General features: G+C 43.8%; 1 long non-coding RNA gene, 1 other non-coding gene and 1 pseudogene across 3 annotated transcripts; all 3 read right to left on the bottom strand.

Moving 5' to 3' along the window:
• Positions 1–48,999: 48,999 nt before the first annotated feature.
• LOC113911754 lies at positions 49,000–52,434 on the bottom strand. 2 transcript variants are annotated; one of them, XR_003516589.1, is made up of 5 exons: positions 50,832–50,958; positions 50,551–50,722; positions 50,383–50,416; positions 49,566–49,611; positions 49,000–49,171 (listed from the first exon to the last, which is right to left on the bottom strand). It is a non-coding gene; the product is annotated as an uncharacterized LOC113911754 (long non-coding RNA). The 2 variants fall into 2 exon arrangements; XR_003516588.2 differs by lacking the exons at positions 50,551–50,722; positions 50,832–50,958 and adding an exon at positions 52,356–52,434.
• On the bottom strand, positions 50,255–50,325 carry LOC113912099. Its single transcript, XR_003516719.1, has one exon. It is a non-coding gene; the product is annotated as a small nucleolar RNA SNORD93 (small nucleolar RNA).
• A 16,446-nt stretch (positions 52,435–68,880) lies between the features above and the next one.
• LOC113911086 lies at positions 68,881–69,997 on the bottom strand (annotated as a pseudogene).
• Positions 69,998–72,089: the final 2,092 nt, after the last annotated feature.

Raw genomic sequence — 72,089 nt, 5'->3', positions numbered from 1 at the left:
TTCATTTCAAATATAATATTAACCACAGATCTCATCTGGCTGGATATCGCAGAGTACAACATAAGGAAATCAAAATAATAAAAACAGCCTTGCTACCTTGCTGGCGTTTGGTGCTATCTTTGCCCCACACTGTCTCCTGCATGTTACTGTTTAGAGAAATAGCAGTGCGCATGAGAGATCTAAAGGGTAGAATATTAAATCACAATGACTAGCTCAGAAGCAATGAATGGATTTCAGCAGACACGATATGAGGACTTGCAATATGGAAATGATGCTTTCTAGGGTTGTTTGCCTCACTGTTGGGGGCAAAACAAAGCTTATGTGAGGGGAAAAAAAATGATAAGAATGCCTGAAAGTCACATAGTGTTTAAGACAAAGATGCAGAGCAGTTCATAGGGAGGGTTAAAGGCCTAAGGAAAACCTTTGACCTGGGGTGACCCACACACCGGTGGGATTCAGGGGTCTGGGCTTCCAGAGGTATGACCTAGTGGGCTTCAGCACCTGTGGGACTGTATGCAGAGCTTTTACATTTCTATCATTTCCCCAAGACCTCTGGAGATGTCTTGGCAAGATAGCATTTACATATAAATGCCTAAATAGAACTAAATTTTAACAGAGACTGATACTGTGGAAAGGGTTGCAAGTGAATAAAAATGAGGAAGAAGTAACGTTAGACCTGTTATTTAATTTCACATATTCATCTTCCCATCATACCTAGAATGCTCTACTTAGTCACAATGGAAATGAATTGTAATTCTAAAGAAATTATTAAATACACACACACACAATATAAACACGCATTTTTAACTATCTAAAATGAAACTTCAGTAATTCAAATAGTTTCACTTAGAAGGCTAACATCAAGATTAAGTCAGTCAGGGGGGCGGAGCAAGATGGCGGAGGAGTAGGAGACCTGGATTTCGTGTGGTCCCAGAATTCAGCTGGATAGGGTTCAAACCTATGATAGGGATCTGAACACCTACGAACTCAACAGGAGATCGAAGAGAAGAATAGCAACAACTCTATGAACAGAAAAGCGACCACTTTCTGGAAGGTAGGACGTGCGGAGAAGTGAATCTGAGGGGATACTCGGGAGGATAGACAGCAGGGGAGGGGGCCTCCGTCAGCCGCTTCCGGCAAGTGACAGAGCCGTGGAGCACAAAATCAGAACTTTTAGAAGTCGGCTCCGCTGAGGGACTTCGCTCCAGTGGCTAAGCGGGGGTGGAATCCTCGCGGGACAGTGTGGTCTCAGGACCCTCGGGGTCACAGGAAGACCGGGTGTGCCTGAGTGCGGCAGAGCTCCCAGGTATCGGAGCGGGGAAGCCGGCTGCAGAGACGGAGCCGAGACCCGGGCTCTCAGCTCAGGCTTGCCATAAACAGTGATCAGCGACACAGTCAGGACACTGCTCCTCCAGCAGGGACCCAACAAGCGGCAAAGCCAGGAAGACTCCTCTTCCTCCCCCGGAAGGAGCGGCGCGGGAGCGCACCGCAGGGATCTGCTGGGTTTGGAGACTCCACACGGGGTCGGGTGCCAGAGATACAAACGCTCGGTCACAGGCCGGGTGAGCACGGAGTGCGGCTGGAGACCGGGGAGATGGGAGTGACTGCTTTTCTTTGGGGGCTCACTGAGGAGTGGGGCCCCTGAGCTCTCGGCTCCTCGGGGGCAGAGATTGGGAGGCTGCCATTTTCACTCTCATCCTCCAAAGCTGTATGCAAAGCTTGCAGGGAACAAAAGCTCATGAGAGCAAACCCCAGCAGATTACTTAGCCTGGACCTGCAAGGGCGGGCAATTCCGCCTCTGGCACAGACGTGTGGGAACCATGGCAACAGGCCACACCCCCAGAAGATCAGCAAGAACAGCCAGCCAAGACCAAGTATACCGATCAATGAGAACGGCAGAACTCCAGTGCTAGGGGAATACTGCATATAGAATCCATGGCTTTTTTCCCCCCTGATTCTTTAGTCTTTCAAAGTTAATTTTTTTTAACTGTCTTGTCTTTTGTTTTGTTTTGTTTTTGAATTTTTCTTTTTCCATTTTTCAACTGAACAACATTTTATCAATCCCTTTTTTTAAAAAATCTTTTTTTTCATTTTTAGAGTCATATTCTATCCCTTTATAGTAGTTACCCTTATTTTTGATATATATATATATATATAAGTTGTTCTCTTTAAAATTTTGAGATACAGTTTCTACTTACAGATCAAAATATACCCTAAATCTCTAGTGTATGGCTTTGTTCTAGTCTCCTGCCTGATTACATTCTCTCCCCCCCTTTTTTTTAAATCCTCTTCTTTCTTTTTTCAACCAACTTCTTATCAATTCCTTTTATAAACTCTTTTATAATTTTAATCTTTACAGTCATATTCCAACCCTTCATTGTATTAACCCTTATTTTTGTACATATATAAGCTTTTCTTTCTTTAAAATTTTGGGAGGCACTTTCTTCTAACAGACCAAAATACGCCCAAAATCTAATATGTGGGACTGAACTATGCACCAGCCTGATCATATTTGATCATATTCTGTTTTGTTTTTGTTTGTTTTTATCTTTTTCTTCTTTTTTTTCTTTTTCTTTTTTCTTTCTTTCCCCTTCTATTCCCCCAGTTTCAGGTCTTTTCTGATTTGTTTCGTGTATATTTTCTGGGGATGTTGTTACCCTGTTAGGATTTTGTTCTCTCATTCATCTATTCTCCTCTGGACAAAATGACAAGATGGAAAAAATCACCTCAACAAAAAGAACAAGAGGCAGTACCGACTGCCAGGGACCTAATCAATACGGACATTAGTATGATGTCAGAACTAGAGTTCAGAACGATGATTTTAAAGATACCAGGTGGGCTTGAAAAAAGCATGGAAGTTATTAGAGAAACCCTTTCTGGAGAAATAAAAGAACTAAAATCTAACCAAGTCGAAATCAAAAAGGCTATTAATGAGGGGCAATGAAAAATGGAGGCTCTAACTGCTACGATAAATGAGGCAGAAGAGAGAATTAGCGATATAGAAGACCAAATGATGGAAAATAAAGAAGCTGAGAAAAAGAGAGAGAAACAACTACTGGATCACGAGGGCAGAATTCGAGAAATAAGTGATACCATAAGATGAAACAACATTAGAATAATTGGGATCCCAGAAGAAGAAAGAGAGAGAGGGGCAGAACATATATTGGAGCAAATTATAGTGGAGAACTTCCCTAATTTGGGGAAGGAAACAGGCATCAAAATCCAGGAGGCACAGAGAACCCCTCTCAAAATCAATAAAAATAGGTGAACACCCTGACATCTAATAGTAAAACTTACGAGTCTCAGAGACAAAGAGAAAATCCTGAAAGCAGCTCGGGAGAAGAGATATGTAACCTACAATGGTAGAAACATTAGATTGGCAACAGTCCTATCCACAGAGACCTGGCAGGCCAGAAAGGACTGACATGATATATTCAGAGCACTAAATGAAAAAAATATGCAGTCAAGAATACTATATCCAGCTAGGCTGTCACTGAAAATAGAAGGAAAGATAAAAAGCTTCCAGGACAAACAAAAACTAAAGGAATTTGCAAACATGAAACCAGCCCTCCAAGAAATATTGAAAGGGGTCCTCTAAGCAAAGAGAGAGCATCAAAGCAACATAGACCAGAAAGGAACAGAGACAATATACATTAACAGTCACCTTACAGGCAATACAATGGCACTAAATTCATATCTTTCAATAGTTACCCTGAATGTAAATGGGCTAAATGCCCCAATCAAGAGAGACAGGCTAAGGGCACCCAGGTGGCTCAGATGGTTGAGCATCTGCCTTCAACTCAGGTCAGGATCTCAGGGTCCTGGGATCGAGCCCCATGTCAGGCTCCCAGTTCAGCAGGGAGTCCGCTTCTCCCTCTCCCTCTACTTCCCCCCCCCCGCTTGTGCTCTCTCTGTCTCTGTATCTCTCTCAAATGAATAAATTAAAAAAAAAAGACACAGGCTATCAGATTGGATAAAAAAACAAGACCCATTAATATGTTGTCTGCAAGAAACTCATTTTAGACCCAAAGACACCCCCACATTGAAAGTGAAGGGGTGGAAAACCATTTACCATGCTAATGGACACCAAAAGAAAGCTGGGGTGGCAATCCTTATATCAGACAAATTAGATTTTCAAACAAAGACTGTAGGGCGCCTGGGTGGCTCAGTTGGTTAAGCGACTGCCTTCGGCTCAGGTCATGATCCTGGAGTCCCGGGATCGAGTCCCACGTCGGGCTCCCTGCTCAGCGGGGAGTCTGCTTCTCCCTCTGACCCTCTTCCCTCTCGTGCTTTCTATCTCTCATTCTCTCTCTCTCTCAGATAAATAAATAAAATCTTTAAAAATAAATAAATAAAACAAAGACTGTAATAAGAGATGAGGAAGGACACTATATCCTACTTAAAGGGTCTATCCAACAAGAAGATCTAACAATTGTAAATATCTATGCCCCTAACATGGGAGCAGCCAATTATATAAGGCAATTAATAACAAAAGCAAAGAAACACATTGACAACAATACAATAATAGTGGGGGACTTTAACAAACCCTCACTGAAATGGACAGATCATCTAAGCAAAAGATCAACAAGGAAATAAAGACTTTAAATGACACACTGGACCAAATGGACTTCACAGACATATTCAGAACATTCCATCCCAAAGCAACGGAATACACATTCTTCTCTAGTGCCCATGGAACATTCTCCAGAATTGATCGCATCCTAGGTCACAAATCAGGTCTCAACCGGTACCAAAAGATTGGGATTATTCCCTGCATATTTTCAGACCACAGTTCTTTGAAACTAGAACTCAATCACAAGAGGAAAGTCGGAAAGAACTCAAATACATGGAGGCTAAAGAGCATCCTACTAAAGAATGAATGGGTCAACCAGAAAATTAAAGAAGAATTAAAAAACCAATGAAAATGAAAACACAACTCTTCAAAATCTTTGGGATACAGCAAAGGCAGTCCTGAGAGGAAAGTATATAGCAATACAAGCCTTTCTCAAGAAACAAGAAAGGTCTCAAATACACAACCTAACCCTACACCTAAAGGAGCTGGAGAAAGAACAGCAAATAAAGCCTAAACCCAGCAGGAGAAGAGAAATAATAAAGATCAGAGCAGACATCAATGAACTAGAAACCAAAAGAACAGTAGAACAGATCAACGAAAGTAGGCGCTCGTTCTTTGAATGAATTAACAAGATTGATAAACCCCTGGCCAGACTTATCAAAAAGAAAGGAGAAATGACCCAAATCAACAAAATCGTGAATGAAAAAGGAGCGATCACAACCAACACCAAAGAAATACAAACAATTATAAGAACATATTAAGAGCGAGGCTATGCCAGCAAATCAGATAACCTGGAAGAAATGGATGCATTCCTAGAGATGTATCAACTACCAAAATTGAACCAGGAAGAAATAGAAAATCTGAACAGACCTATAACCACTAAGGAAATTGAAGCAGTCATCAAAAATCTCCCAACAAACAAAAGCCCAGGGCCAGATGGCTTCCCAGGGAAATTCTACCAAACATTTAAAAAAGAATTAATACCTATTCTCCTGAAACTGTTCCAAAAAATAGAAATGGAAGGAAAACTTCCAAACTCATTTTGAGGCCACCATTACCTTGATCCCAAAACCAGACAAAGACCCATCAAAAAGGAGAATTACAGACCAATATCCTTGATGAACATGGATGCAAAAATTCTCACCAAAATACTAGCCAATAGGATCCAACAGTACATTAAAAGGATTATTCACCATGACCAAGTGGGATTTATCCCTGGGCTGTAAGTTTGGTTTAACATCTGCAAATCAATCAATGTGATACAATACATTAATCAAAGAAAGGCCAAGAACCATATGATCCTGTCAATAGATGTAGAAAAAGCATTTGGCAAAGTACAGCATCCTTTCTTGATCAAAACTCTTCAGAGTATAGGGATAGAGGGTGCATACCTCAATATCATAAAAGCGACCTATGAAAAACCCACAGCGAATATCATTCTCAATGGGGAAAAACTGAGAACTTTCCCCCTAAGGTCAGGAACGCGGCAGGGATGTCCACTATCACCACTGCTATTCAACATAGTAATAGAAGTCCTAGCCACAGCAATCAGACAACAAAAAGAGATCAAAGGCATCCAAATCGGCAAGGAGGAAGTCAAACTCTCACTCTTTGCAGATGATATGATACTTTATCTGGAAAACCCAAAAGACTCCACCCCAAAATTGCTAGAACTCATACAGGAATTCAGTAAAGTGGCAGGATATAAAATCAATGCCCAGAAATCAGTGGCATTCCTATACACGAGCAACAAGACAGAAGAGAAATTAAGGAGTCGATCCCATTTACAACTGCACCCAAAACCATAAGATACCTAGGAATAAATCTAACCAAAGAGGCAAAGAATCTGTACTCAGAAAACTATAAAATACTCATGAAAGAAATTGAGGAAGACGCAAAGAAATGGAAAAACGTTCCATGCTCATGGATTGGAAGAACAAATATTGTGAAGATGTCGATGCTACCTAGAACAATCTGCACATTCAATGCAATCCCTATCAAAATAGCATCCACTTTTTTCAAAGAAATGGAACAAATAATCCTAAAATTTGTATGGAACCAGAAAAGACCCCGAATAGCCAGAGGAATGTTGAAAAAGAAAAGCAAAGCTGGCAGCATCACAACTCTGGACTTCAAGCTCTATTACAAAGCTGTCATCATCAAGACAGTATGGAACTGGCACAAAAACAGACACAGAGATCAATGGAACAGAATAGAGAGCCCAGAAACGGACCCTCAACTCTATGGTCAGCTCATCTTCAACAAAGCAGGAAAGAATGTCCAATGGAAAAAAGACTGTCTCTTCAACAAATGGTGTTGGGAAAATTGGACAGCCACATGCAGAAGAATGAAACTGGACCATTTCCTTACACCACACACAAAAATAGACTCCAAATGGTTGAAAGACCTAGATGTGAGACAGGAGTCCATCAAAATCCTAAAGGAGAACACAGGCAGCAACCTCTTCCACCTCAGCCACAGCAACTTCTTCCTAGAAACATCGCCAAAGGCAAGGGAAGCAAGGGCAAAAATGAACTATTGGGACTCCAACAAGATAAAAATCTTTTGCACAGCAAAAGAAACAGTCAACAAAACCAAAAGACAACCGACAGAATGGGAGAAGATATTTGCAAATGACATATCAGATAAAGGGCTAGTATCCAAAATCTATAAAGAACTTCTTAAACTCAACACCCAAAGAACAAATAATCCAATCAAGAAATGGGCAGAAGACATGAACAGACATTTTTCCAAAGAAGACATGCAAATGGCCAACAGACACATGAAAAAGTGCTCAACATCGTTCGGTATCAGGGAAATCCAAATCAAAACCTCAATGAGATATCACCTCACACCAGTCAGAATGGCTAAAATTAACAAGTCAGGAAACGACAGATGTTGGCTGGGATGTGGAGAAAGGGGAACCTTCCTACACTGTTGGTGGGAAGGCAAGCTGGTGCAGCCACTCTGGAAAACAGTATGGAGGTTCCTCAAACAGTTGAAAATAGAGCTACCGTACGATCCAGCAATTGCACTACTGGGTATTTACCACAAAGATACAAATGTAGGGATCCAAAGGGGTACGTGCACCCTGATGTTTATAGCAGCAATGTCCACAATAGTCATACTGTGGAAAGAGCCAAGATGTCCATCAACAGATGAATGGATAAAGAAGATGTGGTATACACACACACACACACACACACACACACACACACACACACACACACACACACACACAATGGAATATTATGCAGCCATCAAAAGGAATGAGATCTTGCCATTTGCAACGACGTGGTTAGAACTAGAGGGTGTTATGCTGAGCGAAATAAGTCAATCAGAGAAAGACATGTATCATATGACTTCACTGATATGGGGAGTTCTTAATCTCAGGAAACAAACAGGTTTGCTGGAGTGGTGGGGGGTGGGAGCCTTCGGGTGGCTGGGTGATAGACATTGGGGAGGCTATGTGCTATGGTGAGCACTGTGAATTGTGCAAGACTGTTGAATCACAGATCTGTACCTCTGAAACAAATAATACATTATATGTTAAAAAAAAAAGAAGAAGAAGAAGATAGCAGGAGGGGAAGAATGAAGGGGGGAAATCGGAGGGGGAGATGAACCATGAGAGACGATGGACTCTGAAAAACAAACAGGGTTCTGAGGAGCGGGGGTGGGGGGATGGGTTGGCCTGGTGATGGGTATTAAAGAGGGCACATTCTGTGTGGAGCACTGGGTGTTATATGCAAATAATGAATCATGGAACACTACATCAAAAACTAATGATGTATGGTGATTAACATAACATAATAATAAAAAAAAGAAAAAAGATTAAGGCAGTCAGAGCTTTTTCTGACACGAAGTTGATATGAATGGAATGGTTTCTCAGAAAAGGAGGGCATGTTATACATATGGAATATTTTTGAGAATTTCAGTCTAACACAGACATAGTAGTTTTAATGACTTTTTAAAAGTCCCAAGTATTTTTGCCAAAGTGTCCATATAATCTGTTTTTTAAAAAAGATTTTATTGAGAGAGAGAGAGAGAGAGCGAGCAGGAGCGCAAATGGGGGGAGGGGCAGCAGGAGCGGGAGAGAGAGAATCCCAAGCAGACTCCCCGCTGAGCTCGGAGCCTGACAGGGGCTCGATTTCATGACCCCGAGATCACGACCTGCGCTGAAATCAAGAGTCTGACGCTTAACTGACTGAGCCACCCAGGCGCCCCCATATAATCCTGTTTTAATTTGCTGATAATTAAACTTGTTTTCAGTTTACATAAAAGATCATTTACAGCTTGCAGTCCATTCTATCTTGCGGAACTATAGGCAGATAGCAATTTCATTCTCTGATGTTAGCCCTCAAGTTTTGAGGATGAAAAGAGATATCAGGGAAACTTAAAGAATAATGAATTTCCATTTATTGACAGGGCAACATGGGGAGATTTGCGGTGCTTCACCACCTAAAAATCTTCAACTCCCTTTTACCTGATAGTGTTTGAAATATACGATTAAAGACAAAATTTTAAAAACGTTGTTTCCCCCAGGGACCCTCTTCTACAAGGGCACTCCTGTGGGAGGTGTAGGGTAAGCCTCCATTCCCAGGGCTGGGAGATGAGGGTGCATGAGTGTGTGTCATCCTTTTCTTTGTGGTCCAGACATGGCCAAGGACCCTGGGAAGGAGCACTGTGATGACTGGTCTTCTGGATCCGGGGCAGTGGGAGGGAACAGAGGGAGGTCACTGCAAGGGAAAAGGGGCTACAAAAAAAGTGTCCAGATATGAGGCTACCTTACAGCTTTGCCTAAGACTGGCCTTGATCTCTGCAGGCTCTAAATTTGTGAATAGTGCGGGGAGGCTGGGGGATGGTGGGGGGAGTTGGGGGAAGGGAAGTTTTGCTTAGCTTTTCATGGATTCATGTTTATTTAACTTGCTGTGAAAAAAAAATGAGGACTTATTCCAGGGCTCATTTAACTATAACTCTATTTGACACAGGGAGTCTAACGACTGGAGGCGAAGAAATGAATTCTTTAGTCAACTAGAGAACCAGATGGAGTTGACAGGTTTTGTGCTCTGTCTCTCTAACTCCATTGACAAGGCTGATCTTGGGAATAAAATAAGAAATAAGTTCCAGAGACCCCAGTCTTGGAGTTCTGGGGCTACATGTAGGGAGTGGGGGTGTGGTTTGGGGGGATGTGAGCTGGTCCAAAAGAATATTGGAGTGGTGGGGAGCAAAGGAGTGGAACTTACCTTCCCTGAGGGCTCAGCACCAGGGGGCGTTGGGCAGGCCATACTAAGGACACCCCAAGTCTTTACAACCTACTCTAGTTCAGAGGATAAAGGGAAAAAGACAGGTGATAGTTTGCTGAGTCTTTCTCTCCCGCTTATCCAACACTGCAGCGCTCATATTCAACCTCCTCACACACTCCAAATGTTATCACTGCTCATCCAGGCCATAATAGGTCCCAGTTTTCTGTTTTCTAGTGAAATATAATGCTTTTTGGTTTTAATAATGATACTTGCTTTATCCAGTCCAGAAACCCTGAGAGTAATAAAATGGTTATTGTCAACCATCCCTCTCTTCTCTACTGACTTAAAACATTGATGGTTGGGTTGAAGGGCACCTCATTAAAAAGACATCCTGACAAGCAGCTCTTAAGGTCTCATCTGAACTACTGGGCAGGAAAGTATCTTGGTGATGGTCCGGAGAGCAAGAGAATTACTCCATAATGCAGACACCCTTCAGGTGAGGCACGGGCACTGGCTAAGATTTTGGAAGCACAGAGGCTAACGATCTTGGTTCTTTGTTTTAATCTCCACACCATCACACATGGGGTTCGTTACCTGTTGACTAAATGAACAAACCTTTTTGGGGCACTCAAATCATCCCTTTTAGTACTCACTTCCCCAAACCTGCCTCTCACATCCTAATTCCATCCCCAATAAACAGCCCAGATGCAAATACTTTCAACAAAATTCTACCAGACTAATTTGTGTATGCATGACTACTCAAAAATATCTTGACTCCTGTGATGTCAAACAAAGCCCACATACCACTGAATACCATGTGTGCATTAAAAGAATGAGGGAAACCAGACTTCAGTTTAGGAATGGACCTAACTTTGTGGAAAGCATATACCTGTTTGCAGGAAGAACGTCTTCAGAAATCGTCAGCTTTTGCCCACTCCCGCAACTTTCCTCATTCTGATATTGGAAGAAATAGTTTTTCTGTCCCAGTGCCCAAAACCCTGATGATTGTAGCTGTACTGGAAATTAGAAGCCATGTAATTCAATTCTCTCATTTGATAGATAAGGGACCTGAAATTCAGGGTGCCTTAATGATTATATTAAGGTATCACTTCTAGTTAGAAGTACTAGAACCAAAGAACAAATCTCCAGACTCTCAAGCTACGGTCATATCTCCCACAAAGAACAGACAGAAGAGGGCAAGAGATGGGCTGTCATCAGACCTATTAAAGCAATCCATTCAGTTATTAGGAAAAGACACACACTGCGAAGAGTGAAAAAGTTAGAGCTATTTATATGTGCTAGCATGGAAACATCTCTAGACATTATTGGATGAAAAAAGCAGTTGCCAAATGGTACATAGAGTATGAGTCCATTTATGTGAACCAAAATGAATAGTGTAGTTTCTATAGACAAAAATCTGAAGGATGCATTCCACCCTGATAACAGTTACTTACCTCTGGGGATGGCCCTAGAAGCAGAGGATAGTGGTCAAAGAAAGTTTCTTTCTGTATCTGTATTGTTTGAATTTTTCTGAGGAGAAACTAGGGAGTAATTACTTAAAAATCAATTCCAAAGAGTAAAACTACATTTTTTGTTGTACTCTATGTCACCCTGATGGCTTTGTTTCTGCCACTATGGATCATACTCAGAGGGACTCATTTTGTTACCTTAATCCCAGTGGAATGCCTAGGTTAATCCCAAAGTTTTGGGGGGGTCTGACATGAGGGGGACAGGAAGGCAAGAATGTGGGTTTAATTTTATTTTCTTCAAAACTACTCATTACCTTCTCCCTCCTGATGTTTGCCGTTACAACCTTTACCTCAGGTCATGCCAAACTCCTTAAATATAATGATGATGATGATGATGATGATGATGATGATGATGATGATTGAATAATGCAAATCCTGCTAATAATAAATGACAATAGCTATGCTCTTTTGAACACGAATGCTACCCCAGATACTCTTCTATGCACCTTCACGCATTACCATTCTTTTTTTAATCTTTATCACCACTCTGAGGTAAGTACTATTATTATCCCCATTTTAGAGGTGAGAAACTGAGGCTTGAAGAAATCAGTGAGCCGGACTGCCGCCACCTGGCTGGTGAGTGGAGAAGGCTGGACCGGAACCCGGATTGTTTGACTTGAGTCTGTGCTTGGGCACAGGTGTCAGCATTTGTTGTGCTTGGAAAAAAGCCGACCGCCAGTGTCTGCGGGAGGAGTGCGTCCAGGTTGGAAAATTTAACTGGTCTGAACTAGAATGTGCTTGCCTTTGGAGAGACCTTCTGTGTAATCTGGTTCCCCGTTGCTTCTTCCTTGCGCTCCTCTGAGCCTTTCGATTTGAGGTTTCAGTTGCCGCTGGGTTACTACATCAAGCGCATGATTCTATCCGGCAGTGTGTACTGAGGGGAAAAATCTCCTCTGGAGAGTAAAGTCTCATCTGCTATCATGTACAAGTCTCACAACAATTTCTCAGTTGCCAACTCCTCTTACTTAAAACAACAGCAATAAAAAACACCTTTGCAAAGAGAGAAGGGCTGGCTTCCTGGGGGGTCAGTGAATAACGCTCTTGCCTCTTCTTTAAACTATTGAGTGTGTTTATGTCAGTTTTGTTCCTTAAAGGTATGAAAAGCCAGAAAGTGGTAAATTTTGAAATGATTTTTATAGTTTATGTGGAGAAAGGTACTTCTCAGGAAGCGGGTCGTCTTCTGCTAAATAAGGAACCATTTTTCTCCCCCATCCCACCACTTCTGTCCAAACTTTGGGAATTATTTCCTTCTTTCTCTACTGGTGACCAAGGCGTTTCTAATTCATCACGGACAATTTGAGGTAAGTCACAGGCATCTTTGTTTAAATATATACGGATACACTGATGCATATACTATGTATGTGTATTGCTACCGTATTACATTTGCAAATACAGCAAATGGGCTCGTTTCTCCAGTGGCCATACTGTGCCTGGCTCTGAGCCGGGACCTGGGATGGGGCAGCGAATACAGTGGGCTCAAGCCCTGCCCTCATGGGGTCTAGGTCACACCCCGCCAGCCTGCAGGATTCTGGCTCTGCTGAGCTCTCCAGTTACCAGGACGACAGCACTTTCAGAGGAGTGGAGAGTTTTGACGAATGTGTGGTACCATACACGTTTCTACAAGCAAAGCCATTTATTTTAGGCTGAAGCATTTGCTGCAAAATTCAAATAATTTTTCTGGAACGTGTCAGATTAAATTTTTTTTTTAATTTTTAAAAGATTTTATTTATTTATTTGATAGAATGAGAGAGAAAGAGAGAGAGAACATGAGAGGGGGGAGGGTCAAAAGGAGAAGCAGACTCTTCGCTGAGCAGGGAGCCCGATGCCCCGATGCGGGACTCGATCCCGGGACTCCAGGATCATGACCTGAGCCGAAGGCAGTTGCCCAACCAACTGAGCCACCCAGGCGCCCTGGATTGAATGTTTTATGATATGTTTTTGGCTTTCTTTGGTAGAACATTTATAAAGTAAAAGCTTTGTTACCTTAGATTTCTCAACTGACTGTTCACCATTAACTGTAACAAGATGTATGGACTAAGCATGGAGGCAGGCTCCAGAATCAGAGCCTATCTGAGAGAAATATTTTAGATCATCACTGAAGTGAGACAGAGCCTCAAGGCTACCCGAAGCTCTGAGGTGTTAGAACTGGAAAAACACAAGAAAAGTTTTTGTTGGGCCACAGCGGCTACTAAATGTTACCCAAAGAACCAGAAACCTGCCCAATCCTACCCTTCTCTACCCAAAAGGAAGGACTGATTCCTGTACTCTCATTAAAAAATGGAATCCTTTTGGTTAGGTTGGCATTACTGTTGGAAAGAGGGTCAGTCAACCTAGGAGTACTAGCCTCAAACTTGGGCTTGGCTTTAACCATCAGTAGGATTCATCTGTGCAGGGCCTGGCCAGCAGTTTGCTGAGAGAATGAGGCACCACAGATGGGCATCAATGCCTCAAAGCCTGGGGGGAGAAAGGTCTGGAGAACCACAGCCCTGAGGGGCACTCTCTAGCAAGGAGGTGATCTGCAGACCTTTTACCCCTTAACTCTGCAGGGGCCCAGCTCTTGTTTGCTTCTAAGCAATTTATGACATATTTCAAAGTGAAACTAAAACTTTCTTCTTTAAGAATGTTAATGAATGTTAATGCATCTTGTCCCAGGTTCCTGCATGTGTCCGCAGGGATGTTTTGGACATCTCTTGTACTTGTCCAAACTGAGGTAGGAGAGGTGGTGGTGTCTGCTTCTCCCAGTGCGGTGACCTGCAGGCCCGGAAGGGCCCCCACCGGAACACATTGTGCTGGGAGATCACGGGTGGCAGAAACTGCTGGCCTCTCTTTCGACAGCCCGCAGGGAACATTTGCACCTCTAGCACTTTCTGCACAAAGCGGTCCATGGTAGCAATGCCCGTGTGGGCTTCAGAAGCTCTTCCCAGCCCTGCTTTGTAATTCACCTTTCTACAAGGCCTCTGCAAGTCTAGGGAAAGATCCAAACCTTCCTGCTGTCTCTGTTCGGTAAGCAAAATGTTTTAAGTTTTAGAAATTCCTTTTTTTTTTAAACTCTATTTTTTAAAATTTTTTATTGTTATGTTAATCACCATACATTACATCATTAGTTTTTGATGTAGTGTTCCATGATTCATTGTGCATAACACCCAGTGCTCCACGCAGAATGTGCCCTCTTTAATACGCATCACAGCCTAACCCATCCCCCCACCCCCCTCCCCTCTAGAACCCTCAGTTTGTTTTTCAGAGTCCATCATCTCTCATGGTTCGTCTCCCCCTCCGGTTTCCCCCCCTTCATTCTTCCCCTCCTGCTATCTTCTTCTTTTTTTTTTTTTTCTTAACATATATTGCATTGTTTCAGAGGTACAGATCTGTGATTCAACAGTCCTGCACAATTCACAGCCCTCACCATAGCACATACCCTCTCCAATGTCTATCACCCAGCCACCCCCTCCCGCCCACCCCCCACCACTCCAGCAACCCTCAGTTTGTTTCCTGAGATTAAGAATTCCTCACAACAGTGAGGTCATATGATACATGTCTTTCTCTGATTGACTTATTTCACTCAGCATAACACCCTCCAGTTCCATCCACATCGTTGCAAATGGCAAGATCTCATTCCTTTTGATGGCTGCATAATATTCCATTATGTATATATACCACTTCTTCTTTATCCACTCATCTGTCAATGGACATCTTGGCTCTTTCCACAGTTTGGCTATTGTGGACATTGCTGCTATAAATTGGGGTGCACGTACCCCTTCGGATCCCTACAATTGTATCTTTGTGGTAAATACCCAGTAGTGCAATTGCTGGATGGTATGGTAGCTCTATTTTCAACTTTTTGAGGAACCTCCATAGTGTTTTCCAGAGTGGTTGCACCAGTTTGCATTCCCACCAACAGTGTAGGAGGGTTCCCCTTTCTCCACATCCCGGCCAACATCTGTCGTTTCCTGACTTGTTAATTTTAGCCATTCTGACTGGTGTGAGGTGGTATCTCATTGAGGTTTTGATTTGGATTTCCCTGATGCCGAGCGATGTTGAGCACTTTTTCATGTGTCTGTTGGCCATTTGCATGTCTTCTTTGGAAAAATGTCTGTTCATGTCTTCTGCCCATTTCTTGATTGGATTATTTGTTCTTTGGGTGTTGAGTTTGATAAGTTCTTTATAGATTTTGGATACTAGCCCTTTATCTGATAAGACATTTGCAAATATTTTCTCCCATTCTGTCGGTTGTCTTTTTGGTTTTGTTGACTGTTTCTTTTGCTATGCAAAAGATTTTTATCTTGATGAAATCCCAATTGTTCATTTTGCCCTTGCTTCCCTTGCCTTTGGCGATGTTTCTAGGAAGAAGTTGCTGTGGCTGAGATCGAAGAGGTTGCTGCCTGTGTTCTCCTTTAGGATTTTGATGGACTCCTGTCTCACATCTAGGTCTTTCAACCATTTGGAGTCTATTTTTGTGTGTGGTGTAAGGAAATGGTCCAGTTTCATTCTTCTGCATGTGGCTGTCCAATTTTCCCAACACCATTTGTTGAAGAGATGGTCTTTTTTCCATTGGACATTCTTTCCTGCTTTGTCAAAGATTAGTTGACCAGAGAGTTGAGGGTCCGTTTCTGGGCTCTCTATTCTGTTCCATTGATCTATGTGTCTGTTTTTGTGCCAGTACCATACTGTCTTGATGATGACAGCTTCATAATAGAGCTGGAAGTCCGGAATTGTGATGCTGCCAGCTTTTCTTTTCTTTTTCAACATTCCTCTGGCTATTCGGGGTCTTTTCTGGTTCCATACAAATTTTAGGATTATTTGTTCCATTTCTTTGAAAAAAGTGGATGGTATTTTGATGGGGATTACATTGAATGTGTAGATTGCTCTAGGTAGCATTGACATCTACACAATATTTGTTCTTCCAGTCCATGAGCATGGAACATTTTTCCATTTCTTTGTGTCTTCCTCAATTTCTTTCATGAGTATTTTACAGTTTTCTGAGTACAGATCCTTTGCCTCTTTGGTTAGATTTATTTCTAGGTATCTTATGGTTTTGGGTGCAATTGTAAATGGGATCAACTCCTTAATGTCTCTCTCTTCTGTCTTGTTGGTGTATAGGAACGCCACTGATTTCTGGGCATTGATTTTATATCCTGCCACTTTACTGAATTCCTGTATGAGTTCTAGCAGTTTTGGGGTGGAGTCTTTTGGGTTTTCCACATAAAGTATCCTATCATCTGCAAAGAGTGAGAGTTTGACTTCCTCCTTGCCGATTTGGATGCCTTTGATTTCTTTTTATTGTCTGATTGCTGTGGCTAGGACTTCTAATACTATGTTGAATAGCAGTGGTGATAGTGGACATCCCTGCCGCGTTCCTGACCTTAAGGGGAAAGCTCTCAGTTCTTCCCCATTGAGAATGATATTCGCTGTAGGTTTTCCATAGATGGCTTTTATGATATTGAGGTAGGTACCCTCTATCCCTATACTCTGAAGAGTTTTGATCAAGAAAGGATGCTGTACTTTATCAAATGCTTTTTCTGCATCTATTGAGAGGATCATATGATTCTTGTTCTTTCTTTTGTTAATATATTGTATCACGTTGATTGATTTGTGGATGTTGAACTAACCTTGCAGCCCAGGGATAAATCCCACTTGGTCGTGGTGAATAATCCTTTTAATGTACTGTTGGATCCTATTGGCTAGTATTGTGGTGAGAATTTTTGCATCCTTGTTCATCAAGGATATTGGTCTGTAATTCTCCTTTCTGGTGGGGTCTTTGGTTTAGGGATCAAGGTAATGGTGGCCTCATAAAATGAGTTTGGAAGTTTTCCTTCCATTTCTATTTTTTGGAACAGTTTCAGAAGAATAGGTATTAATTCTTCTTTAAATGTTTGGTAGAATTTCCCTGGGAAGCCATCTGGCCCTGGGCTTTTGTTTGTTGGGAGATTTTTGATGACTGCTTCAATTTCCTTAGTGGTTATAGGTCTGTTCAGGTTTTCTATTTCTTCCTGGTTCAATTTTGATAGTTGATAAATCTCTAGGAATGCATCCATTTCTTCCAGGTTATCTGATTTGCTGGCATAGACTTGCTCTTAATGTGTTCTTATAATTGTTTGTATTTCTTTGGTGTTGGTTGTGATCTCTCATTTTTCATTCATGATTTTGTTGATTTGGGTCATTTCTCTTTTCTTTTTGATAAGTCTGGCCAGGGGTTTATCAATCTTGTTAATTCTTTCAAAGAACGAGCGCCTACTTTCGTTGATCTGTTCTACTATTCTTTTGGTTTCTAGTTCATTGATGTCTGCTCTGATCTTTGTTATTTCTCTTCTCCTGCTGGGTTTAGGCTTTATTTGCTGTTCTTTCTCCAGCTCCTTTAGGTGTAGGGTTAGGTTGTGTATTTGAGACCTTTCTTGTTTCTTGAGAAAGGCTTGTATTGCTATATATTTCCTCTCAGGCTGCCTTTGCTGCATCCCAAAGATTTTGAACAGTTGTGTTTTCATTTTCATTGGTTTCCATGAATTTTTTAAATCCTTCTTTAATTTCCTGGTTGACCCATTCATTCTTTAGTAGGATGCTCTTTAGCCTCCATGTATTTGAGTTCTTTCCAACTTTCTTCTTGTGATTCAGTTCTAGTTTCAAAGCATTGTGGTCTGAAAATATGCAGGGAATAATCCCAATCTTTTGGTACCGGTTGAGACCTGATTTGTGACCTAGGATGTGATCTATTCTGGAGAATGATCCATGGGCACTAGAGAAGAATGTGTATTCCGTTGCTTTGGGATGGAATGTTCTGAATATGTCTGTGAAGTCCATTTGGTCCAGTGTGTCATTTAAAGTCTTTATTTCCTTGTTGATCTTTTGCTTAGATGATCTGTCCATTTCAGTCAGGGGGGTGTTAAAGTCCCCCACTATTATTGTATTGTTGTCAATGTGTTTCTTTGCTTTTGTTATTAATTGCCTTATATAATTAGCTGCTCCCATGTTAGGGGCATAGATATTTACAATTGTTTGATCTTCTTGTTGGGTAGACCCTTTAAGTAGGATATAGTGTCCTTCCTCATCTCTTATTACAGTCTTTGTTTGAAAATCTAATTTGTCTGATATAAGGATTGACACCCCAACTTTCTTTTGGTGTCCATTAGCATGGTAAATGGTTTTCCACCCCTTCACTTTCAATGTGGAGGTGTCTTTGGGTCTAAAATGAGTTTCTTGCAGACAGCATATTGTTGGGTCTTGTTTTTTAATCCAATCTGATAGCCTGTGTCTTTTGATTGGGGCATTTAGCCCATTTACATTCAGGGTAACTATTGAAAGGTATGAATTTAGTGCCATTGTATTGCCTATAAAGTGACTGTTAATGTATATTGTCTGTATTCCTTTCTGGTCCATGCTGCTTTTAGGCTCTCTCTTTGCTTAGAGGACCCCTTTCAATATTTAGGGCTGGTTTCATGTTTGCAAATTCCTTTAGTTTTTGTTTGTCCTGGAAGCTTTTTATCTCTCCTTCAATTTTCAGTGACAGTCTAGCTGGATATAGTATTCTTGGCTGCATATTTTTTTCATTTAGTGCTCTGAAGATATCATGCCAGTCCTTTCTGGCCTGCCAGGTCTCTGTGGATAGGTCTGTTGCCAATCTAATGTTTCTACCATTATAAGTTACGTATCTCTTCTCCCGAGCTGCTTTCAGGATTTTCTCTTTGTCTCTGAGACTCGTAAGTTTTACTATTAGATGTCAGGGTGTTGACCTATTTTTATTGATTTTGAGAGGGGTTCTCTGTGCCTCCTGGATTTTGATGCCTGTTTCCTTCCCCACATTAGGGAAGTTCTCTGCTATAATTTGCTCCAATATACCTTCTGCCCCTCTCTCTCTTTCTTCTTCTTTTGGGATCCCAATTATTCTAATATTGTTTCGTCTTATCGTATCGCTAATCTCTCGAATTCTGCCCCCGTGATCCTGTAGTTGTTTGTCTCTCTTTTTCTCAGCTTCTTTATTTTCCATCATTTGGTCTTCTATATCACTGATTCTCTCTTCTGCCCCATTTATCCTAGCAGTTAGTGCCCCCATTTTTGATTGCACCTCATTAATAGCCTTTTTGATTTTGACTTGGTTAGATTTTAGTTCTTTTATTTCTCCAGAAAGGGTTTCTCTAATAACTTCCATGCTTTTTTCAAGCCCAGCTAGTATCTTTAAAGTCATGATTCTGAACTCTATGTCCGACATTGCACTAACGTCCGTATTGAGTAGGTCCCTGGCAGACGGTACTACCTCTTGTTCTTTTTGTTGAGGTGACTTTTTTCGTCTTGTCATTTTGTCCAGAGGTGAATAGATGAATGAGAGAACAAAATGCTAACAGGTTAACAACGTCCCCAGAAAATATATTCTAATCAAATCAGAAAAGACCTGAAACCAGGAGAAAAGAAAGGGAAAGAAAGAAGAAATAGAGAGTAAAGAAAAGAAAAAGATAAAAACAAACAAAAACAGAACAAAACAAAAAAAAAAACCCAGAATATGATCAAATATGATCAGGCTGGTGCATAGATCAGTGCCACACACTAGATTTGGAGTGTATTTTAGTCTGTTAGAAAAGTGCCTCCTAAAATTTTAAAGAAAAAAAGACTTATATACGTACAAAATAAGGGTTGATATGATGAAGGGATGGAATATGACTGTAAAGATGAAAATTATAAAAAACTTTAAAAAAGGAATTTATAAGAAGATGTTTGAAAAAAGAAAGGATTAAAAACAAGGAAAGAAAGAAAGAAAAGAAAAAAAGGGGGTAGAGAATGTGATCAGGCAGGAGACTAGAACAAAGCCATACACTAGAGATTTAGGGTATATTTTGATATGTTAGAAGAAACTGTATCTCAAAATTTTAAAGAGAGAACAACTTATATATATATCTGCCAAAAATAAGGGTAACTATTATGAAGGGATAGAATATGACTCTAAAAATGAAAAATAAAATTTTTTTTTAAAAAAAGGGATTGATAAGATGTTGGTTGAAAAAGGGAAAAAGAAAAATTCAAAAAAAAAGTTAAAAAAAATTAACTTTGAAAGACTAATGAATCATGGTAAAAAAAGCCACAAAATCTATGTGCAGTATTCCCCTAGCACTGGAGTTCTCCCATTCTCCTTGATCCGTAAACTTGGTCTTGGCTGGCGGTTCTCGCTGATCTTCTGGGGGAGGGGCCTGTTGCCGTGGTTCCCAAATGTCTTTGCGGGAGGCGGAATTGCCCCGCCCTTGTCGGTCCGGGCTAAGCAATCCGCTGGGGTTTGCTCCTGGGAGCTTTTTTCCCTGCAAGCTTTCCATACATCTTTGGAGGACAAGAGTGAAAACGGCGGCCCCCCAATCTCCACCCGGAGGAGCCGAGAACTCGGGGCCCCGCTCCTCAGTGCACCCCCAGAGAAAAGCAGTCACTCCCGTGTCCCCGGTCTCGGGCCACACTCCATGCTCACTGAGCCTGTGACCAAGCGTTTCTATCTCTGGCACCCGACCCCGTGTGGAGTCTCCAAACCCAGCAGATCCCTGCGGTGTGCTCCCGGGCCGCTCCTCCCAGGGGAGGAAGGGGAGTCTCCCCGGATCTGCTGCTTGTTGGGTCCCTGTTGGAGGAGCAGTGGCCCGGCTGGGCCGCGGATCACAGTCTATGGCCACCCCGAGCTGAGAGCCCGTGCCTCGGCTCTGTCTCTGCAGCTGGCTTCCCCACTCCGACGCCTGGGAGCTCTGTCACACTCAGGCACCCCCGGTCTTTCTGTGACCCCGAGGGTCCTGAGACCACACTATCCCGCAAGGTTTCCACCCCCTGCTTAGCCACTGGAGGGACGTCCCTCAGCGGAGCCGACTTCTAAAAGTTCTGATTTTGTGCTCTGTGGCTCTATCACTTGCCAGAAGCGGCTGAGGTCCCCTTCCCTGCCGTCTATCCTCCCAAATATCGCCTCGGATTCACTTCTCCGCACGTCCTACCTTCCAGTAAGTGGTTGCTTCTCTGTTCAGAGAGTTGTTGTTATTCTTTTCTTCGATCTCCTGTTGAGTTCGTAGGTGTTCAGAATGGTTTGATCCCTATTCAGCTGAATTCCTGAGACCAGATGAAATCCAGGTCTCCTACTCCTCCACCATCTTGCTCTGCCCTTTAAACTCTATTTAGAAGTAAAATAGTCATTAGCGGAAGCAAACATTTGCTCTTGTGGATACGTGTTCGTGTAAAAGTAACAAAGCATTTCTTTATGATTTGCATCAGTTATGCAAGGTTCGTAGATTTGCCCTTTTGAAAAATTAAAGTTGGAAAAATCACGTGTTAAAGGAGGACAAATTATTTACACCATAGTTCCTGAGTTGAACGGCAGCACAATGTAGTCAAACATAGCTTTAACCATTTTTTGTGTGTGACAAATTCGTGAGTCTCTGATTACAGCTGGCTGAATGTTTCCCCCCAAATCACTGGTTTTGAACATTACTAATAAGCCTCTGCCAACAGCAATTGCTATGACTTTATTCATATGCAATAAAGCCCTGATAATAGATTATGCAATTAACTTTCTGCCATTGAAATAAATGAAATATTAATGGTTTAAAAGAATCCAGTTGGAATTAAGTTAAAGCACATTAACTTCTTCCAGTTTATGACCATACTATACTAGTTTAAATGTATTTTTCATTTTTTGAAATCTTTTTCTTGCAGCACGTAGTAATGGTGGAAGAATTAAATGACACTGAAAATTCTAGAGAAGAGGGGAAACAGATTAAAACTGCAAGCACCAGACAAATGAAGAAAGAGAAGAGTTGTTTAGGTAAGTCTCTGGTTAAATGTTCCCTTAGTAAACTCTGGGGCAGAAAGGGGGCGCGTTGCCTTGGGGGCAGGGAGCAGGGATACTGCAACAGTCACATCATCAATCTGAAATTGCATAGTTCCTCTGAGCCATAGTGGTTTCAGTCAAAATGGGAGGTTAAGAAAATAAGCAAAGATAATCAAGTAACCTTTGTCCTTTTACATAAGTGTTCTACAAAAATCTCAATTGATTTCATTAATTTAAATGTCACAAAACAATTAGCTTTGCTTTCCCATCTCTCTATTCCAGAGTGTGGGTGCATCTTAATTTTTCCTAATCATGTTATAAAGAGTGTTGATATTTCAAATACACAATTAGTGTTATAATTAGCACCATTGTGGGTAAAAAAAAAAAAAAAAGAGTCATCTCCTGTCCATTTTTTACAGTTACATGTAAACTGTAGAGTGGATGTGTAAGGTCATTTGCGGGGCAAGGGGCTAAAGTTAGGTCCCCAAACTGGAGAAGCTTGCCTCACAGAGAGGACACTTTACTCCACATTAAATATTCTAGTCCTTTGCCTCGCTAATTCAGAAGAGCATTAGTTCACCAGGAGCTCAATCCCAAATAAGTTTTCGAATGGGAATTCTTAGAACACTTTTGGCTAAGGTTTTTAGGTGATTGGTTATAATCTCCAGAGCTTTATTCACATCTTCTTAGGCTTTATTCACATCTCCGGGGTTTGGAAGCCATAACGGGCTGGACAGTGAAACTTTGTTTTTACAAGAGGAGGAAGTGGTAAATCTTTTTTATTTAAAGACGAAAAAGTAAGACAAAATCCCAATTTCCACTTGTACCATTTATTTTTTTAAAGATTTATTTATTTATTTGAGAGAGAGAGCACGTGAGCGAGTGGGGGGAGAGGCAGAGGGAGAGGGAGAGAATCTCAAGCAGACTCTGTGCTGAGTGTGGATCCTGACATGGGGCTCTGCCTCAAGAACCTGAGATCATGACCTGAGCTGAAACCAAGAGTCTGATGCTTAACCGCTTAACTGACTGAGCCATTCAGGTGCCCCCACTTGTACCAACTAAATGGAAGTTTTCTCTAACTAGAAGAAGAAAATAGCAGAAACTAAATACGGATTAGCTCTCAGATGATATCACAGAATTGGTAATATTTTTAGGAGGGATAATGGTATTGTCCTCATGTAGGAAAATGTGCTTATTTTTAGGAGATATGTGCTGAAGGGGTAAAGTGCTATGATGTTATAAAAACTTATTTTCTATATATTGAAGATACACAAGCGATAAAGCAAATGTGGTAAATATTAGCAGTAGGTTAAATTTAGATACTTGTATATGGGCAGTCACTGAACCTGTAATTAAAGGTCTGTGTATCAGTTGGAAATGTTTCCGGCTGCTCATAAAAGAAAACTCAACTGACAAAGGCTTAAACTTTCAGAACTTTCAGAACATTTATTCCTTACTGAATCAGAACTCCAGAAGTCATCCCTTCGGGGTTGGTCCGGCAACTCAGCGATGGCAGCAAGATCCCACCTGCCTGTCTGCCTTGTGACCCTCCACCAGCTGGTTTCTGACACTGTCACTTCATGATGTTGAGCAAGCTGCCAAGGCTCTAGGCATCACAACCACATTCAAAGGCAAGGGGGTGGGTAGGAAACAGCAAACGCAAGCTCTCTTCTTGCACTTGCCTCTTTGATCAGAATACAGAATCTTTCCCAGAAGCGCCCCCCCTCCGAAACTTCAGCATACAGCTCAGTGCCTGGAACAGTCAGAGAGCATCCTAGCTACAGGGAGTCTGGGAAGTGGCATCACAGTGAGTGACTTCATCCATTGTGATTCACCCCCTTGGCTATGGATGCACTGTCTCCCTGAGCAAAACTGATTTACTGTAAACAAGAAAAAAGGGAAAATGGCAGCAACTTTCTATTTGTTAAACAGATGCCCTTTTTCTCTGGAGGGAAAAGTGCTCTGTTTGAGTAGGTAACAGAAATGATTTTAGATGAAAGTAAAACTACAACTCCCTCTTCACTCTAGCTTGTTGCTGTTTAAGAGACTTCAGGTTTCTTATCTTTCTGCACGTGTAGGGAAAATGGCAGCAACTTTCTATTTGTTAAACCGATGCCCTTTTTCTCTGGAGGGAAAAGTGCTCTGTTTGAGTAGGTAACAGAAATGATTTTAGATGAAAGTAAAACTACAACTCCCTCTTCACTCTAGCTTGTTGCTGTTTAAGAGACTTCAGGTTTCTTATCTTTCTGCACGTGGTCTCTTCAGCCCACTGCGATAGAAACGTTTTAACCATACATGAAAACTATCTTTCGTTTCACTTTCAAGTTTGATAATAAATTTCAATGCACAGTTTATTTTAAAGGTTGTTCTCATCGGATAGACACTCTGCAGCAGAATAGAATATCTACTGCTCATTGTATTATTAGCCAGAATTGACCCAGTGTCCTCTACAAGGCAGGCCCTATAATAGGTGAGCCCCATGTTTTCTCGTTCACGAGGGAAGGATGTGCCTGGCTGTTATGAGAAGTCCCAAATGAGTCTGAGTTATCAGACTTAAGAAAGAAAGAAAGAAAGAAAGAAAGAAAGAAAGAAAGAAAGAAAGAAAGAAAGAAAGAAACTAAAATCTTTCGGCAGCTGTTCTAATTTCTACTTTCTCCCCAGTCTGTGTGAGGCCAATATAATAGGTTATTCTTGACATCTGGGTTCTTCAAATGGAAGCCCATTTATTGACCATAGCAAATAATAGTCATAACTAGAGTTCCTTCCTGTCCCCTTCCCTATCCCTTCGTACAAGAGTAAGCTTTCTTTTTAGGAAGGATGGGCACACTCATGTAAATGCATTGGAATGAATTCCCAGACCAGTGATAGCCACCTAACCATCACTGGGATCAATCGTAATGCATCCTTGGAAGGTGCAGAATTGCAGGGCCTGGGCTCAGAAGGTCTTTTAGTGTTTAGAAGTCTCTCACCACTACAATGGCTCATTTGTCTGATGACTTAGCATTTGATATTGATGGCTGGCACTGTACTTAAGTATACCATGGCGGGCTGTCCCCTGTTTCTGGGTATTCTCTGCCACGTGACTGTGACATTGACTGCTACATGAGGGTTCTGCTGCAGGGCTGGCTTAGAGCAAGCCCAAGAGCACTCATCTCAACCATGTCAACCAGGCCTACCAGGTGCCCTGACTCAAGGATCTTATTGGGGCTGCACCTGTAGCCTGTGGCTTGCCCGTCCCCCTGCAGTGACCCCTTGGAGCTGTCCTATCTCTGATAGAAGCCATGAGACTGTTCTACCTCCAAAGTTAGATTTAACCTGTGGGATAGACATTTTAAGTGGTTTGCCCCTATCTTTTATATGTAATATTTCCTTTTAATTTAACCTTAATATAATACGAATATATAACTTTTTAAATAAGGGTTGATATCCCAGAGAGGAGAGTAGAGAGGTATGGTGAGGAGCTGACTTTGCTGGGAGCAGACAGGCACTCATAGGAACAGGAAGGAAGGCAGAGCACAGGTGTAAGCAGGTGTGGTGATGGGAACTGCTTTTGTATCTTTAGTAACATAGGAAGCAAGATCACCAGCTCAGAGTGAGGGTGGGAAGGATTTCAGGAAAAAGGAGAAGTCAGGAGAGTGGGAAAGTACCCACTTATGGTTAGTGATTTGAATTTGAAGTGAGATCAACCAGGCATGGTTAATATGCCCCTGCACGGACTCCGTCTCCTGGCTGAGCCAGATGGAAGATCAGCAAATATTCCAGAGAATTCCTGATGTGAGGTCAGCTCCTATGAAGTTCTTGCTACCAGTTGGGGGCTGCGGGGCCAGCCTGGAAAAGGCTGTAGGACCAGCCAGAGACCTTGCTCTTCAAATGCAGTTCCTGTCACTGGAAGATTTAGCCAGTGCTGGGGTAGGATATGGACAGCAAAATCCTGGCGCCCCAGGCATTGCTGAGGTGCTGAAGGACTGGGATGAATCTGGGGAGAGACCACAGGACTAGGGGTCTCCAAGATGTGGAGGACCAAGGTACTAGTCTTCCTGCTGTGGGGCGGGTGGCCAGGTAGTTCTCCTGTGTTAGGAGATGGTGCGTTCAGCTTTGATGCCCTTTCTCAGCGCCTTATGCTGCCTTTGGGTTCCAGAGGGCCTCTGAGGTGGCCTATCACAGTTCCTCCACGATTGGCTTATGGGGTGACTCTATGGCACCCAGCCCCATCTAACATGAAACTCCTCATAGTGGGTTATAATTCATTGTCTATGTCTCTTATCCCCAAATAACAGAAGAGTAAGAACTCTTTTTTACCACTTTGTCCCCAGTGCAAAATTCCTGACAGATAGTAGATGCTCATTAAGTTTTGAATGCATGAATACATAGAAGAGGGCAGGTATGCAGGCGGGCAGGAATAGAGGTAGAATCCCTGCTGCTATACCAGGGATATTCTGGGTGACGGTTGCAAAGAGAGATCGGAATTGGTGGTAGCAGCTATAGAAAATACAGCAGTGCAAGCAGGTAGGGGTTGGCGGGAGTTCACCAGAGCTCTCTAAAACAAAGAAGATACACTGGAGGTTGCAGGAGGAGACCACGGAGACTGGGCTGTCAGTGGCTGGCCTCAGATGGGGATCAGGCGCCATTTTGATGAGAATGTCAGAAAGGCCAGATTGAGGAGTGATGGTCAAGATGGGCAGAAGGGAAGTGGAGAGGGTTCCTGGGTGAACGGCTGAGACAGGCTCCAGCCCCCAGCTCTGTGGGTATAGTGGGTGTGTTTAAAAGGCCAGAGATGAAGCCCCCTGCAGCTGAGAATCCACAGAGGGGCACAGTTGACGATTCACCTCTACTCCCTGTTCCCTCTGGGCAGGAGGGAGCCTCCCTTTGGACTGCTCCATCCTCCCTACTTCCTACTCTTTCATGCTTTGTACCCCAACCTCTGCATTTTCTTGTTTGCCATTATGCTTTCTCTTTTCTCCAGACTCTCATGCCCATGGTTCTCCCAATTTAGAAAGCTATCTCCACCCTCAAACCTCCTCATGAGCTCAACTCCCACTTGGCACTCAGATTTTGCTCAGAAGTGACATCCACTCAAAGCCACTGTGCTGCCTTCCCAGATGGAGTGGCTGCCATTTCCCTACTCCTCCATTACACCCAGGGCTACTGGCTTTAAAGCCTGGATTGCAGTGTAAAGCCTTGCTTCCTTCTCTGCCTCCATCTCTAGACTTGAGAAAAGGGATGTGGCCGAATATTCCCCTAGTGGTCACTCAGGGAATGAAGACTGCTCTGAAAAACAGAACAGAAGCCCTGAGAATCCCCTAAGATGTTTAGTAAAACCATGTGCTTTTCCGTTGCCTGTATTTTCAGTTAGCCCTGGACTATGCTCTCAAAGCAAGTTCACACCAAACAGGATTTTACTTTCTCTGAGTTAACGGCCAGATGTTATTTAAAGAAATATATACATACATATTACTACTTAGTAACATTTATCATTTGGATATATGTGTTTTAGGAGAAACTTTGATCTACCTCATGAGTCCAAGATTTTTGATTTATGTAAGCTGTGCCTTGTCAATATGGGTAAGATCATTCAAATTGAAAATTAATATATTTTGAATGGTTAAGAGAACTGGAATAGGCCATTAGAATGTCTCAAAATATCTGATACAAGATGCCTGTTTATTTTTGTTAAAAAATGTTTTGAATTACCAACTAGAGCACATAGAGAGGAAAGTGCATAAAACATACATGTATAAGGAATGCGTATAATAAATAATTATAAAGTGAATACATGAAACCACAACCCAAGTCAAAAACTTGGGTGGATCCTAAGATTAGTCCTTCGGGGAGTCCTTCCCAATCACGTTCCTTCCTCACCAATGAGAAACAGGTCTGAGCCTCAGTTTTCCTTGCTCTTCAGTGTGGTTTTACCATGGCTGCAAGCATCCCTAAATGAGCTATTTGGGTTTCGTTCAAATTTGGTTTGAGTGTTCTGTAAATGCAATCCTACCATATATACTCTATTGTGTCTTTTGTTCAACATTATTTTTGTAATATCCATGTTGTTACAATTAGCCCTGGGTTGGTGACTTTCATTGCCATATAGTATTTCACTATATAATAAACCACAAGTTATTTTATTAAGTTTTCCAAGGAGCCAAATTTTGGCTTTATTAAGCCTTTTTATTGTACCTGTATTTTTCTAGTTCATTAATTTCTGCTCTTACATTTATTATTATTTTTCTTCTATTTTCTTTTTTTTGACAACTATTTAATGACCATTTTAATTCATTTATGCTGATAAAAAACATCAAGTTAAATACACTTTTAAAACCTAGTCCTTTACAAAAATCAGTTTATAAATTTGTATCATAAAAATGAGTGTCAAAGACCATCAAAATGGCCTTCATTTGTTTGATATTAGTTGGTTCTCCCAGAGTCGGGCTGGCAGATGTCCCACTTCTCTATGTAGTGTTAATCAGGAAATAAATCCAAGCACTAAGCTGGAATCCCAAGACAGGTTAGTAAGGTTGTATGATGGATTTTAGTGGGATATTACCCTGGGTCTGTCTTCCACTACAGGTGTTAAAATACTGACAGCAAATCCTGGTGATTTAACTCACCTCAGACAATGAATATAGTCTGGAGATGCAAAAGGAAAAATGTTCATATAATACATTATCAGTGGGGTTGTGAATATCATTTTTTATTCTGTTTTCTTTGGGCTTAATTTGCTGTTCCTTTCCTAACATCTAAATATAAATACTTAGCTCATCAAATTCAGCTTTTCTTTTCTAATATCTGTATTTAAGACTAAATTTCTCTTTAAGCAGCATTTCAGCTGCATCTGACAAATTTTGATGTGCTTTGTTGAAAATATTTTATAATGTCCTTTGTGATTGCTGGCTTGACCAATGGATTAATTTTAAATATATTTTAAAATTTACAAACAGATGAGGAATTTCTGATTTTTTTCTTATTGACTTTTCGCTTAATTGCCTTGAGGTCAGAGAATGTCTTCTGTGTGGTTCAATACCTTGAAATTAAGATTTGTTATACGATCCATTAGGTGGCCAATTCCTACAAATGTTTCATGTGCTTTAAAAGTATGTGTATTCTGATATTGCTGGGGTATGGTGTTTTTTCTATAACCTTTAAGTAGAATACACACACACACTATATTTTTCTTGTTCAATCAGTTACCAAGAGGCAGGTTGTGAGTTAAAATTTCCCACAATGGTTGTCTTTTTCTTCTTTTAATTCTACACATTTTTGAGTCCTATATTTTGAGTCCTTGTTCTTAAGTACATACAAAACTGGAATTTTTATATCTTCCTAATGGATTGAGCCTTTGTCATTATGAAGTGATCCTTTTTATTTTAAGCAATGCTCTTCTTTTTCCCCTTTAAACTCTACTTTGTCTGATACGAATTTAGTGACAAGAATTTTTTTTTTTTGGTTAGTATTGGCATAGTATATCATTAATCATCTTTTCAATCTGATTTTTTTTAATGTGTCTCTTGTAAATAGCATCTAGTTGTATTTTGTTTTATTTTATTTTTAAAGGTTTATTTTTATTTATTTTAGAGAGGGGCAGAGAGGGATAGAAGGAGAGAGAGAGAGAGTCCTAAGCAGACTCTGCACTGAGCTCAGAGACCGACGCAGGGCTCATCCCACGACCCTGAGATCACGACCTGAGCTGAAACCAAGAGTCAGATGCTCAACTGACTGAGCCACCCAGGTGCCCCGGTAGTTGTATTTTAAAATCCAGTTTGTTAATCTTTATCCTTTAACTGGAACATTTAAATTCATTTATATTTAACGATAACTAGCTATATATTTAGGCTAAACATACCATGTTATTTTGTGTTTTCTATTTGTCTGGCTCATTATGGCTTTTTCTTCTTTTTCATCTCCTGTTCTTACCATTTCCCGCCCTCAATTTGTCTTTCTGTGTTCTATTGTGGATTTCTCTTCCCACATATCTACAGTTAACTGATTTTTCTTTAGTTATAATCTGCTATAGAACCCATCAACTGCGGGACAGCTGGGTGGCTCAGTTGGTTAAACATCTGCCTTCGGCTCGGGTCGTGATCCCAGGGTCCTGGGATCGAATCCCACATCGGGCTCCTTGCTCAGTGGGGAGTTTGCTTCTCCCTCCGCCTGCCGCTCCTCCTGCTTGTGCGCTCTGTCTCTCACTTGTACTCTCTCTCTGATAAAGAAATAAAATCTTAAAAAAAAAGAACCTATCAATTGCATTTTTTATTTTAATTTCTATTGTTATATTTTTCTGCTCTAGAATTTCTCTGTAGTTCTTTTTCAGACTGGTTCTGCCACTTTTTATGGTTTCCAATCCCCTGCTCAGATTATCAGACCTGGCATTAATTTCTTTAGATATAATAATCACTATTATTTTATAGCCTATGTCTGATAATTTAAATGTTTGAAGTCTCACTAGGTCTGTTTCTATTGTCTGTTATTTATGTAGATCTTGCTCGTGGTGTTTCATTTCCTTGTAAGACAGGTTATATTTAATCATGCACTAGGCATTGTATTTAAAAATTATTGTAGGAATATTTTAAAGCCTAAGATGATAGGGTTTTTCTTTAGAGAGGAATTTAACTGGCTTTTTACCAGATACGTGGTGGGCACTAGCCATTTGCGACCAGTTTAATCCAAGTTCAAGGCTTGTGATTCCTTGGGCCATCCAGATGAGATAAGGCTGGACTGCAAGTCCAGGCAAGGGTTGGCTTACTTGTGGTTTACCCTGTCTTACCCTTAGGGTAGAGTTATATGGGATCTCAGTTTAAAGCGGGAACTATTTTTTTTTAAACATTTTATTTTTTTATTTTTTTGAAAGATTTTTTATTTATTTATTTGACAGAGAGAGACACAGTGAGAGAGGGAACACAAGCGGGGGGAGTGGGAGAGGGAGGAGCAGGCTTCCCGCTGAGCAGGGAGCCCGATGCGGGGCTCGATCCCTGGATCCTGGGATCATGACCTGAGCCGAAGGCAGACGCTTAACGACTGAGCCACCCAGGCGCCCCTAAAGCGAGAACTCTTTTGTCTATGTCTCATCTTTGGTGGGCATGGGCTTCTATCATCTGACTTTCTGATATGACCCAAACTGCAGATCTTACAGATTTTACAGCTGATTCTTCTGAGTCGGCAGATGTCTCAGGGTGACCTGGGCTTACTTCTTGGGGCTTTCCTGTTCTCAAAAGTATTTAGCTGGTATTTTCTCATGGGATTCTTGGCTCTTTGAAGCTTTTAAGATTTTGAAATATATTCTGTCCAGCTTTTTAAAGTATAACTACATTGCATTTTACAAATGTTACAGCTGTACTGCATAAAAGTGTAACTTTGACATTCTGATTCTACATCCTGCATACTACATGCCCTTTGGGAGAAAAGCATCTTTCTGAATTTTAAGTTTGTTCCATCTTTTAGGTCAATAATTAAAACATGCTTTGCTTCATCGCCTTGCAGGGAGATGGAATGTGGTACTTTGCCATTTCTGTGTTCCTGATAGAATTATATGGACACAGTCTTCTTCTAACAGCAATGTTTGGCATAGTGGTGGCTGGCTCTGTGTTAATATTTGGGGTCTTAATTGGTGATTGGATCGACAGGAAACCAAGAAACAAAGGTAATACTCTTAACTATGATGTGTAATTACGAGGTAAGTTATGATCTCATTAGCTTTTTTTGGTTTATTTAGTGAAATAAAATACAGATATGAACTTAATAGAAAGAGAGCATAACTTTTAAAAACTAGAAAAAGTGCATACAGCTTTGTACCATTCTTCGGTATTATGTTTAAAACATTTTATTGTAGTTTTTAGATTCTTGCCCATCACAGATTTTTAATATTAAACTTCTAAAAACACGCTTTCTTTTTAATACTCTGCTATTACCTGTGTATAACATACTTGTGTTTTTTTTTTTTATTAAAGACAGTTTCTATGTATAAAAGATATCTTTGGTACCAAGTAATCTGTCTAAATTAGGAACTAATATCTGGAGACTTAGTCATTCAAATGTAGAACTATTTTTAGCTTTTGGCTTTAATATCTTGTTAACCCTTTTATGCCAAGTAAGAATGTAGGATTTTTTTTTAAGAATGTAGGATTTTTCAAGTTTTTCCTATTTTGATTGCTCATCAACATTTCCTTCTTGCTAGGAGGCTAGGAAAGACATTGTCTGAAGCCTTGCCTTTGGAAAAGCTAACATACGTAAAGTTGGTCCTTTGACCATATTGATCGCTTTAGTCACAGATTACATCTAGAAGAGTGTGATGTATAGGTAGAAAAACTTTAAGTTCTCTGATTTATCTAGTATCCTGCTTTCCATATAATTCTTCTCTCAAAGTATGTTTTCATTTACTTATAAAGCTCAGGTTTTTTTTTTCCCCCTTTGGGTGCAAAGGCTTTGCCTTTAGTGAGCACATGAGCCTGCTCTTTGTCTCCTCCTCAAGCCCTTGGTTGCTGATGAAAACAATAACCCTGGCTGGCCTGGGGATTTGGTCAAACGTAATTACTCTGCATTAAGTGATACTGTAGTCATGACCTGTGTCTTAAAACCAAGAGTAAACATTGTTTCCACTCACAGTGGCTCATGCCTTGCTCTTCACTCAGCATGCCTCTGTCCCTGCGTTGTCCTGATGCTCATGTTCTCCTACAGAAGGGAGACGACGCAAGTCTGGCACAGCTGGATCTCCAGGAATGTATCTCAGCTCCCTCCTGTGTCCTAAGAGTGAGTGTCGGAGACCAGCCTTGAATGCCTCTCAGTGAGTCATCTCCACACAGCCCTGCTCACTGGTTTGGGATCTGGTGAATCTTTACTCTGTGTTCTCCGCACCCCTAATTTGTGAATTAGAGCCCAAATCCCACTGACACAAAGGCAGTAGAACAGCAGAATCTACGTCTGCAAGGTACAAATTCGCCTCAGAGCGGGTGCTGATGGGGCGGCAAGAAGAAAATGGGTAGAATCAGCACGGTCACATTTGGCTTCAAACCTAAATTGAACCTCTTGCTCTCAAAGGTCTTTGTGTTCATTGTAGATGTTCCTTGAGCTGTCAAATAAATAACTGTGGTAGGTACCACAATGGACTGAGAAAGCCCGTTTTCGGATTCCACACTCCCTCCCCCCGACTGTAGGTAGCCTCCTAAGTGGCTGTGATACCCCTGGTGGCCTTGGCGTACCTGGCCGGCACCGCACTGACCATCACCATTCAGAAGGACTGGATTGTGAGCCTCACAAGTGACAACAGAGGCCCGCCGGCTGGTGAGGTGGGTCACCCTGGGCATCACAGTCCTCTGATCAGTTGAGAAGTAGCTCAAGTGGACAGAATTGATGAGTCCGTCAGGGCTCTGAGAGGGGCGGTAAAGTCACCTTTAAGAGAAAGGCATCTGGAGTCAAACAGACCTGGATTTGAATCCAGTTAAAATGAACTATGGCTCTTACTAGCTGCAATTCACTTAACTTCTCCAGACTCTACTTTCCTCATCTGTAGAATGGGAGAAACAGACCTCACACCCACACCCCATGCCTGCTCAGTTTGGAGAAGAATTCTGTGAGATACAGGATTTGTAAAGCACATAGCCCTACATCTGCACACAGGAAGAAATGGATGACGTTGTTGTTATCAAAAAGATACATAAACTGTACTTTTGGGAGAGAAGTCCCTCAAAATATGGTACAGAAGTTCCATGGCAATTTTAGACCTGCAACATAAGTGAATTAAAAGATTTCTTAATTCTGGCCAGTGATAAGCTTCTACTTCCCTTGCAAAAAATGCACCCACGAATGTGACTGTTGATTATCACTTACCACTGATAGTGAGAGGTAGAATTTTTTTCAACAATGGAGCTAAATGGAAGAATCTGGCACCGTCTTTGTTTTTTCTTCCGTTTATAAAACTTGGATCATTCACGTTGTGATATATTCAAATTGCCAACTTAAAAGCCGGAGATCTTATCCAACCCTTTATTTGTGGAATTGGTACTCTCTGCTAGAAAATGTTCGCGAGTTGGTAGCCAAGATAAAGGAAGCTATCACGGAGAAGTCTATTAAAATACACTCCTCACAAAGAGTAGAAGCCCCTTATAATCATGTCTTCTCTTAAACTACACTTATTTGGATGTACTCTGGCTTAAATAACACCACCCAAAATAAAACAGCAATGTGGGTAAAAGCCGGGTGACATAGTGTTGAAAGTGTCCTCTGTCTCTGGGTAAGAGAAAATCCTCCTAGCCTCTGTTAATTGCTTTTAAAGAAATCTAAAATAAAACACAGATTCTGTTTCGAGGCTCACTATGATTTTTTAAGTGATCCTGCAAATATGTTCTTCAGCAATGGTGGAAGAGTTAAGAGAGTAAGCTTTGGAGTCAGCCTGCCTGGATTTGAATCTCAGCTCACTTAACGGTCTCTGTGACCCTGAGAAAATAAATTCACCTCTTTGTGCCTCCACTTCTTAATTTGTAAAAGGGAGCTACCGTCGGTCTCTTAGAGTGGTTGTGAGGGGTCAGTGAGCCGGCTGTATGGAGAAGGCTTAGAACGACGTGCCTGGCACTGGGAAGTTTTCAACTAGTTCTGTCCTTCATCCTCCTCCCCCTTGTTGACATGTTAGTTACCATAACATTATGACTAGTTGTTATATTTGTTATATATCATATATCAATGATAGATATCATATATCATTGTTATTATTGTTGTTAAGATAGCGGGATGTGATAGAAAAGAGAAGACAGGAGACAGGAGTTAGAATAATTAGCTCTAAGTAAACTTGTCCTCAGTTTACTCATCTGTTAATTGTTCAAGTTCAACAGAACTGATCCTGAAGGCTTCTTTCAGGCTGAAAATCCTGTGATGAATCCATGATTAGCCTGAAAGGGATCTTTTCTGTTTCCACCACAGTTCACCCCATGCAAGGCTAGCCAATCTAACAAATGCACCCTTTTAAATTCACCAGGAGGAAGGAAGGACTCAGCCACTGAGTTGCAGTGTTCCCTTCCCCTCACTTACAGGGATGCACACAGCGGTCCGGTGGCTGGACCAGATCATTAGCGTATTTGTTCCCCTGTCCATGGGCCAGGTGACGACATGGGCATCTCATGTGATTGGTTGTGGTTTCATTCTTGGATGGAAGTTGGTTTCACTTCTTGTGGAGTTTCTATTTCTGCCCAGGGTTTATCAGCTAGTTCCCCAATTGGCTGTAAAACCCCAGCAACAAAGAGGAGGGCACTTCCAAGAAAGGCAACATGAGGCTGTGAACACTCAAGGTAAGATGAAGTCAGAGACAGCTATTGTCCTTTTTTTCTCCTTTATGTCAGTATTTCATTTCTTCTTTCTGGAGCTTGAGTCTGATTATAATCTCCACATTTTGTCTGCAAATGTGCCTAGAAACAGTGAAAAAATGAGAAGGTTCCAACTGTGCCATTGGTCATATAGTTCATATGGCTGATCTCATTGGTTGGGGCAGGTGGGGCCATCATATGCAGTTACACAGGTTGTACACTGCCCCATTCCAGGGGCTTTACTTAGAGAGACACCGATGTGAGTAGCACTCCCATGAGACTGTGCAGTATTTGACCTATACAACCTATTTCATGGCCCTGAGGGCAAATTTCTTCTTCCTCTCTCATTCTTAATCCTCCTCCTTAAAGATGCTAAGTTAGAAAGACAACTGTCTCAGAGAGTATGGGCTGCTCTTTGGCTAAGACAGTGTGATGAATTGACCATCTCTGATATCAGCGGTGGGGTTTTTTTGTTTTGTTTTTTGTTTCTTTGTTTAAGTAGGCTCCACACCCAGCATGGAGCCCAACATGGGGCTTGAACTCACGACCCTGAGATCAAGACCTGAGCTGAGATCAAGAGTCGGACGCTCAACAGACTAAGCCACCAGGCGCCCCTCAGTAGGGTTTTTTAAAACAGAGATTCCCTAATGTTAGGGTGAGGCTGTGAGGAAGGGGGACCTGCCAATAAATATGACCTCAAGATTAAAAGCTGTCCCTGCCTGCTGAAAATGTTGCCCATGTGCCTGGCATAACAGAGCTCAGGCCTTGCTTCTGAGATCAGTTTCTTTTTCTGGACTTCTTCTAATTAATTATCCTTTCTCTCAAGCTGTTCTGCAACTCAAGCCTACCAGATCTCATTGTATGAATAAAATATGTGTATTTATAGAGATAGATGCACGCATTTAGATGAAGGATGGGTAGGTAAGTAGTTAGATAGATAAATAGATAAATTGTGCTGTAGCTTTCCATCTGTCCCTTTTAGCTGTGTAACCAGGCAGAGTCATTTGGCTCAGACTGCGTGTCTCACTGTCTGTTCAGTAGGGGTAACAACGGCAGGACTGATGGCAGGAATGCCGTGGCAGAAAGATCGCCTCTGCAAAGCCCCACTTTGCGCCGTGGCATATAGTGAAACTAGTCAGTGTTAGCTGGTTTTTCATCGGTGTGGTTATGGTTATTAGCTTTTTCTTTTTTTTTTTTTTAAAAGCTGCTCTGGCAATAAATTCTTTTCTACAACCAAGAGTTTCCTTCTCCCCTTAGTTCTTGGGCTACAATGGATTTGGCCTGACCCCATCTCCTTCCTTCACAGCCCTCCTGTCGTTTTTTTTTTTTTTTTCCCCCAGAGCTTGTCTTCATCTGTGCTAAACGCCTCTCACAAAGGGTTCTTTCTTTTTAAATCTGCTTACAATCATTGCCTATTCCATGCTGGAAGACTGAACGCTATTATCATTTTCTTTTCACAAGTATCTGTTTCTTCAGAAACATAACCAAAGATTTTTTAAGAGTTCATTACCATGTTTCAAGCCTGTGAAAATTTGTCTTTCATGCTCTGCTGTATTTTCTCTCCTGTCAGTGGCCACCTTCCCGACCTCATTGTGTGTCTTAGTTGGGGTTCTCTCAAAAGCAATTCTTGAGATGAGGATTTGGGGTGAAAAGTAATCTATCTGGCAGGTGATCCCAGGAAGCATGGGGGGGGGCGGTGATGGGAAATGAAACAGGGAAGGGAGAGGAGCCAATGAAGAGTGTATTGCCATACAGGTTACTGTATTGGGACTCAGTCTTGCTAAGGCCCTGTGGGACACTGTGTAGGATTTACCTCAGAATTGTCCCAACAATGGCCCAGGAAGCTGGGCCATTTCTCCAGAAAGTGCTGTTCCCAGAGGTGTGATGCCTGGGCACATCCAGTACGGCCTCTCCTTGTGTTCCTGGGGCTGGAGAGAGACTCTCAGAAAGACATGCTGCTTGGCATAGGAAGCCATCGTCACCCGCAGGAATTGCCCAACTTAGAAGCAGATGAGGGCAGGGTTGGGCTGAAAGCATTGGGGCAGGGCACTGACGTCAGGCTTATTGGATTTTATTTTAGGTGAAATGGACCCTCAGGAAACCACTGATGGATTCATCAACAAGCCCGAAACTTTGGGAAGGTTCAAGGACCACAAGTCTAACCTTGAAGAACAACAGGCCAGAACCACAGGGCTTCCCCTCTGCCTCCCAAACCCCGGAAGGTGGCTGCGCATGGGCCGCGAGCGGGGGGAGGCGTACTACAGGCACTGTCTTCCCGGCAGGCTCGGGCTTGGCCTTCCTCTATGTGATGCTGCTGGGCTTCGACTGCATCACCACCAGCTACGCCTATACCCAAGGGGTCGGAGGCTCCCTGCTGAGCAAACTCATGGCCCCGTCAGCTTGATCTGCCCTGATGGGCACCATGCTCTTCACCAGGCTCAGAGAGCACCACCGCTTGGTCACCACAGGAATCCTATCCAGCTGGCTCCATGGAGGCCGTCTCACACTCTGCGTCTTTTCTGTCTTTGCTTCTGGAAGCCTGTTTGATCTGGCTGTTTTCTCACTTTCATTAAGCAAAAACTCTTCTTCAAACTGTGAGTTGCTAAAAGAGGACGAGGTACATGTCTATGTCTTCGAAAGAAACATGAACCAGCCTATCCTCCCAGACCGATTTTCCATCCACTGGACCAATAGCACAGTTCTATGTGAAGGTGAGCTGGACCCCAAGCCTCCTGAGTCTTACATCTCCATCATCTTGCTATTCTCGGGTGTGATCCTGGCAAGAATCGGTGAGTAGTGGGTCCAGTGTGACATGGCATTCTGCAGACTGTGATGGTGCTAAGTAACCTTGATGGTCTCTCCATGGTGTCATTGTAAGTCTTTATCGTTCATTTACCTAGAACATGTTATGTGAAAAGAACTGTCCTAGACACTGGGGATATGAGAGTGGTTTCATCACGCAAAAGCTTAGCCCCGTGGAGCATAGAGTCTGGATGGGAGACTGTTGAGTAAACAGTCAACAAGACAAAGTGAAAGGAGCTATGTGTGTTTGGGGGGGTGGAGCGGTAGGCAGAGGATTGAGAATATATAGGAGGGACACCAAACCTGGTCTTGGGAGTTAGAGAAGCTTTCCTAGAGGGAGGCACAATTAAGAGATCCTTACAGAACAAACTGAGCAGGTGCCACGAAGAAAGAGTGCTCTAGGGGGTGCCTGGGTGGCTCAGTCATTAAGCGTCTGCCTTCGGCTCAGGTCATGATCCCAGGGTCCTGGGATCGAGCCCCACATCGGGCTCCCTGCTCGGCGGGGAGCCTGCTTCTCCCTCTCCCACTCCCCCTGCTTGTGTTCCCTCTCTCGCTGTGTGTCTCTCTGTCAAATAAATAAATAAAATCTTTAAAAAGAAAAAAGAAAGAAAGAGTGCTCTAGGCTAGACAGTTGTACAAAGGCTAAAATGTGAAGACATGGAAATGTCTTGTTGGGGCCCTGCAGGACACTGTGTAGGATTTGCCTCAGAATTGTCACAACAACGGCCAAGGAAGCTGGGGCATTTCTCCAGAGAGTGTCATTTTCCTAGGTGTCAAGCATGTCAGTGCTACAGATGGCATCTACATTAAAGGAGCATTTTGACCTGGATCCTTTCTCTATGGAACTGGGATGGAGAGACAGGAAAGAGGGCAGCTTGGTGGGGCCCAAACCTTCCTCAGCTGCTTAGGGGAGGAGAGGGAAATCCTTTCCCAGGACAACGCATGTAACTTTGAAGGTCTACATGCTTGTCTGTCCTAAGAGCTTGGTCTTGGAACTTTGGCACTAACCACATGTCATTCATCTGTGGCAATGAGAACTTATCTGATTTAGTAAGGGTGTTTAATTATTGCTGTTTTTTTTTTTTTTTTTTTTAATCTGGTCAGTTGATGCATGGTGAATCCAACAGTGACATGTTGGGATCAACAGTGATGGCAATAGAAATCACTTAACAGCTTATTGGCCCCAATGATTAGACCTGCAGATTCCCAACCTGGGCAGAATCGGGGCCTTGCTCTTAGACATGGAATCCCTGAGATCAGATTTCCACCCAAGCCTTGTTCCCTCCCCCAAATCCAAAGTCACCACCTTCCAAGCCCCTCCCTGAGGCCACAGCTCAGAACCAGCGGATTCCCCAAGCCCAAGTCAGAAATGGAGGAAGTGGAAAGTGTGGTGGTGGTGTAGATCAACAACCAAATCTACCTTCTTCGTTCATTCAACAAGCCTTCCTGTATGCTCCTCTGTGCTCTAGGTCAGCAACTAGCCTCCTCTGTGCTCTAGGTCCTGGGCTTCAGCAAGGTCCCTGACCTCTAGGGGCTTCAGCAAGGTCCCTGACCTCTAGGGGCTTCAGCAAGGTCCCTGACTTCTAGGGGCTTCAGCAAGGTCCCTGACCTCTAGGGGCTCAGAGCTTTACCTTCTCACTGCTGGAGCCACAGTAGGGTGAGAGCATGGGGGTAGGGGGATATTTTCCTTATTTCTGCCATGGAGACCCAGAACCTCTTGGTCCACAGAAGCTTTGGAACACTGGGAAAGGGGAAATGAGAGTTTTGTAGATCAGATTCAAGAGGTTATAGAACCATGGGTTGGCCTGGGAACCTCATTCCTCTGATGAAGTGGGGGTGTAGGAGAGAGAAATTGTGCTCTGAATTCTAAATGACTGATTTAGAAACCTGTTCTTTCATCTGGAGTTTACTTAACCTCTAAAATATTTTAAGCGAAGTACCTGACAGGTAGATTATTTTTTATTAGGATATTTGGTTTGTACTTCCAGCCTTTAATTGCATGAACAACTGAGAGCAGATTGGTCATTTAAGATTTGTGCAATTCACAATGTGATCATAAACTATTTAGTTCAAAAGGGGGCCGAGTCCACCTCGAGGCTTCCTGACACAAAGGAAATGATTGCATTTGGAGAACATGGACTGTCATTGGCTGCCTGTAATCCAGAGCAGCGCTCAGCATGACAAGCTTCCGGCTTTTCTCTACTGTAATAGGAGTTCTTTTCGCTGATCCTTGTTGAGGATTCCAGAGACGCAGAACGCTCTTGACACTCATGAAGAAGCTAGCTCAGGACCTGGAGCCAGGCTGCCTGATGATGCCAGCGAGCCACCTAAGTTCCCTGTGTCACCCTTTCCTTCTCTGTAGGACGGGGTCGTGATGAGAATGCCTACCCGGCAGGGAAGTCACAAGCAGAGGAGCTACTTGCTAAGAATGAATGTTGACTCTCATCTCCTTTAGTCGCCATTATTCTGTCTTGGCTGTACTTCCGGTGCTTTGACAAGCCCCGTTGTGTAAGGGTGGGTGTGGGCCAGGCAGTGATACCGAACCACAATGCCGAGCAGCATGGGTACTGCATTTCTCCTACACACCCACTGCCAGGAGGTGCCCTTTATCTTTATACATGGCAGAATTACACATGACCTTGGGGTTGTGTGCTATTGAGACTGCACACGTTCAAAGCACGAGTGCCCACAAGGATATCTTGCATGTTGGTTGGCATGGTCAGCGTGCAAGGTCTGGTGGTGGTGGTGACCGGTTCTCTCACCAGGACGGGTGGCCTGTGGCGCACCTTGGCATTCTACCAGGCGTCCCCGGGCCAGGCTCATCCTAGGCATTGGCTTGGTAAAGAGTTTTTTTCCATTCTGTTGGAAACTAAGTGATAGAACTCTGGCGACAACAAGATTTGGCACATTGCCCCAAAGTCACTTTGCCTTTTAAAATCTAAGAGCTGTAGGGTCGCCTGGGCAGTGCAGTCAGTTGAGCATCCGACTCTTAGTTTTGGGTCAGGTCATGATCTCAGCGTCCTGGGATCGAGCCCCACGCTGGGCTCTGAGCTCAGTGCAGTGTCTGCTTGAGATTCTCTCTCCCTGTCCTCTGCCTCTCCTGCTCATGCTCTCCCTCTCTCTAAGATAAATAAATCTTTAAAAAAGAATCTAAGAACTGTAACTCTTTATGCCCTCAATGTGTAAATAATTCTGTCAGTGCCTAATTAGGCCTCACTTCTGGGCACTCCCCATCATACCACTGGGGCATTTCACAAATGCTTCCCAAGCACTGTGTGTTAAGGGCCAGGTAGAGGGGTTGGACAGGTGAGTTCCACGTCAGAGTCTGGTGCAGGGCAAGGCCTTTGGCAGGCCAAGCCCCTAGAGACTGAGAGACCATGCTGGGTGGTCAGCACAGGCCAGAAGATGGGGGGCGGGGGCTGGTCAGGGCCCCCAGGCGGTGGCCACAGCAGGATGGCGGGGGGCAGCACAGGAAGACAGAACGCCTGGCCAATGCTTTGGAAAGGCAGATATGGGAGGACACAAGCATATTCAGTCCAAATAATTCTTGAGTTCAGAGCTAAGTCTGGGGATCAGTACAGAGGCAACCAGGAGGCCTCTGTAGGGCCCACGCTGGATCTCAGGGAGAATCCAGCCAGCCAGGCAGACAGAAGCTAGGCTGGGAGCAGTTCCCCGGGGAGGCAGGCGTGAGAGCCCCCTTGCTGCCACTCATCACCGTGGCTGGTTCTGCCCTATCTGATGCCTCAATAGCAGGTCCTGAGGCTGCTTCCAAAGTAATCAAACAGAGCCTCTTTATGTGGTTGAAAGTGGGGCGTTTGAGAGAGAGGAGGCTAATTCCTGCTGTGCTAACCCAGGAGCAAAGAGGGAGAGTCTGGAATTGGAACCAGATTGGAAGCTCAAGACATGGCTCTCTGTCCTACACATTTTTGGAGTGGAGGTGTAAATACACCCCAAATGAAGTTATATTGCTAGGTAGTAATGGTGTGGTGATGGTGACTCAAAAAAATACTCATAATACCACAAATTATGAGAGTAACTACCATGCAGAGATCACCAGGCATGATGCTACACACTTCACAACACTGTCTCGTCTAATCCTCCAGCGAGGTAGTGCTCTAACTGTTCCCATTTCACAGATGAGGAAACTGAGCCCCAGAAAACTTTGTTTACCCAACGTGACAATGCCATTCGGTGCCAGAGCTGAAATTCTCACCAAGGTCTCTGATACCTGTTTATACTTATTCTCCCCCAACACTGCTGCCCCGTGGGTCTCTGGTCCTTTGACCTCACCGTGACCCAGCTTCTTCAGGAGAACATTCCAGAAGCAGAGCCTCAGGAGTTCAGCATGCTGGTCTTCATCTCCCTACTGTTTGTGACCATGGGGCACGTGCTGTATTTTTTTTATGCAAGAAAGTATAACATTACAAATGGCTATGCTCAGAAGACCGCGAAGGAGGGCACTCTAATCTGAGGGGTAGGCAGCCCCTCTGACTGCTCCGAGCCCCAGTAACCCTGGCCCCATCTCACCCTGAGTGTTTGCGGCCGTGGCCCGGCATTGCTACTGGGTGCCTTATTCTGCTGCTACATCTCACAGCTACTGCATCAAAAGTGTCTTTGCCTTGATGGGTGGTTTGAAAGGGCTCTGGCTCGGGACGGGCCCATCAGCTGAACCAGATTCCACTCCAGACAACTTAAAGGGGCTTGTTTTACTTTTGCCAATGGAGTAATTCAATGGTCTCAGGTTTTTATTGTTCTCTGGGTTCTAAAATTAGTCAGAATCTTTTGGTCAAGGTTAAAATTAGAGAGGGTGGAGCATGGTCAGTCATATTTGGTCTCAATTCCTTGGATATGGGTTTTTGTTTTACAGGGGGATCGAGAATGTTCTTTTGATGTGTTAAGGGCTCCTCAAGAAACCTGAAGTTATTTATCACAGAAGTAGATCATTGTGACCATTTTGGGGTGGTTTATGGACTCTAAGGCCTGGCTGGGGATCTGACAGTCCCCTCAGCAGGTTTGGGCAAGTTCTGCCTCAGTGACCAAGCTAAGACTTCCAGTTCCACCAACTCTGGTTAAGAAACTGCAAGTTTGGGGCACCTGGGTAGCAAAGTTGCTTGGACGTCTGACTCTTGGTTTCAGCTCAGGCCATGATCTTATGAGTTGTACGATCAAGCCCCATGTCAGGCTCTGCGCTGGGCACAGTCTGCTTAAGCCTCTCTCCCTTGGCCCCTCCCCCACCTTGCGCGCGCGCGCACACACACACACACACACACACACACACACACACACACACTCTCTCTCTCACTCTCTCTCTCTCTCTCTCTCTCTCTCTAAAGTAAATAAATCTTAAAAAAAAAAAAAAGAAAACCACAAGTTTGTGATGAGCAAATTTTGAGTTTCTGGCCACTTACAATCAACATTAAAACTAGATTTTTGAGAGGGTTAGAAGAAAATCCATATACATATAGCTCCTTCTTAAAATAATAGTGAATTACTATTTTGTAAGTGCTGTGATGAATGTGTTCACATAGAAGTGAAAACAATGAAGCTTGTGAATAAGTCCCTGCAGGCCTCAAAGTCCAGAGAACCTTTCTGTGCATGAGAAAGCCATAGTTTGGGACTGGCCTGAGCATACTCGGTAGCACCTTAGCAGGTTGGCATTGTTGGGAATGACATTTTCTAAGAAAGGATTTCTCAACTTCTGAACTATTGGCGTTTTGGGTCAGGTAATCCTTTGGTGTGGGGGCTGTCTTGTGCATGAGAGGATATTTTGTAGCATCCCCGGCCTCTGCTCACAAGATGCCAATAACAGCCCCCCCACCCAATTATGAGAATCAAAGTGTGTTCAGACAATACAGTGGTCCCCAAGGAGGGCAAAATTGTCTCCCCAACCCCATCCCCTCTAAAGAATCACTGCTTAAGAGAAATGTGAAAACTAAGGGAAGAATCCACCACTTACTGTTAAAAGACAAAATAATAAACCTCAACTCTATGGTCAACTCATCTTCAACAAAGCAGGAAAGAATATCCAATAGAAAAGAGACAGCCTTTTCAACAAATGGTGTTGTGAAAATTGGACAGCCACATGCAGAAGAATGAAACTGGACAATTTCCTTACACCACACATAAAAATAGACTCAAAATATATGAAAGACCTAAATATGAGACAGGAATCCATCAAAATCTTAGAGGAGAACACAGGCAGCAATCTCTGTGACTTTGGCCACAGCAATTTCTTGCAAGACACGTCTCCAAAGGCAAGAGAAACAAAAGCAAAAATGAACTATTGAGACTTCACCAAGATAAAAAGCTTTTGCACAGCAAAGGAAACAGTCAACAAAACTAAAGGGCAACCAGCAGAATGGGAGAAGATATTTGCAAATGACATATCCGATAAAGGGCTGGTATCCAAAATCTAGAAAGAACTTATCAAACTCAACACCCGAGAAAAATAATTCAGTCAAGGAATGGGCAGAAGACATGAACAGACGTTTCTGCAAAGAAGACATCCAAATGGCCAACAGACACATGAATAAGTGCTCCACATTACTTGGCATCAGGGAAACACAAATGAAAACCACAATGAGATACCACCTCACACCAGTCAGAATGACTAAAACTAACAAGTCAGGAAACGACAGATGCTGGTGGGGATGCGGAGAAAGAGGAACCCTCTTACTCTGTTGGTGGGAATGCAAGCTGGTGCAGCCACTCTGGAAAACAGTATGGAGGCTCCTCAAAATTTAAAAATAGAACTACCCTATGGCCCAGCAATTGCACTACTAGGTATTTATCCAAAGGATACAAAAGTGCTGACTTGAATGGGCACCTGCACCCCAATGTTTATAGCAGCAATGTCCACAATGGCCAAACTATGGAAGGAGCCCAGATGTCCACTTACAGATGAATGGATAAAGAAGATGCAAATATCACATATATAGATAGATAGATACATATATATGTATGTATTACTCAGCCATTAAAAAGAATGAAATCTTGCCATTTGCAACCATGTGGATGGAACTAGAGGGTATTATGCTAAGCAAAATAAGTCAGTCAGAGAAAGACATATACCCTATGATTTCATTCATATGTGGAATTTAAGAAACAAAACAGATGAACATAGGGGAAAGGAAAGAAAAATAAAGTAAGATAAAAACAAGGAGGGAGGCAAATCATGACTCTTAACTATAGGGAACAAACTGGGGGTTGCTGGAGGGGAGGTGGGTAGAGGGATGGGGTAACCGGGTGATGGGCATTAAAGAGGGCAGTTGATGAAATGAGCACTGGGTGTTATATGCAACTGATGAATCACTAAATTCTACCCCTGAAACTAATAATACACTATATGTTAACCAAATTGAATTTAAATAAAGAATTTTTAAAAAGACAAAATGATAAAGTCATTATTAGTAGTAAGGAAAACTACAAAAGGGGTTTTACACAGAGCTGCTTTTTAGACCTAAGTGAAATGAGGGAAAGGGAGAATGTTGGGGAACATTTTGCTTAACATAAGGTTTCATGTAAGTTCTGGTAATACTTATGGTGCCACCTCCCCCAGTCTTTACCTTCCATTAAACATGAAAGACAGATTACTAGGGACACCCCCCCCCAAAAACTAACGAGGTCAGGAAACCGGAACTGTTCTTCATACTCCTCCTTCACTAAGGAGGCTGTATTTTGACAAGATGTAGCATACCAAGTCCTTTGGCCCCTGAGAACACATCAATACTTGTACATAATCTTAGAACAAAAGAGTGTTTAATAAATACATCCTGAAGCCTTTCATTTACAATCCCCGAAGGTGCTAGCAGCTTGAGGGTAGAATTTATATCCAGTCTTCTAAATGGCACTGGATCGGTGCCCCTGTGCTCTGGGAAAAAGAGCTGCTTACCTGGAAATGCTGTATTGTTGAGTGCCAATCTAATTTTACTCTTGCTTCTCCTCCAGGTCCTATAGTAGGATGGTGACACCTTTCTCTCTATGGACCATGGAACCATGATCTGCCTGTTCCCATGAATATTTTTTTTAAGGATTTTATTTATTTATTTTACAGAGAGAGACACAGTGAGAGAGGGGAACACAAGCAGGGGGAGTGGGGGAGGGAGAAGCAGGCTTCCCGCTGAGCAGGGAGCCCGATGCGGGGCTCGATCCCAGGACCCTGGGATCATGACCTGAGCCGAAGGCAGATGCTTAATGACTGAGCCACCAAGGCACCCCTCCCATGAATATTTTGATTCTTGTTTTAGATTAGTACTGCTCAACAGAAATATGCAAATAGCGTTTATATAATTTTCATATTTCATTTAACCCAGTATCCAGAATATTATCATCTAACATATAGTCAATATAAAGTTGAGATACTTCACATTATTTGTTTATATTAATTCTTCCAAAGCTGATATTTTTTATACCTCTGTGCAGATGAGTTTGGAGTAGCCATGGTTCAAGTGCTCAAGTGTCTTGTGGTCAGTTCCTACTGTGTTTAAGCATGCAGTTTGGACCCTATGATGATTCCCAAAGTTGCACATATTTCTCTACCACAGAAGGTCTATAAATGATACAGTGTTCTCTATTCTGCATGGGGGTAACATGCCAGGGCATCTGTCCAACTGGAAAATCAATGGTATTCGGCTCTGATCCATCAACAGCACCGTTCTGCTCTGCTCCTAGAAAGGAACCCCTGTGACATAGATCAAACTGATTTGACTGGATTTTATCTCTTTATCTCTGAAACAGATTGATGTGGAGCTGTCCTTCTGGAAATGCAGATGGCAATGGTGGAGAGTGCAAGAAATGGGCCCCTTGCAGTGCAGATAAGGTCCACGAGGGGGCCCTCTAGTCATGGTTGCATAGTCCCAGATTGTGATAAATCACAATTTTATAACATAATATTGGAATCAGGACTCTTTGGTTCATGAATATATGGTAAATTTTGGAAAGGCAAACTTTGAGTACAAAATGAAAATAAGCCTTTCAAACATGTATCTGGCTGTTTACACCATCTCAATATGGCTTTTTTCTCAAGAGGTGTTATCCCTTTGTCTTGACAACAAGCTGGGGTCACCGGCCGACCGACCTCACTATTCTGCATCAAATCCATCAGTCTCCATGATCTCTAGATCCTTGTTTAGTTATACGGACACCTTTTCTGTTCTACTTCTTCCTTCAAGGTACTTGAGATCATGAAGGGGGGAAAAAAAAAAAAACATCTTTTCACTTAGGTTCCAGGGAACCAAGAATGAAAATGACCCCACCTCCTCCTCCTTTTCTATTTTAAATTCATATTCAAGTGCCTAATGACAAATTGCCAACAGGCCCTTTTTGCCAGCTCCTAGGAGGCTCGGAGCCAAATTGGCAGGAGCCTAATGCATGAGGTCTAATGGCTTGGTTTTATAATCCTGCTCTCTTCTTGCTGAGCTTTTATTCTCTCTTCTAATTATTGTATTGTTTACTGTTTGTTTAGAAGCCCTAAATCCTTCAGGGAATGTGGTAGTGATGGGGGGTGTGTGTATGTGTAAAAATAGTCTCTTCAGAGTTTGTCCTAACAATTGGATCTTTCAGATACTGACTCAGATACTAAGTGAAGTTAGTCCTTCTAACAGAAGTTGACTGGGGCATATTCTAACTTATTTAGTGATATGCTAAAGTCACACCACACAAGCACTATTAAGGCAGGAGTCGTCTTATCACAGGATTTAACACACAAGAGAAACGCAGTGAATATTTGCCGAATTATGAAAATATGTTTATTTGAGGTTTTAGAAACCTCAAAAATACTTATTTAGTTTGGAATAGTCACTTGAACTACAAAGATTTGCTTGCTTTTAAGAACCAGAAACCACTTGTAGTCAGGGCTTAAGAATACTGTGGAGTGCCTATGTCAAAAATGGGATATGCCCATTCTTGAAATCTAATTATGTGACTCAATCTACCTGAACTGACATGAGCAATAGCATAACCGTGATACTGGGCAAGTCACATCTGGGGAAGATAGTGACTGGAGTTCCTAAGATTTTACATTTTCAAAGAAACCATAACCATTAGCATAAAGTTATATTCCTATCACATTTTGGTCATGGGGCAGGGCTCAACAGGCTCTGTGGTTAGACCTACTTATTACCTACAGTAAGAACAATGACTCACAACCAATACTTGGCCCATCTTTCCTTGCAGAAGCATCCTTGAAAATCCCAAGAGTAAAAGGGAGAGTTCAGACTGATTTTTTTCAGGAGTAAACCATGTGGCTGATGCATCAAGCTTTCAGATCAACCCAAGCCTATTTACTCAGCAGCTAAAACCTCACACTTCATTTCCCAAATTCCGTGGCTGGTGTCAGTCAAGGCCATTCTAAATTTTCTTGGAAGAGGAAACTGCCAGTGTGGAAAGCAAAGCTACAAAGGAACCCAAAGCAGTGCCAACCAAGTTACAGGGCATGTAAGGGTAACAAATTTCACACTCTGTATTCTGCCACCATGTGGCCACTAGAATGGACTGTCAAGAGACTGAGGGCAAAGTGCCTGGCATCTGACTTAAAATGCAGCTGTCGAGAAGACAAGGAGTATGTGTTGTTGCTCAAAAAAGCCATAAAGAGAAATTTTATATCCCCAATGGGTAAGCCAACATATGCCCTTTGATCCCCTTTTTCTCAGATATTTATTGTGTGCACAAGTCACTTATGTGACTATACCCCCCAAATGATTTTGATGCTTTTGCCATTTTTAACCCCTCAGGAAATCATTCAAGCACTGACCCAAAACTGCCTTGCCACAGATTGCATTGGAAAGGTCATTAAGATGCCAGAAAAGTTTTTAAAGTCACATTTATTGAAGTGAAATTTACATTTAGCAAAACTCATCCCGAAATTTGACAAATGCAGTCACCACCATAATCAAGATATAAAACATTTCCTCAAAACTCCCTCATGCTCCTTTGCAACCAGCCCCTCTCTGATCCTTAAGAATCCATTGATCTGTCTCCTGTCAAAAGGATCAAATGTAATCATTAAAATGATCTATTATGGAAAAATCTGTAAGCATATAACAAAACCAAATTTTTAAGAGAATACTTTGAAACATATCTTTAGGACAGTCAAAAGAATGAGATTTAAAAAATAACCTTTGCAAATTATAAAGCATAATTGACAAAGTTGTCAAGAGAGCAGTGTCAAGCTTCAGGCTGGGGCTGGTTGGTTGGTAAAGACTAAATGGAACTATATTCTATAAAATTCTCTATGGGGCAAGTAGATATATATTCTTATAGCTATTTGGCATCTTCTCAAAATTCACCCCTGATACTACCACGAAAGGGACAAAGAAAGCAAGAGCTTCTATTCTATATTTATGAACTACCACATGTTCAAATATATTTTACCTTCTTGAAAAGCTTCTTTCAAGCACAATTCTTTCAAGCACCAGGCCTGTAAAAGAAGTATCACAGCAGGTAGTTAGAGCAGCAAGTACTAAATAAGATGTGCTATTAAGAAAATAAACAGTGGTGGGGTGCCTGGGTGGCTCAGATGGTTAAGCGTCTGCCTTCGGCTCAGGTCATGATCCCAAGGTCCTGGGATCGAGCCCCGCATCGGGCTCCTGGCTCAGCAGAGAGCCTGCTTCTCCCTCTCCCTCTGCCTCTCTCCCTGCTCATGCTCTCTCTGTATCTCAAATGAATAAATAAAAAAGAAGAAGAAGAAGAAGAAATAAACAGTGGTTTCTAGACCACGTTTACAAAAACTTTAAATAAAATTCCCCAACATACTATACATTGTCAACTCAGGGCTCACAACTCAGACTTAGTAATGTTCTGATATAAAAGTGAATGTTTAACTCAAACCCTATTTTACTAAAGCTTCTCGACCTCAACCTTCTGGAAGACTCAAATGCAAAATGGCCACCATTGGAAAAGATACTTTGAAAGATTAAATGTCAATTACTTAAAAGTCCACTTAAAAAATAACCTTTTCTTGGCATAATAAAGTATTATATACTAGAGGTTTTCCCCCTTTCTAATTAAAACACTTTCTAAAGGGAGGAGGGATGTGATCATGTAACCAATTCCTATTTCGTCGGCCTCAGGTAAATCCTTTAACCCATCAGAGAAACGTAGCTAATCAGATTAGGGTTCTCATCCTTGGCCAAGAATTCCATTCAGCTATTTAGTAACTCAAGCCAAATTCTCTCCATTTGGGCCATACCTGAAGTTCGACAGCATCTTGAACTGGACTGAGCCTGAGAGAAAAGTGAGAACAACAACGTTAGGAATATCATGTCACTTTTTATGGTTTGGGGCTTTGTTTTTTGTTTTGTAGAGTGTCTATTATTGTAGTTATCTACTAGCTACCTTTGATGAATTAAAAAGCTACCTTTGAATAGAATTCCTGTAAAAAGGCTACATTCTTCAAGATTTCCTCACACTTGGGAACCAACTTGGTCACTTTCAGCCAGGAGTAAAACGAACAGTGAATTAAATTCCTATCCTCTGGGACTGCATTGAATATAATGTCAGCAGCAGCTTGATCTCTTGGTTACATTAGCCTGGAATAGTATCAATTTCAGAAAAAAAGTAAACGTTACTGGCAACAGTTTGTACCTAGGAAACACTGAAAGAGATTTACAAACCAAAGGAAGCCTGGAACTTGTTTACCCAGAGGCAGAGGTAGCAAGTTGAGAACGGTCTCCAGCCCCTGTTGAGTTTCCACAATCCTTAAATAGACACTGGCGCAAGCTGCCGCTTCCTTGCGGCGCCGCCTGGCTCTCTCAGCCCATGTTTCTGTCTCAGATGGAAACGTTGCAACAGTTTGGCTTAAGAGGAATCCCCAACACGTAAAGGAATTGTAAAACAAAGCCTGACCACTGCATTTCCAGGTGTGGGAGTATTTAGTCACCGGATTGAGGGACGCAGGGCAGGGAAAACTGGCCTTGTGCTCTGGGCTCATATATGTGGCCGCAAAATGGGTCCCTACAGCACAGCTCGCAACACTACTTTCCCCCCCTTTATTGTTTTTTTTTTCTTTTTAAAGATCTTATTACTTGACAGAGACAGAGATAGGAGAGAGGGAACACAAGCAGGGGGAGTGGGAGAGGGAGAAGTAGGCTTCCCGCGGAGCAGGGAGCCCGATGCGGGGCTCCGACCCCAGGACGCTGGGATCATGACCTAAGCCATCCAGGCGCCCCTCCCCCCTCTTTAAAAGCATGACAAAATGGTGTCCCACTGGGCTTCCCAATCCGTAAAACTAGATACTTTCTAATAAGTGAAAAAGTCTTTCATAACTCTAGTGCAAACATGTGAACCCCGCAAGTCTCACATTTCAAGGGGGGAGATTACTCAGTGATACCTAGGGTATTCATTCATTCAACTCTAAATTTGTATCTTTACAAAATTCGGAGAATAACCCTTTCTCCAGCAAGGTGTGCCAGCGTCTTAGTGGACACAGATCGGAACCCCAGTGGTTAAAGATTTTCTTCCCCGGACAGAAAACCATGACAGGCTTCACACCCCGAAAATGCTGGAAGAGGGTCCTGTGCTGCATAAAGCACTGGTCACTCCTGAAACGGCGAATGTGGGGGGAGAACATTGCAGACTCCCTCATGAGGGCTCACAGCAGTTATCAGTTCAGGCAAGACTCACCCCAGACTTTTTAAAAAGCCCAACTACCCTGCAAAGTGGCAACGGAAAGGCGCCTGTGTGAGTGGCATGAGAGGCTGTGCGAGCGGAATCCCCTTGGTTTGTGGCGAGCACCGGATTCACTCTGCTCCGCACGGAAACTGCCCGCGCCCAGATCCACCGTCCCGCTCACTCTCCAAACGGGCCATGTCGGGGCCACTGCCAAGCGCGGGCAGGCGGGAGCCCCGAGTGCGCCTACAACACGGACACCCAGCCGGCTCCGCGCCCGCCGCCCCCAGCCGCGTTCTCGAAAAGTCCTCTTTTCGACTCAGGGTCCCCGGCTCCACGAGGACGTGCCCACCTAAGAGGGGCCCTCCTGGGTGCCTCCAGGGAGTTCCTTCCATCGGGGTCCTTTCCCGAGGGGGCGCCGAGCTGAGGCCGAACCGGAGTCACGGACGCCCGGACGGGGCGGGCACGGGGGGCAAGGAGGGGCGCGTCTAGTAAGTGCCACCAGAGACCCCCACGTGGCCTGTTCCGGCGTCGAGCGGGTCGGAAGACACTTACCGAGTCGCGCGCCGCGGCGGAAAGGGAGGATGCTGGAGAGACCAAGTTTAAAAGGGGCCTGGGCAGTCGGGCACCCTGCAGCAACCAACCAAAAAGTTACCCCGGCGCCCCTCCCGGCCCTGTATCCGCCCCGCCCGGGGCGCCCGGAGGCTCTCGCATGCCCCCTGCCGGCGCCCGGGCCTCGGGGGCACACCTGCCCGGACACCTCTCTGGGTGTGGTGGGCATTTACCTCGCTGCAGGTTAGATGAAGCTCCAGGCATCAGATAACGTTAGGTATGTACACCCCCGCCCCCCAGAGTATTCCATGTCTTCCCTCAGGGTGGTCTGCAAGCCGCGGAAGCACGGCTGCACAGGACCCGCTCTCCCAGCCTTGTCCTTAATCTGCTTTTGGAATTTTGAGATTTGGGGCTTCCTCGAAACTGGGACACTTGATATTATTTTGGTTGGAGGGACTGTTTAGCGTGACAAGTATTTTCTGAGTGTTGACTGCGCCAGGCAATGTGATTGGTGCTGGGGGTATAAAATGGAATAGGAGAAACTGCAGCTGCCCTCAAGGAACGTGAAGTGATGTTCACCCGCCGATAGAAGCCCACAACAGTGTGCCAAGGGCACAGCGCGAACCACTGAGCCCAGCCTGCTAAGGGGTCAGGGAAGGCTCCTTGGAGAAGGGGTATCTACGGTGAGTCTCGCATTACCAGCAGGAAGCTGACTGTACATCAAATATCCAAGAGGTAAAAATCAGAGGCCAAGGGAATTAAAGAGGAATTCTAGAGCAGAAGGGACTTTATAGATCAGCTAGAGTTTTCTCTGGTGGAGTAGAGCCAGCCTTAGGGTGTTATCCAAAAGCGGAGTTGTCATGATGGTGGAGTATTCGGCTCCACAAGGACTCTGTTTTCTTCTCCGCTGGGTCCTCAGAACTCAGCATAGTAGTGCCTGGAATATGTTTGGGTAAGGGCGAAATGACTCCAGGAAAAGATACTCACCATTTATCCCCCAATGTAGTTGAGTATTCATGCTATCAAACTCTCAAAGGCTCCTAACGGTGGCAGTGATGGGGACTTATCCCAGGCTGTAACTTTCCTGGGTCACCTTGAGTGTGAATTTATCCCTGCCTTCCCAGTACCTGGCTGAGAGCTTGGTGTGCTGTAAGGACTTGATAAAACCTGCTGGATTTCCTTTCTTGGCATGTATTTGGCCTGCCTTTCACACACTTATAGAGAAGGCATCCTGGGGCCCTGGGAGGTGTTGGGCATTTCTCTGGCTAGTTTTGCTGCTGCTAGAGGGGAACCTTATCCTCCCGCCACCCCCCTACCACCACCACCATGTTTCTCCGTGGAGGAACTTCTGCTGGATAATGCCTCTGCCCACCATTTCCTCATTCCCTTCCAGAAGAGGAAGGAATTTCCATAAAATCCAATGCTAACACAAATTTTGAGAGCATGCAAACCAGGGTAGGCTTGCTGGCTTTCATTCTCCACCTGCCCCCTCTTCTCAACAGGCTGATTCTTACAGTCTCTGATGGGAGGGGGATGGGGGGAAGAAGGGACCACTTGGAAGCCATTGAGGGTTTTCTTGGTTCAGTACACAGTTGGGTACGTTGTAAGTGTCATTACCTTCACCTCTGTGCTTTTCTGAGAGTCCTAACTAAATGAAATATAACATTTCTCATTAACTGTGTAATAACATGGTCCTGCATTTTACTCATTTAAAATTTTTGGCCCCCAAGTACATCATGGCGGGTAACATCCAGTGGCTCATCTTCCTCAAAGAAGAGACTCCACTAGACGGCTATAAACTGAGGATTCCTGTTCTTTTTCTTCCCTCACTGCCCAGGATTAGTGAAAGGCAATGGTGACTCAAGGTCTAGACTGGGATGGGAGTAGAACAGACTGAACTCTGAAGATACAGTCTTATCAGTAGTAAAGTGAACACTTCAGTTTCCGTTCTGTAATGTCGGTGTTGGTTCTGGATGTGAAAGGGGAAGAAAGCACATTTTTTATCATCTTCCTCAAACCCTGCCGTTACCCGATCCCTATACCCAGGAGATCCTAAGACTCACTTGTTCTCAGTGAACTGACAACAGACACAGATCTAGGGCATTTGCTTTCACAGATTAATTGGCCCATTCATTTACTTTTGTATCTGTGTTGAGTGCATATTTTATTGTGTTGTTGTAGTGGGGCATCAGAAGATAAAGCTGCAGACAGTATTCATGATTTAAATGATCACTCCCAGTCCGGTAACAATTTAATCAGTCATTGGGCCATTTGCCACATGCAGGTCTCTGCCCAGCAGCCTGCCTTTTCCAAGCAGCTGTAGGCTTATGTTCAAGCCAAGACAGCATGTCTGCCCACACTGAAGTCTCTTGGTTTCATCTGCCTAAATAAACTCGTGTGGCTGGTTTTGGCAATTAGGAGGTGCACTTGCAAGTGCCCTGGGAGCACTTGGGATATGGATGTACTTCTTTCTGATCCCCGCATGGGTACAAAACAGACAATGAAAAAAATCCTCTCGGGGCGCCTGCCTGACTCAGTCTGTTAAGCGTCTGCCTCCGGCTCGGGTCATGATCGCGGGGTCCTGGGATCGAGCCCCCGCATCGGGCTCCCTGCTCCGCGGGAAGCCTGCTTCTCCCTCTCCGTCTGCCCCTCCTCCTGCCTGTGTTCCCTCTCTCTGTCAAAGGAATAAATAAAATCTTTAAAAAAATAAAAATAAAAAAATTTAAAAATCCTCTTTTGGGGCGCCTGCCTGACTCAGTCTGTTAAGGGTCTGCCTCCGGCTCGGGTCATGATCACAGGGTCCTGGGATGGATCCCTGAGTTGGGCTCCCTGCTCATTAGGGAGCCTGCTTCTCCCTCTCCCTCTGCTGCTCCCCCTGCTTGTGCTTGTGCTTGCACACGTGCTCTCCCCCCACCACCCCGCACACGTGTGCTCTGTCAAGCCGGGGGAGCGGCGGGCAGGGGGAGAGGGAGAGGCAGGCTCCCCGCGGAGCAGGGAGCCCGATGCGGGGCTCGATCCCAGGACCCCGAGATCATGACCTGAACCGAAGGCAGACGCTTAACGCCTGAACCACCCAGGCGCCCCATAAATAAAATCTTAAAAAAAAAAAGTCCCCTTTCAGGTTTCTTATTTACAGACTTTAGCGTTGTTCACCATACTTCTAGGAAGTATATGAATAAAGGTATAAAATAGAATTTTATTTGGTTACATATCAATATATCCAACGTATCACCTTTATTGGTAAGAATGATCTGGTTTGTTGCAAAACAAAGAAAACGAAAACATTTTTTTAACTGCACATACTTCTACAACTAACCTCTCAGTTCTTTGCTTCTCTTTATAGCAAAACTCCTCAAAAGCGTTGTCTATATTTGTCTTTAATTCCTCTCCTCCATTCATTTCTCCGTCTAATTATGCTCGTCAGCCACTGAGATGGTCTCCAATGGCCCCATCTCCGGCCATCTGTGCCCTTGTGTATCCCCTCCCCTTCGGTGTGGGCTGGACCTAGTGAATTTCTTCCAATGACTAGAATATAGCATAAGTTCGGGGTTGGCATGTGGAAAGGTGCTCCACATCACATGTCATTAGGGAATTGCAGATTAAAACAATGAGATGCCATTATGTTTCTATTGGAATGGCTGAATTCCAGATAGTGACAATACCAAATGTTGGTGAGGATGTAGAACATCAAGAACTCTCATTCACTACTGGTGGGAATGCAAAACGGCATGGCCATTTTGGAAGACAGTTTGGCAGTTCCTTACAAAACTAAACATACTCTTACCATGTGATACAATCATGGTCCTTGGTATTTACCCAAAGGAGTTGAGAACTTATGTCCACAAAACCCTGTACACTGATGTTTATCATAACTTTATTCCAATTGCCAAAGCCTGGAAGCAACTGAGATGTCTTTCAACAGATGAATGGATAAATAAATTGTGGTGCGTCCAGACAATGGAATATTATTCTGCACTAAAAATAAATTGGCTATCAAGCCATGAGAAGACATGGAAGAAACCTAAATGCATATTATTAAGTGAAAGAAGCCAATCTGAAAAGTTTACTTACTGTATGATCCCAACTCTATGACATTTGGGAAAAGGCAAACTATGGAAGCAGTGAAAAGACCAATGGTTGCCAGAGGTTTGGGGGAAGATGGATGAATAGGTGGAGCACAGGGGATTCTTAGGGCAATGAAACTATTCTATATGATATTATAAGGCTGGATACATGTTATTGCATATTTGTCAGAGCCCATAAAATCTACAACACAGAGTGAACCCCAATGTAAGCTATGGACTGAGATGGATAATGATGCATCAGTGTTGGTTCATCATTATAACAAATGTTCCATACTGCTGGGGAATGTTCATAGTGTAGTGAGGTTATGGGAAGTCTCTCTACTTTCTGCTTAATTTTTCTGTGAACAAAAAATTGCTTTGAAAAATAAAGTCTTAAAAAAGTGATGGGATGTCACTTCAGGGTTTATGTTATAAGAAACTGGAGCTACCATCTTGGGCTGCTGTTTCTTGCCTTTTCTCTCTTAGATTCTTTGATCTAGGGGAAGAAGGCTGCCATGTTGTGAGTTGCTTGATGGAGAGATCCACTTGGCAAGGACTAGATGTCTTAGCCTAATAGCCAACAAGGATCGGAGTCCTGCCAACAGCCATATGAGCAAGCTTGAAAGTGAATCCTCCCATATCAAACCTTGAGAAGACTCTAGCCCTGGCCAACATCTTCATGGCAGCCCTGCGGGAGACCAGGAACCAGAGGCACCCAGTATGCTACACCCAGATTCCTGACCCACTCATGCTATAAGATAATACATGCCTACTGCTTTAAACTGCTATAGTTTGTGGTAATTTGTTATGCAGCACTAGATAACTAATACACCAATTCGTCACTCCACGGAAACAACTCTTTTCAAGTGCCACAGTGCTTTTAGTCTTGACCTTAGTTGTCTTGTCAGTTGCAAGTGTGAGCACCCTCTTCTTGAAATACTTCTCATTTGGCTTCTAGGTCACCACACTTTGTTTTTGTTTGTTTTTTTTCCCAACCTCATGGCTGCTTCTTCTCAGGCTCTGTTACTGGATCCTTTTCATTTGTCCACTTCCTCAGATCTCAACTCTCCAGATCTACTTCCTATCTGGGGTGATGACTTCATCTAGATGTACAGTTTTATGTATATATGTATGTATGTATGTATTTAAAAGAGAGACTGAGGGATGCCTGGGTGGCTCATTTGGCTAAGCGTCTGCCTTTGGCTCAGGTCATCAAGTCTCATGTAGGGATCCTTGCTCAGCAAGGAGCCTGCTTCTCCCTCTGCCTGCCACTCCCCCTGCTTGTGCTCTCTCTCTGACAAATAAATAAAATCTTTAAAAAAATAAAATAAAAGAGAGACTGAGCTGGGGGGAGGGGCAGATGGAGAAGGAGAGAGAGACTCTTAAGCAGGCTCCTCGCTGAGCAGGGAGCCTGATGTGGGGCTTGATCCCAGGACCCTGCCATCATGACCTGAGCCGAAATAGTCAGATGCTTAACTGACTGAGCCACTCAGGTACCCGTACTTCATGACTCTTAAATTTCTGCATCAGGTCTAGACCATTCCTGACTTACAGTCCCCTATGTTCAATTGCACACTCAATGTTTGCAGTTGGGTTTCTTTTTTTCTTTTTAAGATTTATTTATTTATTTTTAGAGAGAGAGAGAGAGAGAGAGCATGGGGAGGGGGAGAGGCAGAGGAAGAGGGAGAGAGAGAATCCCAAGCAGACTCCCCACTGAGCGGGCTTAATCTCACAATCCTGAGACCACAATCTGGGCCAAAATCAAGAGTCGGACGCTCAACCAACTGAGCCATCCAGGTGCCCTGCACTTGGGTTTCTAAAAGGCATCTTGAAAACTTATCTGAAACTCAACTCTTGATATTTCACCCCTCAAAACTGAGTTTCCCACCGTTAATCCACTTGAGAAAATAGCAATTTTATTCTTCCAGTGCCTATGGCAAAAATCTTGGAGGTGTTGCAAACTCCTCTCTTTTCTTAAACCTTACACCTATTGATCGACAGCAAACCCCATGATCTCTCCCTGTACAGCCCAGATCTGTCCACTTCTCAACCATCCTAGTCCAAGCTCTATCACCTCGCTCCTGATTATTTTAACAGCCTTCTAACTGATGTTTTGCTTCCATCTTTGCACATAGAGTCCATTCTCCACACAATGACCAGAGAGAACTCTTTAAAACATTAGTAAGATCATGTTGCTCCTCTGCTCAGACCTCTTGAGTGGCTCCTCCTTTATCTCGGTGTGAAGGCAAAGTTTTCGATGGTCTACAAGACTATCCAGGATGTGGCCTCCATTTCTTCTCTGTCCTTCCCCCTGGCAATCTCCCCCTTGCTTGCTTGTGCAGCTGTGCTGGTCTCCCCACCACCCCTCTGACATGCCCAGCATACTCTGCTGCACAGCTTGCTGTTCCTCCTCTGCCTGAAATGCCCTTCCTCCAGGCTTCAGTTTGTCTTTCCCTGTCTCTTCCTTCAGGTTCTGTTCATAAGCCACTTGTTAGAGCTGAATTGTGTTCCCCTAAAATTCATGTTGGAGCTCAAATCCCCAGTGTGACTATATTTGCAGATAGGGCCTTTAGGGAGATAATTAAATGAAGTCATGAGGATGAAGCCCTAATCCAATAGGATTAGTGTCCTTATAAGAAGAGAAAAAGCCATCAGATCTCTCCCTCTCACTCTCTCTCCCTGCCCACATGAACAGAGGCACGGCCATGTGAGGACACAGCAAGAAGACGCTGTCTATAGCCTTACTGGAAATTAACCCTGATGGCACTTTGATCTTGGACTTGGACCCTCCAGAACCGTGAGAAACTACATTTCTGTTGTTGAGGTTCCCCAGTCTGTGGTAGGTGGTTGTGGCGGTCCTTGCCGGTGACTACACCCCACCTGGAGGGAAGGCCTTTTCCAACGACCCTGTATGAAGTGCCAGTGTCCTTCCTCCCACCCAGTGTGCCTCTCCTCCTTACTCTGTTTATTCTTTTTTTTTTAAAGATTTTATTTATTTATTTGAGAGAGAGAGAATGAGAGACAGCATGAGAGGAAGGAGGGTCAGAGGGAGAAGCAGACTCCCCGCCGAGCAGGGAACCCGATGTGGGACTCGATCCCGGGACTCCAGGATCATGCCCTGAGCCGAAGGCAGCCGCTTAACCAACTGAGCCACCCGGGCACCCCTGTTTTCTTTACTTTAGCCTCCTTTTCTTGTTTGTCTTGTTTTATTGTTCCTCTCCCCTGGATAGAGTCTCAGGGCTGTAAATGCAGAGACTTATGCCCACCAGCACCCAGCACTGTGTGGGGCACATCTTAGACCCTCACAAAATGGTTGTTTAATACTCAAGATTGAGCTGGGGCAAAACTCCACTGATGCTAACATTGCTCCAAATTCCCCAGACAACTGCCAGTGCTCAAAAAAGGAAGAAAATATTATCAAAAAGTGAGCTCTAGTCACAATGGCCCCCTAACTTATGCAGCCACCCCTGCCTAATTCTTAGAATCAATCAGGGATTGTACATGGCCACATATACTAAATGAATATACTAGGGCTCAACTTAATGGCAATCTTATTTTCCTCACATAACAATTCAGAACTGGTGCAAAGGGACCCAGTTTCTTTCTATTTTTCTGTTTAGCCATCCTTAGGCTGTGGCTTTAGCCCTTCTGAATGACTCCTCGTTGTCACAAGATGGCTCCTGCATGTCCAGCATTTCATCCCCATTCCAGGCAAGATGACTGGAAGGGCAGAGGGCAAAGGCAAATGCCAACAAAGTAGCTCTTTTAAAAAGCACTTTCTCAGAAGCCTTATTTGGTGATTTCCACTTACATCTCTTTGGCCAGAAATGTGTTACATGCCCTCCTCTAGCTGCAAATGATAGTAGGAAATGCATTAAAAAAAAAAAAAAAAAAAAACTGGGTGTATTACCACCCTGAAAAAAAGTGGGGTGCTTTTGTAGAAAAGAAGTGGCAGAGTAATGGAAATTGTGTAGGTATTTAACAGTGTGAGCTTCTTCCTTTTGTACAAGAGAAGCAATTTCCCCGGTTTTTGGTCCTTAAAGAATATAGCCCCAACCCCATGTTCCATGTTCCTACTTTAATCTGGTTGGAGTTTTAGGTAGCAAGAACAGCAGGTACAGAATCCTTGAGTGGACAGTGAGAAAGAGCCATAGAACATGAGCATGTGGGACAGAGAATGATTGCAGGTGAGTCTCGTTTAGTTGTATTTTTATGTGATTGTTCAAATCAGCATTGCCAACCTTAAATTTCGAGAGGTTAGGGACTTTTATATACAGAAATTAAGCAGTCACAACTGCTTAATTTCTGTATATAAAACCCAGGCTGCCTGAACCTCATGCAGACACCTGCTAATAAATGCCTTTCATAGAAACAATGATAAATACGTGAAGCTGCTTGATTGCATTGTCCTTTTTGATGAACGTGTATTTATGACCCACATTTGGAAGCCTAGAAATAGCTGCCGGGCTCATCCAAATTTGTGCTGGGTAACAGAATGCAATACCGCACATGGCTTCTCCTAAATCATGCTTAAAGCTTTTTAAAAAAATGATAATGAAACAATGAATAATCCTTTCCTTCTCTCCAGAGACGCGCCTAATACGTGTGTTTCATTCCTGACCCTCGATGTGACTAACCCTCTGTGCGACCATGACTGTTCCACCTTGAAGGGAAGTGACAGGATCTGTTTAGCTTCTCTTGCCATCACCCTGTGTCCTTTCTTCTCTCCTCACCGGAGGTAGCCTTTACCGCGGGCAGTGACATCACGAATGCTGTATCTGCATTTTGCTAGACAGGGCCTGACGTGCCCAGAGGGCTTTATGTTCAGTGAGTCAGGTACATTTATTCAGGTGCAGCCATGTAAACAGGCCTTAGAGGTAAACGTTGAGTCTGTTTTTGTAAAGGGCCCAGTCTTTCGGGTTCCTGCTCCCCTTCCCTTCCCTCCTCCATGGGCATCTGGTGAGGGTACGTGGGAGGTGCTTAGGGCACCGGAGGGGAGACAGGCTGACCCTGATCATCCGCATTCCAGCTGGTCTTCGCTGCAGAGGAGGCTGTCCTCGGACAGTGACCACAGCGATGTGACTGTTCCAGTCCCGGCTCTTCTCTGTGCTTTGCGGCTGAAACCTGGGGCCTGGGCACTCACAGCACACTCTTGCTCTTGGTTTGGGCAGGCCTTGGGAACCTGCCCTGGACGACGCCAACGCCCCTGCGCTGGCCAGGCAGTCTACCCCCATGCCTGCCCCGTTGCTTTCTTCATAGCACGTTCCTGTGTATCCATCTACCTGTCTCTTGCTGGCTTTCTCTACTGAAACATTAAGTCCCTTTCAAGAGTTATTTACTTGGTGGTCTCCCATCCCCTGGGAATGTGACAGCTACAGCCTTCTCTAGGTCTGTGTCTCTATCCCCACCTCCAGGCCCAGACCTGTATGTGTACCAATCTCTATCAATTAAGAACATAGACCCTAAAAGTTGCCTTCCTGTGTTCAAATCCTTGTTCTATTACTATTAACTGTGCACCCCTGGCAAGTTACTCAGCCTGCCGATGCCTCACTCTCCTTATTTGTAAAATGGGGAGGATAATAGTAGCTACCATATAGGTTGTGAGAAACACATGAGTTCCTAACAGGAGGGCCCGACACACGGAAGGCGCCACGGAAGTATTCGCTGCTTGTTTTACCGACTGCCTTTCCTACTAGGATGTAATGTCCAGGAAGGCGGAAGCTTTGGCTGTCTTTTTTATTGTTCTATCTCCAGATCCCTATGCAACAGAGAGGCACTTAATTACCGTTTGTTGGATGAATGAATAAACGAACGTATCAAGAAACAAAAAAGAGGAAAACATAATACATTCCAAAAAATATTAACACCCATTCAACACTCCCTCAAGGTTATTTACCCTTGTTTAGGGCTCTCCGAGGAAGGTGAGAACTAGGTTTTAGTGGTTAATGAGTTTTCCTCTCTCCAAACTACCCTTTCCTGGGGCTTCCGGGCTGGCTGGGCAGCCTGGGGTCGGGGGAAGTCCCACCCCTGAGACTCAGGAGTCCGACTCCTTCCGTTGCAGGATTCCTCAGCCTGTAGTGCCCGCGGTTCTTGGTCAGGCCACTTCGACGAATGAAGAGGTAGACCAGACGAAGAGTGGTGGGCAGCAAAGTTAAGTTTATTGAGCAGTGGTACACAGCTCCCAGAGAGGGAGGGGACCCGAGAGGGCTGCCGTTGGGGTTTCTAAGTTTTGGGGCTTTTCTGGGCTCCTTTGCGGGACTATCTTAAGCAGTCGGGTTGTGCTGAGTTGTGCCGAGCAGGGCTCTGGTCACGTATCTGTCTACCTGTTGGGCTAATGTCTATGTGCTGATGGTCTTTTTTGGCTGCTGTCTCGGGGCTGATGTCTTAACTGCCCCTTGCCCGTGATAATGACAGATGTTTTGTGGTTGTCTTGTTTTTGGACGTTTTGCAGAACTCATTTCTGCAAAGGCTGCAAAACAGAATGCTAGTGTGGTCCTGTCTACGCTGCAAAACAGGATGTCGGTACTGTTTTATCTCAGCTGTTCTGACTCCTTTATTTTCTTGTTGGGGACCCTGGCCCTGATGACCTAACTGTCCAACTCACTCCTAACATTTCCTCACACGGTGTGAACACTGTTCTATCCTACTGCGAGGGGGTGGAGGCGGGGTGCTTAGAGTGTCATGTTTCGCTCGTGCGCACCTGTGTCTGTGTATTAGTGAGGGAGGGCAGATGACAATGAGCCGCTCTCACTGCTGACAAGCAGCCATTTTCCCAACCATGCCTTCTTCCCTCCTGCGATGGTCTCTTGCCACTTTCTGGTCTTCGGGGTCTGGCGGGAGAGAGAATTGGTCCTGGCAGAGCTAGCTCTCCCCGGGGTTCAGTGGCACCGACCACTATGTCCCCGGAACATCCTAGTTGCTGCAGTACCAGCCGGAGGCTCTTGTTCCAAATATGCCCCAGGTCACCCCATTAGTGGCAAGAGTTGCTGCTTATGGAAATGAGCCTCCTTTTTGATAAGAGGCTCAGAATCCAAAACAATCACTTTGAATTTGAACCAAGTTTGAATTGTGATGAATCCTTTAATCACTTCTCAGTCTTTCTGCTGGCTTTCCTCTGGCTCCTTCCTCAGGGCATGGCACACCCCTCGGCAGGACTTTGTTCAAGATGACTTGGATGTAATTTTTAAAGTAGGAGTTTGTAGGGGCGCCTGGGTGGTGCAGGTGGCTGGGCGTCAGACTCCTGATTTTGGCTCAGGTCATGATCATGATTTTGAAGCAGGAGAGCTAGGTTCTTTTCTCACGGAGTTGAAGAATGAATCTCACGGACAAAGGAGAGTGAGGAAAGCCATTGAGTTTTGATGAAGCAGGAGTACAGGAGTGAGGGGGGTCCCGATAGGGTTGCCACTGAGGGCTTTTAGGGTTGGTCTTTTATTGAAAGCTAACCCGGGCACTTAAATCTTTTTTTTTCTTAAAGATTTTATTTATTAATTTGACAGAGAGAGAGAGCGAGAGCAGGAACACAAGCAGGGGGAGTGGGAGAGGGAGAAGCAGGCTTCCCGCCAAGCAGGGAGCCCGCTGTGGGACTCGATCCCAGGACCCTGGGATCATGACCTGAGCCGAAGGCAGACGCTTAACGACTGAGCCACCCAGGCGCCCGGAACTTAGATCTTTTTAATTTGTCGATTGACAGCAACTTTTTGTAAGCAGGACTAGTGATAACATCTTTAGTGGCTTACTTCTTTTTAGGGTCTGTTTATTTTCTGTTGACCACAGGAGACTGTCATAAATAAGACCCTCTCCCACCCACCCCACCCAGACACTTAGGGGCAGGTGGTCTGGTGTGTTTCCTTATCTCTGGTTTCCTTACACCTCCGCATTTTTGGGATTTCTGCGAGCTTGATCACATAGCCCCCTATCTGTCCCTCCCTACCTAGCCCCACCTGCCCCTTACTCACTTTCAGGGTCGTGAGATCAAGCCCCACCTGGGGCTTCATGGGCAGACACTGCGGCATCTGCTTACGACTTTTTCCTCTGCATTCCACCCCCATAAATGAATGAATGAATGAATGAATGAATATTTTAAAAAATAAAGTAGGAGTTTGTAATCAGCCCACAGGGCATAGAAGTCAGCCCCACATGTCGCAGGGGAAGGTTTGACCACTGTCTGATCCCACCAGAGTGAAGTGTTAGGGCTCCATCCCTTTGAGTATTATGGGTCCTGATTCCATTCAGGGGTGTCCTGGGGCACCAACGATGCCCATGTGAAAGTTTGGAATGGTTCAGCAAAGTATTGAGGTGTAAGTGGATTTTCTTCTGCTGGGAAAACCACAGGCATCCTGCAAGCCCCTGTCGACAGAAGGCTCTCACCCCACAGCAAAGAAAAGAATGATTACATTGACTTTTCCATCCATGTGCTCCCAAGGGTATAGGGTGATCTTTAGATGTTGGCTTGGTGTTTAGGTTCATGTGGCCAGATATAGAGAGAGCCCCTCTTCTCCTTGCCAGAGTTTTATATTATTCATTAACTGGTTCTTTTTTAAAAGGCAGTAAAGAGGCGTGCCTGGGTGGCTCAGATGGTTAAGTGTCTGTCTTTGGCTCAAGTCATGATCCCAGGGTCCTGGGATCGAGCCCCGCATCGAGCACGCCACATCGGGCTCCCTGCTCGCCGGAAGCCGGCTTCTCCCTCTCCCTCTACTGTTCCCCCTGCTTGTGCTCTCTCGCTCTGTCAAATAAATAAATAAAATCTTTTTAAAAAAATAAAAGGCAGTAAGAGAGGGATTCTCTCTGGGAGAGAATGAATTTCGTCTTTTAAAAAAATTTCCACAAGTGGCCTCATGAATTAAAATTTTCTGCAATTAAAAAAAATGGTTATTTTTTTCCCCGAGGGATGATGCATACTTGCTACGTTTATATTTTCATTAGAAATTAGAGTAATGGTTATTTAATAAGATGTTAACCCCGCTGATACTTTGCCCTCTGCGGAGGTCACTTTTGTTTCAAAAGTCTGGGTGGTGGAGGATCGCTGCTCTCCATCAGACCCCTTTCTTAGGACAGGCAAACGGAGGGTCTCCCGTGGGGAAGCTCTGTGGATGTGACTTGGCCACTGTTTCCAAAAGGACGAGGTGACCCGACCTTCTCTTTTAAAACCCAAGTTACTGTCTGCAGTGACATCCAATTTCAACTTTTCTTTCTTCATCTGGGGTCCTGAAAGGGGGACTTCTACCTTCCAGTAGAAACATATCCCTGTAGCAAGCTTACAGAATTCCTTAGAAGAGAGCAAAAGATGTAAGTGATATGGCAGAACTTTTAACATTTTTGCTTCTTTCTCTTACCATTTTTGCTAGGAAAAGAAAATCATAGGAGCTCTGGTGGTCACGTATCCCCTGATGTGTATGGATGCTTTAGGAAAGTAAGTAAAATCAGGGAAGTGGAACAGAGAGAGGTGGGGGAAAGGAGTTCCTATTTTAGATAGCATGGTCAGCTATGAGAGGCTGATATGCCTGGGGAGATCTGAAGGTAGTGAGGGACTGAGCCATGGGAAACCAGGCAGAGGAAATTTAAGTACAAAGGCCCTGAGGTGAGAAGGTGGGAGCATGGTGATCTCCTGATATGATTCCCCCAACCTGGAGCCTTGGAGCAGGTCCTCTTTTCTCCACATCAGGGTTCTGGGCCCGCATCTCTGACCTCCTTTCCTACTCCCATGCCCCCCTCCCCCCCCGCCAGTCTCTGGGAAGCAGAGCCCTCTTCCTCTTCTCTCTCTCAGAAGGCATTGCTTTGGTGTTAGCTCTGTATCTTGCTTTCCCCTCCCCCCACCCCTGAAATTTCAATTCACAAGGCCACTTGTGGAAATTTTTTTCACAGATGAAATTGTTTCCATGTCTTTTCATTTCAGCTGTAACAACCATGCTTTTCTTTGAGGCAGCGTGAATGCCTCTACCTAGCTGTCTGTAGTCACATACAAGGCAAAGCGTGGGAGAGGGGGGCATAGAGAATAATAGCGTATTGCCTTGGCTTTTCCTGCCCCGCCCCAACCAGTCACTGGAGATGTGCTTTGTGTACCTTTAATTTGACAAATCTGCCTTCTGGAATCATGACCCGTGACTTGCCAATTTCCAAAAGCAATGGCTTTGTTCTTAGTCCTCATCTTCCACCCGTATATCTGCAGAATCTGACACAATGCTGCCAGAAATGGACTACCTCCCAAAGAACTAGCTCATTATTTCCAAGCGCATACACTGAGTGCCCAGCGCGGAGAGGTGCCACTGCGGACGCTGGGAATGGAGGAGAATCACACACACATCCTGTGCCCGGACTTACAGTCCGGGTGGCGGGGGAGGGGAGGTGGCAGCCGGGGGGCAGAGGGTGCCACGGGAGTATGCAGGAGGGGCTCCTCGCCTGACCTGGGGCTGAGCCGGAAAGCTTTCCCTGGACGTCTGAGTGTGAGTGTGTGGACTCTAGTTTCACACGGCGCTGGTTCTAGTACTGCCTGACCTTTTGGGGCCACCTGCCTGCCTCTGCCGTCTTGTCCTACTCTCTCGATTGGGCACTTTACCCGAGTGCTTTTCTGGGCACGTTATCTCTCCATATTGTCTCCCTCACAGGTTTTCTCTTTTCTTAACACTTCTACCAGAGATAAATCCCACATCCCTGTCTTCAGTCTCTTTTCAGCCCTTGACTAACCTGCTCTTGCCAGCTCCTTACTTGTGGACTTCTCGGAATCTCGTTCCTTCTGATGTGGTTCAGCCTCATTTGTGAATCAACCTTGTCTAAAGTTTCCCTCCTACTTTCCCAAAGTGCTGTTGGGAGAGACTGTCTACCATAGGCTTTGAGCATCGCTGCATGTTCTGAGTAAGCCAAGAATGCAAGGCCCTGATGGTTCTTCACCATGTTTACAGCAAGCAGCCTTGAGCGAGGAGGTAATGCCTCCTTCCAAAGGCCAGGCTTGCTTCTGCTCGTAAGAATACAGTGAATTCCCCAGCTCAGCGTTCCTCTCCCATTAACACAATGCTCTGCATGTACAGCCATCCCGGATGCGTCTGTTGTGTCATCAGTATTGGAGTCTGGGGGGCACAGGGAGGACCCCTGCAAACCAACACAAAGCTCTGGCTACTTCTTTTGCCATATATAATGAATGAAACTTGGGTCTCTGACCCAAAGGTCTCCTGACTTTTGCCAGCATCCGTGGAAGACTAACTTGCAAGCTTGTAAGTAGGGTAAAATTTCAGAGCCTGCATAGTTCTTAGCAAGTGTTCCCTCTAAGACACTTTAAGTCCAGTGGGCCATTTGGTATTGCTAGGCAACCAGGTTGCTTCTTAGGCCCTGAATGGCTATTCAGCACTGGTTTTTCTCCATGATGCCCTTTCCCACCATTGTTGACCTGCTGCAGTTCTCCTCTGGGCTTAAGACGAGTGTTCCCCACTCAGTTTCTGTCCTGGCATTCTGTCCCTTCTCATGATTCCTGTGTGGCACACCTTCTGCTGGTCATTAATGACCAGATTAGAAAACAGAAGGGCCCAGAAAGTCATTCTGTCCTAAATGAAGAATAATGTGGGTTAGAACGCAGATCTCTCTGACACTCAAACAGATTGAATCTGCCATGGGGGGACTCCTTCTTCTGACTGCAGACAGAGGATTATGATACAGGGTGTAAGGTAAAACAGTCATGCTTGCCAAACCTTTTATTTGCACAGCGGACTGGGCTTAAGTAAGGAGAGCTCCATCTCTTATCTCACCCTCAAGATAATTGGGAGGGACCTAGGGCAGACAATCCCAATGTTGCAGATAAGAGAGCCAGGGCCGGAGGATTCAGTGACCTGCTCAAGGTCAAACACCTCGGGCTAGGATGAGAGCTGGGTGCTCCTCATTGGCTGGCTGGGCCGTTCCCACTGCGTCTTTATTGTGCTTACATAGTTCGGTGCCTGCCTCGCTCTTAACCATGGAGTCAAAGACTGTGCACACTCAGATGGACAGTATTAAATTTTAGTAATTTTAAGGAATTCTGAAATATTTTGCCTTCTTAGGGGCAAGTAAAATAAATTATTAAAGTGCTACTATGCCTCTATAAAAAGGGAAGGTATTTATGTACCGATATGGAATGATCACTAGGAAATACTCTTTTTTTTTTTTTAAAGACACGTTTATTCAGCTTCATGATCAGACTGTTATATTTAGCATACAACAGCATGGGTGCAAAAAAAAAAAAAAATCCACCTTAAAACCCTTTGTGGGAATTCTTTACACTTTCCACAGAGCAGAAACTAAAATAACCTGTTATACAATTAGTCACAAATCCAGTCCTCGAGGTTTCTGCCCGGACACATGAGGATTGTCTGAAACATGTCTTCTCTGTAGCAGCTCGGCCCTGCCCCCGCTGTGCTTGACTGAGGTCACAAATCTGTTGTAGCCTGTAGCTTCCCTGTCACTTCTCTGGCTCTCCTCTCCTGCTCAGCTTTGCTTCCTGGCAGTCACGAAAACCTCCTGCCACCACCATCGCTACTGCTCCTGCTGGAACCGCCATAGCTGTCTTGGTTCCATGGTTTGACAAGGTTTTGGCCTCCACCACCACAGGGCCCAGAGCTTCTGCCTCCAAACTTTCCTCCTTTCAGGGATCCAAAATTTGAAGTTTGTTTGTTGTAGTTGCCGAAGTCATGATAGCTTCTGCCACCTCCAGAGTTGCTTCCATCATTACCCAATCCATGATAGCCATCCCCACAGCCACCATATCCACCACCACCTTGACTGCCACCAAAGCCACCTCGCTCACTGAAGTGTCCTCCATGAACAAAGTTGTCATTCCCACCAACATCTCCACAGCCACCACCAAAATTTCCACAACCACTTTGACCTCTTTTGCTCAACAAAGCACCAGCCATCTCTCGCTTAAATACGGCTTTTCTTACTTCACAGTTGTGACCATTCATAGTATGGGATTTTTTTTTTTTTTTTGGAGAGAGAGAGCATGCACGAGTGGGGAGGGGGAAGGGCAAAGGGAAACAGAGAGAATCTTAAGTAGGCTCTATGCTCAGGGTGGAGACTCATGAGATCCTGAGATCATGACCTGAGCCCAAACCAAGAGTTGGATGTTCAACTGACTGAGGCACCCAAGTATTTTTGAATGACAATCTTGTCTACAGAGTCTTGGTTATCAAGTGTGTCAAAAGCAAAGCCTCTCTTCTTGCCACTGCCTTGGTCAGTCATGATTTCAGTCACTTCAATTTTTCCGTACTGTTCAAGTTCGTCTCTTAAATGGTGTTCTTCAGTGTCTTCTTTCATGCCACCAACAAAAATCTTCTTCGCAGTTAAGTGGCCAGCAGGTCTTTGAGAATCTTCTCTTGAGACGGCCCACTTTGGTTCCACAACTCTTCCACCCACCCTGTGTGGCATTGCATTCATGGCTGCTTCTACCTCCTTCACAGGGGCATACGTGAAAAACGCAAAGCTTCTGGATCTCTCATTGCCACACGGTCCGTAAGCGCTCCCCAGTGCTCAAAATGGCTCCTCAGACTCTCATCGGTTCTTTCAGAGCTCAAAGCTCCGATGTAGAGGAGGTTCAAGCTCTTTGGGAGACTCTGACTTAGACATGATGGCAGTGGGAAGGAGACTTTAACGATGCTTACTTGGAGGCGTCCATAGACAGGAGTCATCTAATGGATATATCTCAAGAGTGCTCTTAATACTTATTAATTTGACATATTTTAAGACTACATAAAGTTTCACAAATTGTACAGAAGGTTCCTGTGTGCCAGGAACTCTCTCTTCACCCAGTTTCCCCCATGATAGCATTATATGTAATTGTAAATGATAGCTTTATACATAACTGTAAATTGACATTGGGACAATACTAATAATTCATATAAATACTTCATTTGGGTCTCTAAGAAATAATTTTAAATATCTGAGATGGTGAGTGTATAGTATGCCTCCTGTTTATCTTAAAAGACAGGGGAAGGATGTGTATGTATTTATTTGCTTCCAAATACCTAGAATTTCTCTTAAAGGATATTTGTGAAATCAGACATATTGCACTGCCTCCAGGAAGAACTGGGTTGGTAGCAAGGTGCCAAAGAAGTAGAGAGTATTTGAACTGTGTGTTCTTTGGTACCAGTCCACCTATTTTTTAAAAGGAAATGAGAAATCTTTTTGTTATTCATACGAAATAATCTTTAAGTTACATTTTTAAATGAAAAACACAAGGTGAATAAGTGTGAATGCATCCCTTCTACAAAAAAAGGGAAGGGGAGGAGCTGTGTGTCTTTGCCTCCAAGTGCACAGATTTCTCTGGAAGGATATATACGAAACTGGTAACATTGGTTTGCCTCCAGGGATTAAAATGGGCAGACAGAAGTGGGAGGGAGACCTTTTGTACCTTAAATTTATACCTTTTAAATTTAGACTGTGTGAATTTATTTCCTTTGCAGCAAAATAAAGGAAATTGAAAAAAATAAACCCCAAAAATAAGTTGGTTTTACCTTGTAATTTTTTTTCCCCCCTCTGAAATACTTAGCGGCTTTTCAGCAACTCTCTGGCTAAAATCCAAATTTCTTAACTTGACATTTAGGTTCTTTTTATAACTTGGTCTCATTATTTCCTGCCTAGAGGTTTCTGTTTCACCTACTGTGTTTCATTTTCTCTCCTCATAATCATGCACTTTCTGACATTTCTTTATTCTTCTCTTCTTGCTCCCCAGCCATCAGAAATCAGCTCAGGCTCACTTCTGGGACATTGTCCCCCAACAGTCCAGCCCTCTGGGATTTCTTTTTTTTTTTTTTTTAAGATTTTATTTATTTATTTGACAGAGAGAGACACAGCGAGAGAGGGAACACAAGCAGGGGGAGTGGGAGAGGGAGAAGCAGGCTTCCCGCCGAGCAGGGAGCCCGATGTGGGGCTCGATCCTAGGACCCTGGGATCATGACCTGAGCCGAAGGCAGATGCTTAACGACTGAGCCACCCAGGCGCCCCTGGGATTTCTCTCTCTTCCAAATTCCTATATCAATGTTTTGTCTGCCCTGCACATTTTGCTTTTTTTTTTTTTTTTTAAGATTTTATTTATTTATTTGACAGAGAGAGACACAGTGAGAGAGGGAATACAAGCAGGGGGAGTGGGAGAGGGAGAAGCAGGCTTCCCACTGAGCAGGGAGCCCGACGCGGAGCTCGATCTCAGGACCCTGGAATCATGACCTGAGCCGAAGGCAGATGCTTAACCGACTGAGCCACCCAGGCGCCCCCACATTTTGCTCTTAACCCATATTCACTTGTCTTATCAAGGGTATGCATACTCCATCCCCAAATAAGATTACCAACTCCTTGTGGAGAGTGGCTAAGTATGTACGTTTTCTGAAATTCCCTTTTTGTGGCAGAGTCTTATACTAGAGTGATGGCCCAGTGAAGCTTTTTTTTTTAATTCTTGTTTTTAAAAAAGATTTATTTATTTTAGGGAGAGAGAGACAGAGAGAGAGAACGCATGGAGTGGGGGGCAGAGGGAGAGGGAGAGAGGGAATCTCAAGCAGACTCTGTGCTGAGCATGGAGCCCATTGCAGGGGCTCAATCTCACGATCCTGAGATTATGACCTGAGCTGAAATCAAGAGTCAGTTGCTTAACCGACTGAGCCACCTAGGTGCCCCAAATATTGATATATCTTAAAATATAACATTTCTGGAAAACAAGATACATGAT

This window comes from Zalophus californianus, chromosome 12, assembly GCF_009762305.2.
Source record: "Zalophus californianus isolate mZalCal1 chromosome 12, mZalCal1.pri.v2, whole genome shotgun sequence".
Taxonomy (NCBI): domain Eukaryota; kingdom Metazoa; phylum Chordata; class Mammalia; order Carnivora; family Otariidae; genus Zalophus; species Zalophus californianus.
The sequence above is the reverse complement of the archived record's forward strand: the minus strand, read 5'-3'. Positions and strand labels throughout refer to the sequence as shown.